The 72,089-nt window shown below is 40.7% G+C and overlaps 3 protein-coding genes across 5 annotated transcripts; 2 read left to right on the forward strand and 1 right to left on the reverse strand.

Moving 5' to 3' along the window:
- Positions 1–35,833: 35,833 nt before the first annotated feature.
- LOC131694841 (zinc finger protein 492-like) lies at positions 35,834–37,982 on the reverse strand. Its single transcript, XM_058983349.1, has 2 exons — positions 37,690–37,982; positions 35,834–36,869 (listed from the first exon to the last, which is right to left on the reverse strand). The coding sequence occupies exons 1-2, from the start codon at positions 37,980–37,982 to the stop codon at positions 35,834–35,836; spliced, it is 1,329 nt and encodes a 442-aa protein (XP_058839332.1).
- Positions 37,983–41,944: 3,962 nt separating this feature from the next.
- LOC131694842 (uncharacterized) lies at positions 41,945–46,517 on the forward strand. The gene is made up of 3 exons (XM_058983350.1): positions 41,945–42,521; positions 42,585–42,651; positions 42,702–46,517. The coding sequence occupies exon 3, from the start codon at positions 42,783–42,785 to the stop codon at positions 46,515–46,517; it is 3,735 nt and encodes a 1,244-aa protein (XP_058839333.1). The 5' UTR covers positions 41,945–42,521; positions 42,585–42,651; positions 42,702–42,782.
- Positions 46,518–47,686: 1,169 nt separating this feature from the next.
- LOC131694852 (uncharacterized) lies at positions 47,687–50,714 on the forward strand. 3 transcript variants are annotated; one of them, XM_058983361.1, is made up of 3 exons: positions 47,687–50,348; positions 50,414–50,474; positions 50,538–50,714. In XM_058983361.1, the coding sequence occupies exon 1, from the start codon at positions 47,693–47,695 to the stop codon at positions 50,111–50,113; it is 2,421 nt and encodes an 806-aa protein (XP_058839344.1). In that variant the 5' UTR covers positions 47,687–47,692; the 3' UTR covers positions 50,114–50,348; positions 50,414–50,474; positions 50,538–50,714. The 3 variants fall into 3 exon arrangements, with proteins under 3 accessions (XP_058839344.1, XP_058839343.1, XP_058839342.1); XM_058983360.1 differs by having other exon boundaries at positions 47,687–50,474; XM_058983359.1 differs by having other exon boundaries at positions 50,414–50,714.
- The last annotated feature ends 21,375 nt before the right edge of the window (positions 50,715–72,089 follow it).

Here is a 72,089-nt window from a genome sequence, read left to right on the forward strand (position 1 = left end):
ATGACACTGTATGGTGGATATCTCGAGTAAGACCGAGAGTCTAGGAAAATCATTTTGCTAGAAGATTTCTGGGCATCTTAGGAATGGAACTAGCTATATGTGTGCGGTGGTCCTGCTCATGTCCCATATGTCAGGTCAAGATATTCAGAATCCATTTGAATGTAAACAATGACACTGTATGGTGGATATCTCGAGTAAGACCGAGAGTCTAGGAAAATCATTTTGCTAGAAGATTGCTGGGCATCTTAGGAATGGAACTAGCTATATGTGTGCGGTGGTCCTGCTCATGTCCCATATGTCAGATCAAGATATTCAGAATCCATTTGAATGTAAACAATGACACTGTATGGTGGATATCTCGAGTAAGACCGAGAGTCTAGGAAAATCATTTTGCTAGAAGATTGCTGGGCATCTTAGGAATGGAACTAGCTATATGTGTGCGGTGGCCCTGCTCATGTCCCATATGTCAGATCAAGATATTCAGAATCCATTCGAATGTAAACAATGACACTGTATGGTGGATATCTCGAGTAAGACCGAGAGTCTAGGAAAATCATTTTGCTAGAAGATTGCTGGGCATCTTAGGAATGGAACTAGCTATATGTGTGCGGTGGTCCTGCTCATGTCCCATATGTCAGGTCAAGATATTCAGAATCCATAAGAATGTAATAACTTAACATTAGGAATTTAGTGCTTAACTTGACACTGGTTTCTGCTATTTGCTAATAGGTGGCTCTGCAATCGCAAAATGTTAGGCACTAAAAATTTTGGTGCTTGGAATTTAGTGCCTAACTTGATACAAACAACCGAACGGATCTGCGCCGATTGTCTGCTGCAAGCAACTTTCTCATATCTTGCACCCTAATTTCAGTACTAGCTTCAGCTCATCTTCTCGCCGTCTAAGTGTTCGGTAGCATCGAGGAATTTCTACCTTCTCGACCAATGTCCAAAGAGTTTTCGTAATGCTTTCTTCATTTGCGAAATCCCAGCGAATTGATCGCCAAATATCCTACAGTAATATTTTCAAGAGCATATTTAGCAGATGAGCTATCAGCCATAGTGGGTCAAACATTGGCATAAGATAAGAACATCCCGTTTCGACAGCCGACGGTGACCGATGAGAAGTTCTCTATCGAATCGAGTGGAGATTTTATAGGTGAAGCAATCCGTGGATATATTCTACCACAGATAGAGGATGGCATCCTCTTCAACGCTAAGGTTCTTTGCCTTTGTTGATACTATCCAGAGCGAAGTATACTGTAGGTTAGTCGAAATCCAATTTCGCATTATGAACCCAGCTGCGTTGGGAATCATTTTCACGTCACGAGTTAGTTTAATTGCATCTTCTGCCTCTACACTTAGGAACCTATCATCGACATAATGTGCTTTGTTATAGCTTTGGTTATAGCATCGATGATTGCGGGATAATTTTGTCAGAATTCGAAGCCGTTGAAATTATTATCATAGGCTACTGGGTTAGCAGCACGCCCCATAAGCCATTTTCCGCATAGCATAAACACTTCGATTTGTATCGGTCATTTCTTTCCTCCAAAAGAAAATGGTAATATTGGTTATTCGCTTTTATCATGACGGTGGCGCATGTCTCCGGTGATAACTGTTCGCAATTCTCGTTACTGAATCAACGGAAGTAGAGATATGAGCTGGTCGGCGTCTTACATAAGAACCAAGTTGAGTGAGATATTTTAAACGGTAGCTGCCGCATTCCAGACGAGCCTTCCCAGGTGATCACTAAGAGCAATACTGCCGCTATAAGCATAACCTTCCCATGTACTATGTGATTCCCTATGCACATGGGACAATTATGCGTAGAGCGGCACAATAGTAATTGTATTTCAAATGTAACCGCTTTTCAAGTTTTATACAAGCTTTGCAAATGTTTTTTTAGTATTAAGGATTTCAACATTCAAATAGGCTGTATGTGGGTATATGATGCTCTACTGTAGAATCTATACACACTTAAGCTATTAGTCAGATCATCACAATACACTTCAAGAACTGAAGAAAACAGTTGACCAACATACAACTAAAATCGATGCCATTCTACAGCGCTATTCTGAGACAACGCCACTGCGTTCCTTTCCTCTGCCTAGCACTGGTGGATTGCGAAAAAAACGAAGACTCGAAATGGATGAAAATGTTAGTGCCATCCCGCGTGCGTCAGTTGGCACTAAAGAATTCCACCAAGAAAAATGGAGCAGAAATGTTTTGGCTTTATCTCTCCGGGTTCTCTCCAGAAGCTACGGATATCCAAATTGCCGAGTTAGTGAAGCAGAATCTTAACTCCGATGAGACTGTGGATGTGACGAAGTTAGTTCCAAAAGATAAAAAGCTTGAAGAATTGACTTTTATATCATTCAAAGTCGGAATCGGACCGCACCTGAAAGATGCTGCCCTCTCAGCGTCAACATGGCAAAGAGGAATTATTTTCCGGCAGTTTGACTTTCGTCCCTCAAATTTCCGTACCCCGGTTCGTATCCAACCTAAAATCGGCCAATAATAGTGAAATTACTCCTGACCATCTCTCTCATTCTGCCCGCATTCTGACTCCGGATCAGGTGGTTAGAAATACATGCATACGCCATCCGTTCACTCTGCTCTATCAGAACGTGAGAGGTCTCCGAACAAAGATTAAATCCTTATATGGGGCACTAACTATCTGTGAGTACGATATTATTGCGTTTACCGAGACTTGGTTGAATGATAAATTTTTGAATGCTGAACTAACTTCTAACTATACGCTTCATCGATGCGATCGTAACCCTCGCACCAGCACACACCAGCGCGGCGGCGGTGTTATGGTAGGTGTAAAAAATCATTTAAACAGCAGCACAATTTCCCTCATCGATGATGATAGCTTGGAACAAATAGTTGTCCAAGTCAAATTAAATACCGGCTGTCTTTATATATGTACCGTTTATATTCCTCCTAACTCTGAAACCGGCTTATACGAAAAGCACGCTTCATGCATACAGCAAATAAGCGATCGAGCGGCTGAGTGTGATACTATTGTCGTGGTTGGAGATTATAACGTTCCTCATCTGAACTGGTTATATGACAATGATATAGGTGCTTTTCTACCCAGCAATGCAACCTCTGAACGAGAAGTGTCTCTTGTTGAATTTGTTGTTTCTTCCGGATTGAAACAAATCAATTATCTCGAAAATGACAACAATAGATTACTTGATCTTCGGTTGATGATGCTGTCACTGTGTTTTATGACACACTTTACGAAATAATGCGACGAATTATTCCAATTAGAACGCGTATTAGGAGAAGGGAGAATCAGCCATGGTTTGATGCGGAATTGAAGAATTTTAAAAACCGGGTGAGGAAAGCGAGGAAAAGATACCTGAAGTCCAGGAGCACACTGCACAAAGCCGAACTCCGTGATTTGGAGGGTCAATACAACAATTTGCATGCACAATGCTATCGCAACTATATTCAACGCATCGAAAGCAATATTCAACGTGATCCTAAATCCTTCTGGTCGTTCGTCAACCGTCGTAGGAGCTCGAAAGGAATACCCCTTAATGTTCGCTATAAAGGAAGTTCGGCTGCTACGTCATTGGATGCCGCAAACATGTTCTCGACTTTCTTCCAAAGCGTGTTAAGTAATAACTCACCACCTTTGTTGGAATCGTACCTGAGCACTTTGCCGCTGCACAACCTGAATTTATCTCGTATTATTTTCTCTCGTGAGGATGTTCTCGTCAAGTTGCAGTCTTTAGATGCGTCCAAGGGAGCGGGACCCGATCATTTACCACCATCGTTCATCCAAAACTGTGCGGACTCTCTCGCATTTCCAGTGTCCGTTATTTTCAATCGATCGTTGACTGACGCTGTTTTTCCTAGTTACTGGAAATCTGCTGCTATCACACCTGTGCACAAGAGTGGTAGCGTTCATGATGTGGAGAACTATCGGGCGATATCGATTCTCAGCTGCCTCCCGAAGGTATTTGAACGATTGATATACGACATTGTTTATCAGTCCGTGCGTCATATCATCGTTGAGGAACAACATGGCTTCGTCAGTAAACGATCTACAACCACAAACCTTATGACGTATGTATCCAGCATCATCGACAAACTTGACAAGCGACAACAAGTTGATTCCATTTATGTTGACTTGTCAAAGGCCTTCGACCGTGTTCCGCATCGCCTTGCTGTCGAGAAGCTTAAACGCATCGGATTTCCGGACTGGTTAACAGATTGGATTGCTTCTTATCTTGCAGGACGAAGCGCTTTTGTTCGATTAGGTGATACACTTTCTACACCTTTTGATATATGTTCTGGTGTGCCACAAGGCAGTCATCTTGGACCATTGCTCTTCATTTTGTTTATAAATGATCTTGGCACGGTTTTGAAATCTCCGAAATCTATGTTTGCCGATGATTTGAAATTCTACCGATTTATAAAATCTTTGGAGGATTGTAAATTACTTCAGCTAGACATTGACGCTTTGTTAAATTGGTGCACCATCAATGGAATGGAGGTGAATATAGAAAAATGCAGCGTTATTACATTCACTCGGATCCTATCGCCGAACATGTTTAACTATAAAATGTCGTCAGCCAACGTGCACCGCAACTTCGTCGTCAAAGATTTGGGAGTTTATTTGGACAACAAGTTAACTTTCTCCGAGCATGTAGCGTCTACTATCGCCAAAGCGTTCTGCATGTTAGGATTTTTAAGGCGAAACACTCAGTCGTTCCAGAATGTGTACAGTTTGAAAACGCTTTATTGTTCGCTTGTACGCAGCATCTTGGAGTATGCCGTTCCTGTTTGGGCTCCTTACCACGGAGTCCACATTAACAGCATTGAGAGGGTGCAGAAATGTTTCATCAGTTCGTTTACCGCCGTATGTGCAACGTTGCGCATTAATCCACCTGCCTACGCTTGCTGACAGGAGAATCAAACATCAACGAATGCTTATTTTTGACATCCTGGACGGGAACATTGAAAGCAGCCAACTCTTGGGTCAACTTAATTTCAATGCACCTAGAAGACAAACACGCCAAGTGGACTTTTTCCGTTTACCGTTGTGCCGTACGCAATTCGGACGAAACAACCCGTTAAATGTATGTTGTCGTGTGTTTAATCAAGTTTCATGTTTTTTCGATTTTAATGTTGCAAGATGTACTTTTAGTATTAGGATTAGTTGATAAGCCAGTCTGTGCGATTAATAGTCGAAGACCTATATATATATATATATATAAATAAATAAATAAGGTGATTACCATTTAAATACCTATAATAGGTTGCATTTGTATAAATCTTAAACATTGTTAAATTTAAAACCAAAATAAATTTATAGTGACATGAGGCACATTGTGACCTCAGGAAAAATTATCGGGTATGGTGGATTGGACCTGTCTTCGTAAACAAGTTGAAGCTTACCTACGGGAGCTATACAGTCTTCATACCATGATAGAAAACCTATTAATGAATGATGATCCCATTGCGATAAATGGATTTCAAGTTAGAATAGAACGGTGGAAGATTTAGGGGGTGTCACTTATCTACTCTTCTGGTCATCAAATCATGTAAGAAGTATACTTCATATGTATAACAATGAATACGATGCGGCACTTGATAACCTGATAGTTCCGGAACTTTTTTTCAAAACTTCATATCCAACAATGAGAGATTCTCTTTGTTTAATTTCTCTTGATTTTTACGGAGTCACTATACCATGTTCCGCTAATTTTACAGCATATCGAAAGACGGTGGATTTGACTAGTATATTATGCAATGAGTAAAGAGGTAAATGTTAAAGCGACCGAGTTGTTAACAGACAAGAAAGTAAACAATGAGAGTCTCATTGTTAGATATGACGTTCAAGAGTTCTGGCACAACGCGCCCATTCCCCTTACTGAGCAAAAGGGCAGGGTGGTCTGCGGGAAAGGTATCAATGATACCAAAAGTACACTGAATGGCAGCTAATTCTGCGACGTAAATTGAAGCTGGATAACTGAGCTTGAAAGAGGCACCAACATTTTCATTGAAGATACCGAAACTGGGGACCCGTCGAGAATTGATCCGTCAATGTAGAACATTTTGCCGCAGTCGACTTGATGGTATTTATTATAGAAAATATTTGGGATCTTTTGTGGGCTAATGTGATCCGGGATTCCACAAATCTCTTCCTTTATGGCTGTGTCGAAAAATACAGTTGAATCAGGATTATCTAAGAGATGAGCACAGTTAAAGTTATACGTAGATGAATTGATGTTCTATGCCATGTAATCGAAGCACAAGGACATGAATCGGGTCTGAGAATTAGGCTGGACAAGTCTTTCGCAATTTGCAATCACCAGTGAGTTCAAGATATCGCATCGAATGAGCAATCGATATGAGAGGTCCCAAAATCGATTTTTTAGCGGGAGGACGCCCGCATGCACTTCTAGACTCATCGTATGGGTCGAGTGCATACAACCCAAACCCAAGGCAATGCGCAAACAGTAATACTGGATTCTCTCTAGTTTGATGAAATGTATGTTCGCAGCGGAGCGAAAGCAAAAGCATTCGTACTCCATAATTGATAGTATCGTTGTTTGGTAAAGCTTGAGCAGGTCTCCTGGGTGGGCACCCTACCATGTTCCGGTCATTGTGCGGAGAAAGTTGATCCTTTGTTGGCACTTCTGTTTCAGATACCTGTGACATCCCAGGTATCTTTAGAGTCGAACCATACCACGAGATATTTGAATGTTGAAGCCTGAGCAATAGTTTGATCCATTAATTGAAGCTATCGCTTCCTTGCAAATATGACTAGCTCAGTTTTCTCCGTGGAGAACTCGATACCCAGCTGGAGAGCCCAAGTAGACAAATTGTCCAAGGTATCTTGTAGTGGTCCTTGCAAGTCTACGACTTTGAGACCTCTCTTGAGCACCCTGGGTTTGGCGGATGAGCCTTATATTGGAACTCTCCTAAATTTAGACTGTACCATATCAGGGCTCCCGAATATGACAATATACCAGACCAAGGAGCTTAGAGCTCTAAGGTGATTCGTCTTTGTCAGTAAGTAGGTGAGGAATGAGGTAAGCACGCAGCAGACTGCGGGGAAGAAAAATGACAGCGAACAACTTTGTTTACCCACTGAAATCCAAGCAAACTTATGGAGAGAACTAGTAAACAATGTTGTTAGCTGTCGATTCTAAAACCAACATGGCTGATCGGCGTTTTTGAGGATCGTATCACCTGAGAATAAAGACTCCTTGTACCAGACGATCTGTGGCAGCTCTCCGCGATAATTCACGCACACCTACGCCCGCGATTTCCAAAGCACGATAGTATCTCGTTAATAAAATGATCCTGATAGCATTCACAAATCTACAAACGCGAACCCACAGGCGCCCGTGTTCGCGCGGTCACCAGTCGATCACGTCCGGAAATCTCTACCCCATGGCCGCACGGCTACAGAACCGAAACTATACACGCGAAGCTGCATACGTACCATCACACGCGACATACATAGGCCCACGCGATCGAATACACTACTATACAAACGTCTGAGTCCCTCGCCACGATAGGCAGGGGCGAACATACAAATGCGATCGTCCACGTACCAATACGACCAAAATCTCGAAAACGCAAAAGTGATATGGAAGAACGCACTCTCTTCTAGCATCTGAGCCGTGCACCGAAAATTAGATATCAAATTCACGGTCCGCGCACGATTATCTAAGAACACACGCGAATATACGAATGGAAACACGGTTATAAAATCGAATTTATACATGCGAAGCTACATACACGTTAGCACATGCGACATACAAACGCCCACGCGATCGAATACGTTAACGGATAAACGCTCGAGCCCCTCGCGCTGATGCACGCGATCGTGACGTCCCTGTGCCCGCACATATCTCTACCGTACAATAAATATCATTTAGTATCACGACCCGCTGCAATTTGTTTCGTCTGCAATTGTAGCACACTATTACGCAACTAGTGAGCACCCACACCAACTCAGACAGGTATGCATCCCTGGACTCGAACGCTAAAACTCACACATTCCACGCACACACAATCACAGTAGGACTCACAATTAGACATATACATACAAAGTCACACGCAATAATTACAAGTGTTCGTCTGGCAACCGGGGGAAGTACATCTCAAACGCAGAACTTATCATTTCAATGATGGCCTTGGATATGCGTTGCCTGTGTTCAAGGCACCATAGCTTCGTCCGTCCGATAAAGGATGTATAAAACCCGCTAGTCACCACCCTCAGCCCTAGCTGCCCATAAAAGGATAAAAAAAAATATAAAAAAACAAGTTTAGCAAAAAGTTGTTTAAAATTGGTGAAAGACCATGCTGGTTCAACTTCTCATAAAGGATGTTGATAGAAACCGAATCCCCTTAATATCCAAGAAAACTGATGCCATCTGCTCTTTCTAGCATATGCCATTTGAATTTCTGTTGAGAGCAACGCAAGACAATCGTTCGTCCCTTTGCCTTTGTGAAAACCAAACTGTGCATCTGACAGTAAGCCATATGCTTCGACCCAATTGTCGAGGTGAAACAAGATCATTTTCTCGAACAACTTTCGGATACAGGACAGCATCGCAATCGGTCGATACGAGTTGTGGTCGGATGCTGGTTTTTCTGGTTTTTGAATGGCGATGATCTTCGCTTGCCTCCAGTCATGAGGGACAATGTTACCCTCAAGAAACATATTAAATAAATTCAACAAGCGTCTCTTGTCAGAGTCTGGCAGATTTCTCAACAAGTTGAATTTGATTCTGTCTGGCACTGGGGTTTTATAGTTACATGATAGGAGAGCTAGTGACAACTCGACCATCGTAAACGGTATTTTGTTCGCGGTATTGTGATGGGACGCGGCGGGGTAGATCTGTGCCGGGACGGAATCCGGACAAACCTTTTTGGCGAAATCGACTATCCAACGGTTTAAATATTCCACGCTCTCGTTAGTACAGTTTCGGTTTCGCATAAGTCGGGCCATGCCCCAAAGAGTGCTTATCGTTGTTACTCTTGTTAACCCGTCGACGAGCCGGCGCCAGTGACTGCGTTTTATAGCTTTCACCAAACTTTTCATTCGCGTACTGTCGATAGCTAGCAGCTAACGCGTCGTTCCGGAAGGCTATATACGCGGCAGCCTTCTCCGCATATACGTCTGAGTACTCTTTGTCCCACAACGGTTTGGGAAAATGTTTATGGGTGTTCACGCCGAGTATTCGTTTCATCTGAGCCTGAATCGCGGTATCGAGGATCGAGTTAGACTAAAACTTATACTCTTTCTCTGGGGGAAGTACCTGTGTCGAATCAATAGTTTTGGATATCGCAGCTTCCAATCAATATGTTGTGTGAGGTCATATGAAACATTAATTAATTCCGATGGTCTTGAACCAGTGGTGATTGTAATTATAATCGGCAGGTGGTCACTACCGTGGCGATCAGATATCACCTTCCACTTGCAATCTAACCGTAGTGATGTCGAGCATAGAGATATGTCCAGTGCACTTGCTTAAAGTGGTGGTCTAGGAATCCGTGTCATTTCCCCTGTATGGTTTTCTTCAAAGCTTATATCTTTGAAGATTGCAAATAGATTTTCAATTTGTCAATTTTATTTGAAAGATCAAAACTGACGTGACCCTAACCGCCCTCTGCCCCATGTTCGTCTCTTAGACCAGCACTCGGCTCTGAAAGTAACTTCTGCTCTGCTAGTTAGACTGCTATCAAGGCGGTTAGCTCGGATAAATTACAACCCAAGCTAGTGATTACATGCCGAATTCAAATAGAACCTAGCATTGACAATACTATCAATCGCGTTTGGGTACCCAGACATTCCGGTATTACTGATGTTGAATAGGCCAGAGCATGCGTAGAAATTGACACATTTTTCAAAGTTGTTTAGGAAAATGTCCAACGGAAAGTAAACAGAGAAAGAAAGACCCGAATAGCGAGTAATAAGATATGGCAAAAACTCATCTGTTCATTGGACACACTAGGAAAAGAGATACCCTCGAGCAGGAATCAAACCTGCGATCCCCAGTCGAGGAGTTGTCACGTCATCACAAATTCTCGACAGTTTCATGATGACCATTACAACCCCAATACCTATAACGGGATTCATCGACCCCCAATGCCCCCTAAAATCGATCGCAATGATTGACTTCATTTGTGCTTTGCCAATTTTAACAAGTGGGATAAAGTAAAAGATCTGGTCTTGGGTTATAACCGAGCATTGCAACCAACGACCTGCATTTATTAGCGCCATCTACAAACATGTCAAACAAAAGCTTTTTTGGAAAAAATATTCCTAGCGATTTCGAAAAAGATGGGTGGGTAATGTCTAGGACATAACCGGAGTGTCGTGACTACACGTTTGACTTGTAATTCAAACCGAATGATATTCAATGAAATGTTTGAGAATGTTACAAATGATTCTTTATATTAATTATGGTGGTTCTGAAAAGTACTTTTGTTGGTGGCGTCGGCGTTGATAGGTGATTGGAAGCTCGTTGGATGCTGCTGACCTCTGTTCTCTATGTTCAAGCTGCTCTGTTCGTTCATGATAGCGATTCTGATATGATTGGTGTAGATATAGGTTTTCATCCGGCAATAATTTTATGATGTGTAGTATATTGTAGATTTCAAATTAAACCACTGGATCAATCAAACAAAGTGTTGGTCAGTGATATGAAAAGTACGAAATATATCATCGGGTTTCTACATTAACGTTTCTGGCAAACACGAGATCAAAGCATGTACATACTGCCAGGTGTAGTAGTTTGTGAAGGATCAGAGATAAGATGGTAAAAGTATCTGTTTAAGCGCAACGAAAACTTGCATCGAATGCTATCATTCAATATCGCACTATAACTGGCAGACGCTGCTCTAATGAACGGCTTCAAATTGATAGGATAATAATAGAAATAGAGCGAAAATAGGTGCATTGCCCTATTTCGCTCTAAAAATGATTGAAATCCTAAGCGATTCCAAGGATTGCCTCCCTTGATGCCTGCTACTTGAGAAGAACCTTTTCCCTGATCTTGTGAAATGCTTTCGAGTCTCGACAAAACTGCAGCAAAAAAAAACAGTGGCAACCATAATTACAACATACGCAGATGCCGAAACAACACAAAAGTTTATTCTTCTGATCCATCCTGCAAAAGTACGCAGGATGGTCTGCTGAGCAAACATATTCAGAACGATCGGCTCCGCATTGACGGCTGTGTTAGGGAAGCGCATGCTCCCGTGAGAAAAATTTCAGTTCTTTCGTGGGAATCGAAAATACATTTTTCAATTAAATGTTCAATTTTACAATAATATACAATGAAATTGGTAATAAATCTTTAAGTCGTGTGTTATTGCATCGAATTGTTATGTACATATAGGATTTTTCAATGCTGAACAATCATTGAAATTATGTCAATTTATGTTTTGCAAGATTTGAAATAACTCCGAAGAGTAGTCACGATACCCCGGTTATGTCATATACATTACCAACCCATCTATTTTACTGTTGCTATCGACTACGGAAAATATTCTTTATTTACACAGAAAACTTGCATTACCTAGCAGTAGGTAATTCTAAATCTGTGCATCCTACTTCCTCCAACGAAAAACGAAAGAGAGGGAGTCCAAATTTACCCAAAAATAATGAGATATTCCCCAAAGCCGACTAAACTTCATCCCATTAATTTTGAGTAAAAAAATCATTCCCTCTCGCTTGTTTTCCGGCAGTGAAATAAGGACAGCAAATTAAAATTACCTACTGGTAGGTAATGGATTTTAAGTGTGTATTCTTTATTTTATGCTAGAGCCCAGAAAAGGGCTTATACAAATGGAATAATTAATCGACTCGCCTCCGCTACACTTTCAGAAGAAGTAAATTTGTTAACTAGCACAGCACAAGCAAAGTGCGCAGCAGCTTTCCATTATTAACACACACGCAGTAAACAAAAAAATCCGCAGCTGCTTCCCTGCTAATCCACCAACAAAGAACAATTTGATTACGCTGCCGAAAATCGTTGACGGGTTCTTCTTGCTGCCTGTATGTGAAATTTGCAGCAACACATTGCTGGTATGGTGGACGATAAACGAATGACAGCACATAAGGGAAAGTCGCCACTTATATTTATAACATTTCCGCCGTCTTCTAAATTAGTTTTATCCAATCAGAGAGCGCTGCGGAAAGAGTGTAATAAATGCGCATTTATCTTTATTTACGTAAGTTATACAGCTTACAAATCTTATAGAAGATTCTTTATCATTTTTCTGAATGATTAGTGCAAACATATTGTAATTCCGTTCAGTACAACGGAAGTTATTACCTTTCAAAAACACTACCTTCTGTTTCTTGGGAAATTTTGAAAAGGGGCCCCTGTATAGAAACGTTAGTCGTAGTCACGACAAAACCTCTTACACTTTTCGAAACAACACTGTGGCAAGCTGATCAGGGCTTTAATGGGTCACTGCAAACTCAATCATCACGTGGCTACTATTCAGCACGCTGAGTCATTTTCATGTGATCTTTGGGAGTCCGACTATGGAGCCTCGTATCATTAGATATGCATTTGCCAGCTATTGCGATTTAGAGTTTTCGGTTGCGCTTGCATAGCGAAACTGTGCTTGGACGACGAAAACTTAGTAACATACTAAAGTTTTTGATCCAGAGCAGTAAAGAGATTTTTTCGCAGGCGATTTAAATTTAATTTATCTGCTGTTTGTTCTTGTGACGTTATTTTTTCCGCTTCTCCAATTCTACTTCCTCCCTTCTCCTTTTCCTTTCTTTTCGATTAGAATGATATGATGTGAAGACACGGCAAGGCACAAATCCCCGGCTACATACGGAGAACGTGCGATTTGAGCCAATATATTCTGATTAGTACATAATGCGACGTAGAAATCTACTTTATAAAAAGACAATCTCGTCTGTCGCGGTAGCACGTGGAATGATATCACATTCGATTCTCTGGCGGGTAAAAGAAATCGACTGTACTGTTCGAGATAGTAATTTCAACTGTTTTATTCTTGCTTCGTTTAACAATGTGTGTTTGTGTTTGATAATGATAAGCGAAATCTGTGACAATTTTATAGCAAGTTCTAAATTTAAGGTAATGTGTTCAAATGCAGGGTAGGATATTTGTTTTTACATTTAATTCATATATAAATTTTAACTACGTAGAAGATTATAGTTTTAAGGTTACAATTTAGTTAAGGGCAAATTAGTTTTAGGTTTAATAAACAAGGATTGGCAATGACCAGCGTTCGTAACATATTCTGACTCCTGATTGTCCATTATGATTGGAGGCCTGTAAGCGTCATCGTCATTCCAAAACTAGGAAAAGCAGTCTCCGCTCATAACTCGTATCGGCCGATTGAAATGTTATCCTGTGTCCGGAAGCTGTTAGGGAAAATTATCCTGTCCATTAGGTCGAATCAAATGCTGTCAAATTTAAAATTTGGCTTTCGCAAAGGCCTTTGCGTTGCGTATAGCAGAAATTCGTGTGCTAACAAAGAGCAAATGTCATCAGTTTTCTTAGGTATTAAGAGGGTATTTGGTTTAGTATCTGCAGACGTTTTTTCAAAGAAGCTGCCTCAGAATGGTCTTGAACCACTTTTAAACAATTTGTTGCTAAATTTGTTGTGTGATAAGCACATACACTGTTAAATCATTGCATTTGGAGCACTGTATTCTACAAGTATTTTTGACAGTTACAGATTACACGACTGCTTGTCACTTTGAAACAGATTTACATCACACCATTGTGAACGGCCCAACAACAACAGAGGGCCAATTAAAACCGAAATATTGACCTTGTTGAATGTTGTAGTTATCCGATCGATTCATTCGAGCTAAGTTTTTTAGGCTCGACGGTATTACAATTATCGTCAAACATCAACCAACAAGTATTAGTATATGCCATAAAGTAGTATATTATTTGCAGTTCTGATTCTTCTTACATTGCAAAAATCATCAAGCTACAATAGAACCTAAAGTTCATTCAATTGAATGTTTGAGGTTTAATATATTTGTCGAATTTTCCGAATTCTTTCAATGTGATCCTCGGAAGTAAGATTTTTGTCGCAAATCGGACTCAAGTAAAGTAGGAAAAATCTAGACTTCTTTGAAGAGTCCAAATCAGTCCCACAAAGATAGGAAATCTTAAAGCAAGTCGGACAAATATGCGATTATGGGTTAAATTATGAAATTTAAAAATTACTAGATCTTTGCCGAATTCTTGCACCGACTTTCTGAATGCTGCACTGAATTTTAACACAATTGTTTTTCTTGATTTTCTAAAAAAGATCAAACTTTCATTTGATCATCATAAATCTCAAAACTTATTTTCAAATTCATAATCATCTGAATTGTTTCAGCAAATAACATTCGAATTTATCGACATTATTAGTGCAATCAGTATTCTAACTATATTTTATATTTGATTTTAGAGCAATAGGCAACTACAAGTTTGTAGTTTGGAACAGATGATAACGATGTGCGGAATCTTGTCCCTTGTATGTCTGGATCAAAGTCTAATGACAAGAACCGACTGTGCCACATCAGATCCGATGTTCTAGTCTATTCGACCGAACCTGTCACACACAAACGCCACCAATTCAGAAAGTCAAAAACATTGGACCATCAAATCGTATCTAACGGACCTTATTGCACGATTGCGACAAGCAATAATGGGGAGATCGAATGCATTAGGTGAGGACATCTGGATGGTATCTGATATACTTTGAATTGAACTTCTACGGTGAGTCTTATCCAGCTGCGAATTGGTTTCTATCTTGGATGCCATGTATTTGGTTTAACTAAATGCTATTTGGGGGCCATTTCCTCCTGCAAACCGATTATCAACCATTGCTCAAGGTTTTCGACTACAGTATCCCTGTCTACATTGTAAACCGCTGGTAGCACTGGACGTTCTTGCTGTACGATTTCGACAATCAACATTCTGTCTCGGTTGATAATATTACAGAGTGAAGTAGACAAGGATTATATGATAGTCAGAGCACAGAAATATTGATATTCTCCGGTGAGCTTGAAAGAGAAGCGAAATTCGCGCCGCGCTGAAAGGAATGTTGGTTGGCTCGGCTTTCATTGTTTTGTATTCATTCAGTTATTTTCGCAGTATTCATTCAGTTATTTTCGCTTTAAATGCAACTTCAGTTGCAAACTGATTGTTGCTTCTTTGCTGGCTTCGAGTGGGATTATCGTGCAAAAAGGCACTAGACATAGATTATACAGTTCATTTATACTTTAAAACATAAAAGATGCCACCTGTCTTCGATATCTATAATAAATGAATGCTATTGTTGGTGAATGATTTAATATGTTCTCTGAACTGAAGGCATTCGATGCTGCGTGAAACTTCAGTTAGCTTGGAAGTGAATGAATGAGAGAGGTGTTGAAACTTAATACTCGTTTTGGTAAATACTCGCAGAAATAGGCAAATGAATTTGAGATTTCGTACCCCTCGTTATAGCTGCAGTGCCTATGTTAAATATGAAAACAAAGTGGCAAATTTCTTCATCGACCCTGATATAACGACGTTCTTCACCAGACGAGATGAACTGTTATGTTTGGAGAACTAATAGTGCCTCTTATGTTTCACAAGTGTCGATACGTTGGAATGGAAGTCCCAGGTCCAAATGACTTCGTACTGCTTTACACCACTCACAAATCTCCTACCAAATCACAATCAACAGACATTGGGCCATGTTGCCGAACAAATTCTTCTTATTCTAGTTCCTGGCAACAAGCAGAACGAGTAGTCTAATCTTCGGCATGGAACATACATGAACAAGCTGGCCCACACTGAGAGGCGCCAAAGAAAACAAGTTCTGAATTCCTTGTAGAATCATCGAACGGAAAAATTCCATAAATATCATAAGGACCGCCGCGAGGTTCTCAAAAACAATCCTAAAATAAATCCTATAATTAATTTAAAAAAATCAAAAGCTAGTTTCCCCAAGCTGCTCCAGAAATAAAGATTAAAAACAAAATCGTAACCCCAACCGTACCGCATCCAATTGACTCGTATACGACAAGGAAGCCGCAAACAGTAAATCGATTTGATCGGAATAATCAGTTACAAATATTTAATACCTAAGTGTAGCTTATTACTTCCTAATAATTACTCGTATTTCATTTGAAAACCTGTGCTTATCGGTTTCATCGGAAACAGTCACATGGGTGCTGCATTTCTTTGCAGGTTTACTGACGGTCGGTTTTATGATCTTCATTGGTAATGAGCTAACCATCTTGACACACTACCGATCTGAAGTGGACGTTGCGCTCAACTTTCTTCTGCCGATCTTACTGGTATCGATGGTAGAACCATGAAACGTATTTGGTTCTATAGAATTTTTAATTTTTTGTTTCAGAAAATAACGTTCTAGTCGCTGGTGTCGGATAAGGATTGCTACTGCACACTGATTGGCTATACACTGAAGCGGTTAGTCACGTTATTTGATGCAAGAGAATACGTCATATTTGTGCCCACCCATGAAAAAATAATTCGGGTGAAGAGAACCCGTATGCTGTTGTTAGTGGTGACTGGTGAAGGAGTGTGGCGAATGACCTGCAAAAGCTACTGAAGAAATAAATATAGGGTCATACATACATCATGGAATACTTTTCCGTAAAGGCATCTAACTACCCTCGCAAGTACCTCTAATTGGTACTACAATGATTCCAGCTTTATTCACAACGGCTGCTGCAGCGAATATGATCAAGCCGACACTGCCGCCCCCGCCAGATTTGTTTGTTTCTGTCTGTTCTCCAGAACCAAATCTGGGCGCAGCTTCGTTCATCGGAATATGACATTACCACCTAGTTGGACAAGTTGGCTAAGTGCGGCTTGGATGCAATAGTGCCTTCAGTGTTTCCAAGTGAGCCTACGATTCGTGAAGCTTGCATCTATGTGATAAGTATGAATCTAGTTACATTCGTCGTATACAGCGTCCACACATGCCACTTTGAGCATAAATAGCGCAAGGAAAGTTCGCATAACATTACAATTGGCTTAATCAAGTTCAATTTCCATTTGTGCTCCGGACCGAACCATCGCAGTATATTCAAGGTGGCTAAAACTACATCGAGTCAGACGAAATCCATTGTCGGTTCGGAAGATCACGTGGAATCTTATGTGCTTCATACATCAAATATTCACGGAAAGAAACCGTTCTCGGTACTAAGCCTCTTCAGTTTTTTTATTCATATTAATAGCTCCAGTGTAGAAGGCTGGATGAAGAATTGAACTAGTATGATAGTGAGGCACCGTTAACGTTAACCGTTAATTAGTGATTTGGGGCACAGAATTGAACTTGCTATATCGTTTGGTTAAATCGGATCACTTTATGAATCTTTATCTGGATAACTACAATAGCTATCTATCGACGGTGTATTTATTGAAAGAATCGTAGTCATTCATTCATGAAGCTCAATAGCGGTTTGGGACGATTGGGATCTCAGTTTGTCAACTATTCTGCCCAGCATACTACACGCCTGCTGGATGCCGTACGGAACATTGTAATGTTTCACTAAAGCTCAATTCTAATTTGCTCTCGCATGGTACTGACATTTACGAGATCGTGATTCGCTAGATCTCCGCCTATATCAGTATTCGCAGTACATAAATCCGTTGAATCTAAATCCAATTGCGCCATAAGTTTCACGTTGTGCCGGATTCTGAATGTTGATAAGCACGAAGGACTACAGGGTAGTAAAATCTAAGAAGGTTGACTGGAGGAACACTATATTACGAGCAGCGGTCGAATCGTTTGCCGAGCTGGAATTGGCCGAAGAAAAAAGCTTCAGGACCACCAACTATTTTGCGGTCGGAGAGCTGGCCTGTTTGGTGAATGAAGTGGCGCGACGACTCCAAGAAATACAGTAAAGTTCAGAGTGGCGACAATTCACTAGAATCGGTGGAGTATGACGAGCAAAGATTCGGCCAACAGAAACGAATGATGATGCTGACGGTACAGAAAATCCGAAATACTGCTACCGCGAAGCGTAGCTGACGAAGACGATTGAACAACTATTCGCAGTTAGAATCAAGGTGCCAACATATCTACTAACTATGCACGTATTTACTAAATGGATATTCCACTAGAGGGAAGAAAAACAATCCCATTTATGTTTTTTAAATAAATAAAACTGATTGCATTTTCTGTTGTTTTTAATAAAAAAGAATAAAAAAGAAATCTGAAGGATAAAAAATAAGAAGAAGAGTACCAAAATAGAGAGCATGACGATGTCCGATTCACTATAGCTCTACATCGGACCTACGTAGTTCTTATACCGCCTGACGAATTTGACAACTTCGAAGCCCGACAGTCCGATTTCGATGGTGCAAAATAGCACGATATAGTTCTTATATAAAGCGCGGTATAGCGCTTACGTCGGACCTCATCGGCCTGATCATCAGCCCGATCATCAGGCCGACTCGGCCCGATAAATTTTACTGGGACGCAGCTTCTCGACTGCTCGAATCTCGAAAAGCTGCCACTCAAATAAAAATTCACGTCGAAATTACCTGAAAAATTATGTGAATATTTTCCACCCTACTTTTCACGTAGGTTGTACATGACTGTCACGTAAAATATAATTACTACATCATCCAGTAGAGATTATGTGTTTCACATATAGTATGCAGCGGAATTTCACGTTATATCCACCTGTTGAGAAGATAATTGTTACCGTAAAGTCTGGTAGATGTTGCATGTTGTAAACACAATTTGTATGTGATATTTATTAGAATTCACTTGAATTTCCACAACATTTTTATTGGACGTTCACGTAACAATCAGCTGACAAAAAATTAAATATTATTGGAATGTGTGGTAGCGTCACCATTATGGCGATTTAATTTTTATAGGATGTCTATACTGCCGTGATACGCATAACAGTCCCACCTGCATAGGAAATCCATAGCAAGTGGGACTGTTATGCGAATCACGGCAGTATAGGTTTTGAAGGAATATGTGATATCTGAGAAATACAATAAAACAATTCTTAATTTCCTCTGATTTAAAATTCGTTTATAAAATTATCCATAACCCTTAATCAAATTAAATCTAATTTACTAACGATGTATTAAAGGCGTTTTTAATTCTAAATAACATTCTTCTGCCATTAAGTTCATCACTAATATCTCGAAAAATAATATTAATTGAAAACGGTGGTCGGGTGAAAAAATCAATTTCAATTATCTCAACAATCGCTGTACTGCCGATACATTCGTAAGCTTGATAGTGTTCGTGAAAACAGCCAACTTTCCACTTTTGCAAAATCAAATAATATTTTCTTTCAAACAGCATTATTTCTATTATTTCATATAACAATATAGTATTTGAAAACATTTCCGCAACAAATTGACCTGTTTTATAATTTGTATTTTTATGGGTAATAAAACTGGATAATAGTACTTTAAAATTTGTAGCAACAATCGGAGGTTGTATTAATTTCGAATAATAATTCCTGAATCTGAGATCTGATAAATGGAAGTGGCTAGGCTCGGCAAATGTGAAACATGTGTTATTTAAAAGGTCGCTTGTAAATTGAAGATATGACTTGGCACATAAAGTGTAGCATACATTTTTTCTAGAAGCCATCACATGTGCATATTGTTTAAATCCTTTATGTTTGGCCTCGTTACGAAAACACATCATATTGTGAATTGGCCCGGAGGAGATAATTATGCTTGGGTAATGCACTAAAAAGTGATGTTTCGGTGTAAGGTCTTTTTTAAAAAGATTTATATACAATGTGTTGTGAGAGGTAATTAAGCATTTTAGTTCTTCAATACTTTCATAAGTAAACGATCGCCTCAAACATAGGTCAACTAACTCTATTAACTGAATAGCATAACTCCACACTGCGTCATTCAACGGTACGTACTGACCTATCAAAAGTGTAAAATTGTGGCAGAAAATACGCATTTCGTTAGATGTCATTTTAAGTACATCGGATTTTCGTCTATCTTTACTAATAAACGATTCGGTGAAATCCGGCATTCGGGTAAGTTCGTTATCCAGAGATATTTCTCCAACTTCTTTCTTGCGAGTATTCAAATCATTAAGTGTGAAATATTTTTTGATATAAATGCAATAATTCAACACCTCAACAAATCCGTATTTACATACCCCTGAGCTAAATAGGTCATGCATTCCATCGACACTTCTGTTTTCAGTCACGTGGAATGATGGTAAATCGTTGAATATTGACCATCCTGCGATACCTGTGTCACTAAGTCTATTTATTTCCAAATCCTCTTCGTAATCTGATCTACGGCGAATGCAGTCTGCATGTTCAAATACATCGGTTTTAAGAAGATCCTTTGGTCTTCTACAGAAGCGACAGTAAAATGCTGCATTAAACCCAGCGGAAAATGAAAGCATGGTATGTATACCCAAATTATCTCCTTGCAAAAGACATAGAACAAATTTCACTAGTACAGTTCCTCCATTTAAAGTTAGTTTAATACCCTCTCTCTCTATTCTCGTGAACTCTTCTATAAGCGCTGCAACCTAGGGCGTGACACTTCCAATAAATTATAAAATATTATACAATTATAATGTTTTTGTAGAATTATAGGGCAGATTATAATTTTATAAACTTTATAAGCAAATATGCATTGCAGAATTTTCGAACTTTCTTTCGAAATTATTCTCAGTGTGCGGTGAATTTATGAGTTGTCATTTTTTATTATTTACATTGGCAAATCTGACTACGTGATAACTGAGGCTGGTTTTGGATCTGACGAGGAATAGAAAAGTTGCCGTGCGTCGGGTAAGATCCCAAATTCCCGCGACGACGGTTCGTGTATTGGTGGTGGTCCGCCGGTTATTGGCACAGCCCCATTGTGCATATCATGGAAAATGTGGAACTGGTCGAGAATGGATTACCGAATTAACTTAAGCGAACTGATTGAAGTACAGAGCTCCGGTTGTTGTAACCATCAATATCATTCTACCGACAGTAGAGCGGAGCACGATCTTATCAAGAAATTTGTAAACTAGCTGGAACTTTTGCGGCCGTTGTTTCGGATCACAGCCGTGGGAGGAGCTACTGAATTACCGCAGGTAATGATAGATGCTTGCTAGCAGCAATCTAATTTCAAACTGTTGTACAAGCTGGATCTGACAGTCGAAGAGAAAATGTTCAAGATTGCCAAGGAAATGGTACATTGCTAGAACGATTGAGCTTTTCCGTAGGGTAAAGATAGCCGTCCGATTGCATACTGATAAGGTAACATTAGCAGGTTTGATGGAATTTCTTCGTTTACGCAATTTTCTGCTCTAGGGCTTATGTATATCACCAAAATTGCCATGTCATTAACCAGGAATGCTAGCGCTAAGAACGCGACGAAGGAGTTTAAGTTAGTCATCAACGATATCTACCTGTCGACCGGGGCTAAATTTATTCTACCGATATGCGGAGAGATCACCACGAGACATAGACAGCCTACCAGACCTCCGTCCGGAAATCCAAAAAATCGGGGCATCACCGAAAAACTGAAAACTTCCGCATCCAACGTGGCACTGGAGATGAGCCGTTTCAAGTCCACCCGAAATCTAACGATATCTTTGACAAGCCCAAAATTACTCAAGCACTCCGTGTGTAACGCCCGCTCGTGAGCTTGCTTCGTCGATTATCATAATCAACGAACGTGACGAGTTTTCGCAACGGTTGCAGAAAAAGGACCAACCGCGACCTTCAACGCTAGGAAAGTTGTGGAATCAACTAGCAGAAATGCTTGTCAAGAGGCAGCCGTATGACTCGAAACGGATGATCGAGACAAGTTACTAGCCGAGTTGAAAGTTTAATCACACCGCCAATATTTGTAGAAACGTAATAATGCAAGGTTGCAGAACACGAAGAAGACAATATGGATGATAAGTATCTATTTGAGGCAACGGAGAGCACTGAGCGGGAACTGCAGGATCGGGAGTATACAATAAACTTGCTACAGATTTCTAAGGAACATGGGAACGCAAGATAGTTGGAGCGAGTTTAACGATATCATATGCCGCAAGATATCAAAAAAGGTGAAAAAGAGGAAATTGTAATGGATGAGCGGGAGATGTCCAACTCGGAACAGAAAAAGTGGGAAGCGGAGCAGAACACTTGGCATCGGCTTTGTATAAATTCGGTTTAAAAAATGCGAAACAACACGAAGAGTAAGAATTACTATTGTGTGATCAGATTGATTTTGTACAAGCCTTACGTCTTGATGGCACCAAGCCCGAAGAGGGAAAATCATACACGCAAAAAAATTAAGTATATTTAAACCAAAAATATATGGTATTGAATCCAATAATTTATTTATTACTTCAACCAATTGGTCTGAAAACATTTTTTTCTTAGAACAATGAACTTTTGCTTTCAATAAAAACAGTTTTAATTTCAATAATTTCGTTCTAATTTTAATAAAATAAATATTGGAAAAGGGATCAAAAAATCCTTCTATTGAAATAATAAATAAATTTTATTGAATTCAATAAATAAATTTATTGTCTCCCGACCAATAATTTTATTTATTAAATTTAATCCATAAATTTATTGAACATACTAATCTTTTTTCTGTGTGAAAGATTGAGGGACTTTTCTAGGCTAAACACTACTTTGTTGGTTACGTAATGCTGCAAACGTCATCAGTTACAGCAAATTACGACAACGGTAAGGACTATTGATTGTTATCTCATTTTCTTGATGTTTTTTTATTGAACCCTTAAATGCATACTGTTGTCATTTGGCAACATACCGAATTCTGTGATATTAAGCCTCAACAAGAGGTAAATATCGCATCCATACCGAAAAATGAATACCAATAAAAAATGAGTTTCATGCGTTTAAAGGTTAATGTTATGTGCATCGAAAATTCCATAGCACATGGAACAGTTATGCGTATAGCGATAGTACAGAACATGGGACTGACTTGCTATTATGTGCCATCTATCTTCTAACTACTAGGCTTTTTATGCTATGCTAAATATTAACGGGCTGTCGTTGTTTTCAGGGGCTTTGCGTACCACCTTTCGTGTCGGGGTTGCGTGCTGCTGAGGGGGATATAGTTTGCGATATTTTCAGAGCGTGATCTGCAACTCCACCAACATTAACCATTACGCGTCGTCTCCCCGAAGGACTCATTCCTATATGAAAGAAGAAAATGCCAAATCAGTACAGGTTGATTGATATTGAACTAGTTTGCAACATTACCTGGTTCTCGTTCAACTTAATGGTAATGGATTTCCCCGGTAGCGTGCCAGAGAATCGAAGGAAAGCGCTTTTTTCAAAAACGAGTCATACACACGCACAAATACAGAAATCCCTTCCGCCGAGTACCTTGCTGTTGTGTTTACGGTTGACCGGGTATGTTCCGTTACTGCTGTTGATCGATTTGTGGCCAATTCAATCTGAAAGTGATATGAAATTTTTGAGCACGAGATTTTTTCTCTTAAATAGTAGGATTATTACAATACAATGATCTTTTTGAAATAAAAAATAATAGTCAAAAATAACTCACCTTGTTGCGGCTGCTGCAGTGGTTCCTCCTGATTGTGATGTTTTTGCTGCTTGGGACTGTATTGTATACTGCTGTTGTACCTGAAGGTGCCGTTGCTGTATCTACTACGGAATCTGGGTGATGATAATTCTAGTTTGTGGTTGTTCCTGCGACGAATGGTCATCTGCACTTGATCCTGATTGGCTTGCATCGTTTGCACCTGTGAATTTGCACTAGTTGCGGCTGTTGAATTGGAGTCAAACCCTTTGGCAGAAGCATCGCTTCATCGTTATTGCTACCGACCAGTCGGATGATGGAAAATCCTAATTTGTGGTGCTGCTGTGAAATGTTGGTGAAAAACGCTGGAATTGTGGCTGTTTGTTTCCGTTGGGATGGCTTAATCACTATCGGTGTTAAGACAGAGCTGTTTTGAGGTAAAGAGGTAAACGTAAAACAAGACTGGGAATGGACCAAACTGCATTTTCGTGTCTGGCTACTATTTCACTTAACCAGGAGAACCACCGCAGGTGAGTCCCAGTACGTCCAGTCAGAAAATGAGACAATAATTTTCGCTGGTTCTCGTTAGTACCCAGGTTCTAGTTAGGATCGGTTAAGTGTCTGGGGCCGGATACTAACTCAAATCAGCAAGAATTATGCAAAATATTTGGATACTTACCACTTCTTGTTGATGCAACACCATTTTTTTCATTGTTTATAATCACTCGCGGTAACTAAGGCTACTATGGTAACGGGTGTTCGAATTTTATTTTCGAACTTTCAACGATTCGAATACAGTTATAACTTTTATAGACAATTATAAATAAATATAGAGAGATATAAAAAATATAAAACCACGTGAAATATTTTTATAAAAGAGTGTCACGCCCTTGGCTGCAACTAGTTTATTTATTCCGATGCTCTTCATGTCTACTTTCTTTAGCATACCAGCAACAAAAATATTATTTAATTTTGAAGTGTGTTCTTCCGGAATTGTTGGAAAATTAAAATAAATTCCACAAACAGAATGTCTATTGCTATGCGAACTTTGAGAATCGGTCACTTCAAATTCGTCCGCGTAGAGCCACACTGGAATAACAATATCGTTGGGATATTTTTCTTTTATTCGACGCCACTTAGAGCCATTGACAAAATTAGCAATCAATGATAATTTTTCCAACCTGTTCTGATTTTCTATTGTGTGTTGAAAAACGTGCTCTCGCTCAAAAAAAGCTTGAATCTGGTTTGAAATTGGCATGAGAATAAAAAAGTTTTTTGCGACATCTTCATTAACCTCTAGTTCTTGAACTGGACAAATCGATCTTGTACCCTTTTCAATTGTAATTATTGATGGCGTAGGAATACCAGTGTTTAACTTAATATATTTGAATAACTTATGGTCTGAATTTATTTCATTGAAAAGTGTTTTCATTTTGTTCATTGTACTTTTAAACATAAAATTATTGCTTGTGGCAGTAAAAACTGGATTCTAACCACACTGCGCACTTACTATTCTTCTATTGAATTCTTCTCATAGACTGGTTAGCTCGACTGGTCTGTCCATGAAAATACCATCTCTATCACTTGAAATACATGTGATTTGACAGCTCGCAGTTTTCAGTAGCAGTTTGATCACTCGCACTTCGAAAGTGCGGAGTCCAGGTTGGTGGGAAGTGCGCAATATGTGGAGATTGATCGTATGTGGACGATATTACGTACTCTGATGAGTAATACCGAAAAAAAGGTTCGCCTTCTACTGTGTATTGGATATACATTTGAATAAAGGTAGGATTTATCTATATTCGCAACAGTAAGAGTAGAATTCACGCATATTTTCATTTCAGGTTAGCCACCATAAAAATCCTTTTGAGTTTGTTGCGTATGATATGAGATTGATGGGCAACTAGTCGGACTATTACACAATAAGGAGCGGTGGTATTTTCTCTTATTTGGTGCCAAACATTCCTGCTGATTACGTCAAGCACAACGCAATGAGCTCCAGTCATGCTCTGTCAATAATTCTAATCAGCATCTATAGAGGTCTCTATCCTTGGCATTCCCACAAGAGATCAGTATGTAATAGATCGCCAGAAAGTTCATCGGTTATTAGAAAATCGAAACGAACTATGCTACTTCTTCAATATGCACAATGTCGCGCATGCAAAGGAACAATCTAGTGAATGACGCAAGCAAGGAAGTAGTTTTTGACGGGGTGGCGAATTATGATGCGGTTTAAATTTATTGGAACTAAGCGGGAGTTCTAAAATAAGTTCTGATTGAAAGAGTTAAACTTGTTTTACAGTTTCGAAATTATGCTTAATCTATCAGCAAACAAACTTGCTATATCTTTTCCTATGATACATTACGTTCCGTATCACATCGCCGGGAACTTAATCGCAGTCGAAGCATCTGAAGCATGATTTAAAATTCGGTATTGTTTCTGGCTCAACTCATCAGGAAACAGATTGAGTGTGAAACAGTTGTATTCGAGTCGCGGTTCTGATTAAAATAGCAACCAAAAACATTTTTTTCCTTGATATGATTATTGATAATATCACATTATTGGAGATAATTTATTGTGTATCAGGTTTTATTCGAACCAATTTCTCGTGCCCAGATTCTTTGACACAAATAATAAAAGATAAAAAGGCATCTTAAAGTACTTTTTACACCTATACGATCCGATTCAGTGATGGTTCAGTTCCGTGCACGGACACCAGTATTCTTTCATACAATCAAATGCGAGCATTCACACTTGCCCGGGACGGTGCCGTGCCGGAAAAGTGTGAACGCTCGCATTTGATTGTATGAAAGAATATTGGCGTCCGTGCACGGTACTGAACCGTCACTGAATCGGATCGGATAGGTGTAAATTCGGCTTAAACCTTTGTTCTCTTATATAATACTGCTGTGATACGCATTGCTATCCCACACGCATCGAAAATCCATAGTATATAAGACTATGGGTTTTTAATTTGTAATTTGTAATTTATTTATCAGCAGAACGAAAACTTGTCAGTTACATAAACTTTGTATCAAGTCAAGGAAAAAAGGTTTTAATACTTATATTGTAATAAAAGTTTTGTCAGAAAAGTGTTAAAATAGGCAACATTTTAATATGAAAAATATTGAGTATTTACTTTGAAAGAACAATCCTTTTTTTTATTTTATGTAACTGGACTTATGTTGAATTCAATAATTTAATGTTCCTGAGAATAATCATGGCTTGAAATCGCGCGACAGTTATAAGAAATGCCGAACTTGAGAATTACGAATTAATTGAAATAGTCTGAGCGTATTCTAGAGAGAGATATTCATTGTATTTGTTAAGCTTTCCGCTGCATTATCATTTTACAAATGATTGGTATCATACGTAGGTTACGAATGTTGCATCTAATGTATAAAGCCAATAAAGCTGCACAGCTCCAAGTTATATTTTAATTTAATTTCTAAACTGCAAAGGATGTTCAGAATCTTTATAAAATAGTTGGCTCAATAATCGATGACGTACATATTAGAAGCTTATCGGAAGAAGTAAGAGTCATTAGAGAGCATTTCCCGTGCATGGGATTGTAGTACAAGAAAGACGGAACGAAACAGATTTCAGTCTTTTGAACATGAACAAAAAATGTTTGAACATACCTTCGCTGGCACTTTCGAGATGCTTCAATAGCTCAACCGCCGAAGGGTCAATAGCTTTGTTTTTAAAATATGGTTTCAAATCTCCACCAATTGTTTTCACTGCACCTAGCCCCTTGGGTAGATCTCGAAAGAGCTGCGTGAAATCCAAGTCGATCTAAGAAAAATAAATAAAAATAGATGCACTGGTAAGAAAATTTTAGAAATAAATATTGAATTGAAAATAATTGAACGATCTCATGGTACATACCAGCTGATACCCGAAAGTATTGGTATAGTGAGGGAAATCTTTCAGTAAAAGCGGCACAGCTTTTAAGTTGCCCAGTGACCGCTTTCTATCCGGAAAACTTCTGGACCACTTGTCCAACACAGTTGACCACGGCTGTTCGTTTATCATTAGCCAGTCAGTAGCATCTGTGCACGGCGATATCTCTTGGTATGGCCGGGTTTTAACTTTTTGAGGTGTTCGGCTTCCCTAACTTCACCCTTCCTCTTGCTCTGCTTGAGGTTGCCAATTTTATTGGCGATTTTACCCCCAGGGTTTTTCCGATCACCACCACGTGGTATATAGTAGTTTTCCTGAAATGTTTCTTTTTAACTTTTAAAAATATTTAGTTTTAATTTGTTTTACCTTTCTCTCCGACTTAAAAAGTGTCACTACTGCCAGGCTGTAGGTCTCCAAATCGTCTGCTGTCACTTTTTTACCCAAGGAAAGGTGGTGCGTGGCAATTACTTCTGCCAGCTTCAACTGGTTTGCCTCCGACAACTCGGCAATATCGGCCCTCCTTATGATGTCCTTACCCGTTTCAGTTTTCTCCAACAGTTACAATAAAAAAATCGGCGAAAAGCTTTGCCGAAATGCTGAAGATGGTTCACCCTGACTGTGTTGCTCTACATCGTCTACCGTTTGCGGCGTTTCATCGGCTGTTTCCTGCACGCTATCATCGGACAAACTATTCGATAACTCGGCTACAAGCTGCTCGTATCCTTGACTGGCTGTATAGCGTATTTCCTTTGAAAAGATCAAATGCTCATTAATTTATGAATAGTTTTGAAATAATTAAATTACTTACGCTGTGATGATTCAACTGGTCCGCCATCTTGATATTTGAATTTTTCATACCTGAAATTCACGTAGATATTTTGACGTTTGATACAATCACATCAATCGTATATGTTGGTCTAATGAATTCCAGGGGGTGTTCACATACTATTCATTAGTTATCCTCAAGGGAGAGATATGCGGAGGGAAAAAAGGCAAACTAGCAACGGTAAATATCGCGATAAAAAACTAGCATCACTTATTGCCAACCAAGTTTAGCGTGACTTTATTTTCAATGCTATTATTTTAAAAATAAGAAATGAAGTGCGTTGGAAAATTTTGTGCTAATCGGCCTTGTAATTACGCTCTAATAGCGGAAATTAGTTTTTTTTCGGTTCCCGAAGGATGCTGCATTACGCGGTAAATGGGTTAAATTTTGCGAGCTTCCGGAAGACGTCCCGTTGCTGGATTCTATGCGGCTGTGCAGCGCAAGTTTTTTCAAACAAAAATCGGTAAATATTTTAACCATATTTTTTATCTTTTAGTATCATTTCAATCAACATGACATATCTATAATAAACGGAAAGAGAATACTGCAAAAAAACTCCGTTCCTGTGTATTCCCACGTTACGCAGTTATCGGAGTTGAAGGAAAACAAAAAAGCACATTCAAACATTTTCTCCCAGCAAACATTAGATGATGGATCTATTTCCCACAGAAAACCATTCTTGACCCTATCGAACAACGTAAAGAATCTACAGAAGATAGGTAAGGCGCATAAAATATAACATGCGGTAACTTTCGGACAAAAATCATCTCTTCAGCTCAACCAAAAACAACACTGCATGCAACGCAACCACCCGGAAGAAACCAAATAGAGGATATTACCGATGATTCCACCGGGAATCCGACCTTTGGATATGATGACGAGGAAATCGAAGAAGCTGGAAAACTGCAATCTCCGGTGTCATCTGTGTGTGATATTGACCCAAATGCTTCCTGTAAAGATAGCACTAGTCTGTATCTTCAATGTGTGGAGCAACAGTGGTATGTTTTCTTCTTTATTAATAAATATCAACTTCTAATTTAAAACGATACTCCAGTGTAATTGAACAGCTCCGACTTTCTTTGCAAGAAAAAGACAACAATAATAAAATGTTGAAGCGCAAATACGATGATCTTGACCACCAGTACCAACAACATCCCGCAGAAAAAATCACAAGAAAAATGTTTAATGAGGACCAATGTAAGCTGCTAGCGGGAGATGTTCGTGTGCCAAAATGGTCAGATGATTCCATCGCCAAAGGTTTAAGAGCCAGATTACACATGAGCAGAAGCGCGTACGAAATGGAACGGAAGAAATTGAGGTTACCAAGTGCGCGTACACTTAATGAGAAAATACAACATCTGCATTTCGAACCAGGTATTCTAAATGAAGTATTTGAACTTATGAGCACTAAAATCCCGTTTATGGAAAAGGATGATTTGGATTGTGCCCTTGTGTTCGATGAGATGGCAATTGCGCAAGGAAAGGATTATTGTCTAAATAACAAACATTACTTTGGAGACATAACTTTGCCGAATCATTCTGGAGCAGCCACACATGTACTGATGTTAATGCTAGTGGGAATACGGAGGAGATGGAAGCAAATAGTTGCGTATCACTACACGGGTTCTTCTATCGCTAACGGGTGTCTACGGGATATTATCGTCGATACAATAAAGTGCTCTGAAACACTTGGCCTTCGAGTACACGCAGCCATTAGTGATTGTGGTAGTAACAATAAGCGATTGTGGAATGATTTGCATATCCAACATAGTGAACATCAAGTATTGTTCAATAGACCGATTATTCACCCTTGCGATAAAAGCCGAACGCTTGAAGTAATTCCCGACTGTGTACATGTTTTCAAGAATTGTGTTCAAGGCTCGCTTAAAAACCAAATCATAGTCCTTCCTCTAGATACAATAAAGCAATATAGTTTATGCTCGACCACAGCCAACATGATGCACATTCGTGATCTAGTGCTGTATGAGGCATCTAGTGGTCTTAAAATGGCAACAGGACTCACGACTTCAGATGTTGATTTTAGTAGATTGCAAAATAACTTCGATAAAATGAAGGTACCATATACAGCATAGATATGTGATTGCATCCAAATATTTTTTTTATTATTTTAGGTTGGAAATAGTACAAAATATTTCAACCATCAAGTCGCTGCCGCATTGAAAGTTTATAGCATCCAAATGAATCGACCGGAGGTTCTTACTACCGCTTTTTTCATCGAGAACGTTGCAGAGTGGTTTAAGATCGTTACATCGCGTAACCTACAGACAGCACTTAGTCGGAAAAGTCCAGCGGACTATGATAGAACAGTTCAATTTCTCAACACATTTCGTTGTTTCATCTTTCGCTGTAAAGTCGGCGAAAAAGCTTACTGGAAACCTTGGCAAGCGGCAATGATCATGGCGACAGACTCACTACTTCGTTTGCAACGTTATTTTCTAGATAGAGGATATGACTTCGTACTCTTGGCAAGATTTACACAAGATTGCGTTGAAAATGTATTTTCTCAGTTGCGCGCCAAATGTAATACGCCTAGGGCTTTACAAGTGAAGGATAATCTTAAACTAATAACGATCGGTCAAATTATGGACGAAGTAGCGAATTCTTCCTATTCATATGATCCAAAAGAGTGGCTCGTAAGTTTTTCGGACAAACTCAATACTGCTAGGGCAACCGTACCAGAAAGCACAATACCTACCGTTCACATCGGAAACTATTGGATATCATACTATGTTGCGTTTCGGCTTCGCCTCATCAGAAACCGACACTAACACATTGTCGGAATAGATTAGCGCCGGCTTGACGCAAATCCCTTAAAACTAAAACACACTGTGTTTCAATCAAACGACTGATCAAACGTGATGTCCCGTTCGAGTTCTGATGAGGCGAAGCCGAAACGCAACATAGTATGAAATAAGGATTTGTGCCCTCCTGTACAAAGACTGGTTTTTACCAACAAATTTTCACCCTTGTGAGAAATTTTGGTTTTTACCAAATTTTCCTCCTTAGGGTGAAATATAGCATAGAACTATTGGAATGCAACAAACAATATCGGTACATTTCAAGCCAGCGAAGAAAACAGCATATATTACGTCGCAGGAGTTGTCCTTCGTAGTCTCCTAAACAGAGGAACCATATGTGATCAGTGCATTAAAAGTTGCACTGATGGCAATCGAAATACAGGTGATCTAGCACTTTTAACATCATTCCGGGATTATAATGGCAACGCTTTGATTTACATTAATTTAGAGACATATGTTTTTTCTGCTCTTGAAAAAATATTCGCTCAAAATATTGTTTTTTTGCAAACGATTAAATACGATGTCAACACATTTCTTTACAATTTGATGATTAAAGTTGAAGCTAAGCATTTTGCGTCTTGTCATAATATTAAAGATAAGATAGTTAACCGCTTCATAATTTTTAGATTGCGGTCTAGTTCCACTAAACCAGCACGTGAAAAGCGCTACGATAGTAAATCAATGTTTTGAACAAGTATAATTAAAGCGTAAATAATAGCAGTTATTGAACACAATGGAATAATAAAATCTGCTTTTTCTAAGATACACTGAGTTTTCGTTTGGCGACCTTTTTATAAATAAAAATAAAGAGAAAACATTACTGCCCAAAAATATTGCACCCGTGCAGTTAAATAATGATCGGCTGGCTCAAAATTTTGACAGTTAGCTGGCTCAAGATGGCGTCTTCGCATATCTCTCCCTAGAGGATAACTACTATTCATCGTTGTCAGATGACACATCAAGGTAGACATTAAGTCAATCTACCGGATTTTTCACGTAATTCCAACGTGACGATTTTTTTGAGTGTGAGCAAATGCTAGTTTTTATTCATACGGCTTATTCCCTGTCAAAAAAAAATGCGGACGAACATGGTCAGGCGATTTAAAAAGTTTGACGTTTGACTCAACTCGCCTGTGCTAATTGCCCCTCAGAACAAATGCAATTTGCGAATGCGATTTAAAGGCAATTTCAATACTTAGACAAATTTTCTGGCGGCTGAAATGGACTTGGTTGTTTTTCGCGTTTTTCAAACATGGCGGTTCATGTTTGGTTTAAGCTTAAAATTGTTTTTTGAACAATTGGTGTGTTTTCACTTGTACTTTGTTTGTCTAGTGCACTTCATTTAGCCAACGAATGTGGGAAATTGTGGAATCGTGTGTATGTATAGTAGAACAAGATCTCTGACCTAAAGTCTTAATGAACGTCAGATTGTGATAAGTTTTGAAGTGCAATACCAATTTCACCATTGATTCTTCCTATAATTTGGTGGTGATTACCTAGTATACTGGTAAGTATATGTGAGTAGATAATGAATCCGAAAATAAGCATTATTTTTAATTTTCATATTAGGCAATTAAGGGCGATTAAATGGCGCGTTTCGTGGGCGATTTAAGGGCGGGTTGGGCGGCAAAAAAATGACGGCGGCAAATCGCCCAAATGTTGCATTTGAAATAGCCCCCTAATTGCCAGCAATTTGCTGGCAAATTGAAGGGCAATTAGCGCATCCGAGTTGGCAAATAGCCCCCCGTTAGCCAGCAACTTGCCCTTTTTGACTGGGATTGTTTTGACGTACACGGTAAAAAAAACTTTACTCATTTTATGTATTTAAATTTCCCATTTTCGGAAGTTATTCAAGCTGTCAAAAAATGGGTATTTTTTTGTTTCTAACAATGAGTACTTTTTATCCATTTCACAACTACTCGATGAGGTAATGTCAATGGGTATATAAACTTCTTAAGAATTATTTCAAGCAAGTTTACCTGCTAACTAAGTAGCGGAACCTGCAAATTATCGGCCTGCATCGGAGTCGAGGTGGAAACGGAACATTTCGGCAACGCTCCGAAAACAACGGCTGTTTAGACTACTGAGGATGTGGCAAATGTGCACTAGTTCGGCATTTTTAGAACAGCCAAAAGATCCAGCCATCAAAAATATATCCAGGCGGTTTTATTTTGTTAAGGAGTTTTGGAATAGGATCTCTATCTAGATTCCTATACTTTTTTAAGGAGACAATAATGTGAAATGAGTGTTATTTTATGTTTTTTTTTTTAAATTCATAAACAATTTTATTGACAGTATTTTTAATTTTGGCGTGATTTTCATAAATGGGTATTTTTACGCATTTTGTTGTAACAATTCTGCGAAAAATAATGGGTAAACTATACCCAGGTTGACGTACAACGCCCTTACTCATTTATGGGTATAAACTCTTTACCCATTTAATGGGTTATTCCACTTTTATTGAAAATGCGTAGTTTTCTACGCATTAATGGGTACTTTATTTTATCATCTATAGATGAACCCAAAAACAGTGTTGCAGAATATACCGATTTATCGATATCTAAACCGATTTTTAATTTACAATAAAGTTACTAAAATCCGATTTCTTTTTTCTTACCAAAAAATAACGATTTTCATATAATAAGATCAATTAATATTACTTTAGACCTCTTTAGAAAATGTCTTCACCACATCAAATCATCCGGAAATTGATTCAGCAATCTGCCAGGTTACTATCAAAATTTCAAAAAAAAACTCAACAACCGATTCTGAAATCGATTGAGCTCGGTAGGTTTGATTACATAACATTAGAATGATCTATAATTTAAAACCAATAATTTGCAGGTAACTTTTGGTTAGCATACATCTTCACACCGATAAATACCTAATTTTTATTTAGAACTATACCGATATTAGATTTGTTTCACTACCAGTAGAAAGTTGAAGTACTCCGGAGCAAACAGAGAGAAAATCGTTCCTATGTTCTCTTTTTTCTTTTTCCGTTAGCAAACTGGAGTAAAAAGCAAGTATTTTTTGCTTCTGTTTGCTCCGGAGCAACTTCTGTGTACTAGAACAAACCTATTATACAAAACCATCTGACAACGCTGCTCTAAAGTGAAAAGTGCTCTTCAACCCAGTTAAGCTCAGCCGGAAATGAACCGGGATTCTGGCTGGTTCCAGTTCGTATTCCGGCTCCAGTGACACAACCGATTCTAGTTAGAATCGGTTGTGTCACTGGAGGCCGTGTGCGAACTGGAACCAGCCAGAATTCCAGTTCAATTCCGGCTGAGCTTTACTGGGAAACATCGATGAGATCTTTTTTGTTTTTTCCTGTTTTCTCTATATAGGTATACCTATCTGATATGTATTTCATCCTGCCAAGGAATCCAAAAACATCAGCTGTCTCCCGTTTTCCGAAAGTTCGCCGACCAGTTTTGCTTCCAAACTGAAGAAAAAACTACAGTTTAACTTCACCAGGCACAATCATCAGAATGAGATGCGGGAAAATATTAACCCAGAATGGTTTCATTTTACCGTCCAGTATGAGAAACATTTTACAAATGATAATCGTGTATGCCCAAAAGGTATTTGTGCGGATCTGCGAATTCTGTTTTTGTGGCATAATTCGACCAAGGGCTATGATGTAGCAGCGGTGGAGAGTAAGTCCAATCATACGGCTTCATCCGACCCCGGCAGCAGATGAGCGCTGGCGAATGTTCTCAGCCACCTGGAGGAGGAGGTTCAAGGCGGTTGTTACCAGACTTCGCCGATCTGATGCCTGGACTTTTTTGATAATCTCAGAGATTGGGTGTGCAGATGGGCGGTTGGAGTTCTGGGAGGGAACGACTTGCAACTTTAAGGTAAATTGTATGGAGTCATTTGTTTTTTTACAACTATTGACGGACGTTTCATTGCAGGGTATATATGAAGACAAAAACACCCACAACAATGGGGTAACTAACATAAAGCTCGCCGGTGACAAAGTGATAGTCGCACGGTTGAGTGGACGAATCGATTCTCTGAGACTGGAAACGTAGACGCAAGGTTGTCAGATCGATTGGGGATTTACGTCTGCATATGGGCGAAGTAAGTTCTATGTTTCAAGCAATTTTTTAAGCTCATCTAGGGCGCAGAACAGACAGATTTTACTTGTTATTTTAAAATACTGTATATTCTAAGTCATTTAATGTTCAATCTGCGATAAGTATGTCATCAAGTGCCTTAATTCTTATTCTTTTTTATCTCACGTACGCACCGGTTCGGCAGGAAGCATTAGTTTATTTCAGCAATCCGTCCACAACGTTGCCAGCTCAACATAACGCATCCGAGGAGGAGCTTTTATGTATCCTGGAGATTCACCAGCAGCGTCACCGGTGACATGTTTGGAAGTGGCGGGCGGTACAGTCATGACTGGCAGCCAGGGCCACACTGTTAAAGTGTTCCGACTCGATAGCCACCTATTGCAGTTCACCCTAAATGGCCATTGCGGTTCTATCACATGTATTTTCATAGACCAGTGGCAGGCCGAGATGGGCGCATCTGGTCGCCAGGATGGTGTGCTATGTGTGTGGGACTTGAACTAGAACAGCTCCTACAAGACAATGGTTACGAGAGTGTTCAGCAGGCCGTTGGTAAGGGAGTGGATAATTTTTATAGTGTCGATTGTTGATAACAGGGTCATTTATTGGCGGCGCAATTAAATATAGAAAATTACTAAATACATTTTGATAATAAACAAGACTTCTATTTACATTGCCTTCAATCAGATAATTTATGTTAGAACTTGCTTTTCCTCTTCTATTTTCCCATTACCGCCTCCAGCGAACGCGTGGATGCTTTCGGTCGCGGTAGAATCCTTAATTTTTCCTTTTCGCATGCTACCATTCCTTGACCTGTCGTGCAGCTTCTTGTTTCCCATCAAATGACTACGTTCAACGAATCTTTTTACACACAAATCACAGTCATGGGGTCGTTCGCCAACATACCTGCGATTATGCTGGGTCAAATGTGCTCTTCGAAGAAACTCCTGCTCGCAGAGATCACATTTGTACGGGCGTTCGTTTGTATGGATTTGCATGTGCCGAGTCACGTGAGAATATTTTATAAACCCGCCACCACAGACTTCACATCTGAATTCTCGATCTTTGCTGTGGATAAGTTTGGGCTGCGTACGTTCTTTAGATTTAAGAAACTTTCTACCACAGATGTCGCAACTAAATATCTGATCCGCAAGATTCATATCGATGTGAACACGCTGGTGACGTTTCAAACTGTTTCTTTCTACGTAGCCTTTGCCACAGATATCGCACTTATACGGACGCTCGCCAGTATCCATGCGCATGTGGCGAGTGAGTTCAGCACTAGTTATGAATTCTATGCCACAAATATCGCACTTGTGCGATCTCTCACTCGCATTGATAAGTTTGTGTCGCGTGAGACTACTGTTTTCGGTAAACTTCCTACTGCAGATATCGCAAATGTAAGCCTGATCTTTATGGTTAAGCCGGTGCTGATCCAATTGCTCAGAAGTGAAAAATTCTCTGCCACATATCCGACAACGGTGCCGTGGTTCGCCGGTGTGTATCCGTTTGTGCTGGCTTAGATTTATACCCTTGGTGTATGCTTTACCGCAAATATCACAGGAGTACGATCGCGTGCCGGCATGTACGCGCTTGTAAACTGCCAGCTGTCTCTTCTTGGAGAATGATTGGTCACACATTCCGCATTCATAGGTTTTGTTGGTGGTTGTTTGCAGTACGGTGGCATGTGTGAAATTGTCACCTGGACTTGCTGATTGTGTTGTCTGTCTAGAATGAAAATAGGGAAAAGTGCATTCGATATTAATATTTTTTTTATTAAAAAGTATTCTTATATTTTAAAATCTCAGAAAAACGGGTTATGATCTCAAAAAATTTAACTTATTTTCGAAGCATATGAATTCAATGAAGCGGAATAAGCATATCATAACAACTTACCGTTCACCTATCTCCACCTTACCGTCCTATCACATGTATTTTCATTGACCAGTGGCAGGCCGAGATGGGCGCATCTAGTTGCCAGGATGGTGTGCTATGTGTGTGGGACACATTTAGGTTCACTAGTCGTATGGGACGACAATACTGGAGATCAGAGTGTATGTAAAGAGAGTGAAGACAGCTGTCATGATTATCTGTCAGTAATATTCCAAACGAACAAACAACCTCTGAAAATACATGGATTTGACTCGTTTGGAATGACACTGACAAATAATCATTGTTCCAATTTTGACAGTGTCGTCACTCTCCTTATATGCACTCAGCTGGAGATGTAGCTCGGGAAGTCAGGCTTGACTGTTGACAATTCACAACTAAGTCCGAAGATTATGCTACCTGGTTCGGTAATTTGTAACTACGGAAATCAAATGTGAATCGTTCGTTTCCCACTTGTGGTGGCGGAAAAGTGGTTCGGTCCGGGGAATCGTAATGGGCCAGCTAACGAAAACAAACACCGAAGCACAGTGAGTTGGTGTTAAAGCTCTATCTTTGATCCTAGTGCTGCAGGATTTTGCCAACATTTATACTATTTTTATTCAAAAAAAGTATCACGTGAACATTATGTATATGAACTTCTAAATTTGGTAATTGTTACGAATCACACTCGGCCTGGCCTTGGGTACAAGATAATAACTGCTTGATCTTCCACGAGCATGGTCCTGCCGGAGTGTTTGCCTCGCCCGATACCGGGGCAGCCTGTCCTGGCGAGGCTGCCTCTTGTGAATAGGAACCGCTGAACATTCCGATGAGGGTATGTCTAACGGTATTACCGACGGAGCCGATCGCTACACTACCAGCAGTAGCTGCGATTTGAGCAATTAATCCAAGTGCCTGGTTGGGAGCTACCATTGGTGCAGCGACAGCCGAGTGTGACGCAGGCTGGACCATCGGCTAACTCGATTCCGGCGAGGTGGAGCGGCTGCAATTGGTGCGGACCTATGAAGCGATGTATATAATTTCAAAGACATCTGCAATGCAATTACCAGTGATCATCAAAATATTTCGTGGCTAACGTTGTATTTCAGCAAAAAAGCAAAACAAGTTGAATTGATCGCAACAAATAAAATCGCTTTCTTCAACGAATCGTGGACAAGAAAAATCCAAATGCCAAATTTAACGGAACATTGCCTAATGACGTCAAATAAAAATGAAAGCGTAGCGAGCTTGTTAATACAAGATATTCGCATTTAAAAGTGAACCAAATCAAGTTTCTCATACTATGGTCGAATAATAAAAATTCCAAGTCTATGTAAACAAGCTCTGCGAACTGTCAAAAAAGTGAGGTTAAACATTTTCATCCAATGTTCTACAGCGAGAGGTTCATTTTAATTTGTTTACATTGCTAATGAATTTTGTACTGCGATTCACCACTTCATTTACCGCGTTGCCAAGAACTTAAGTGAAAATATTCAAAGCAGTGCTACCCAAACCATTCTTGCTGAGGTGAAAAAAATATTCAATATTCTTGCATATTTCAAATTTTAAAAAAATCATTAAAAAATCAATCTCATTTTTACGGTAATGTTCTTATAAATGTGTAATCTTTTGATTAAAAATAAGAAAAACAGATGTTAGGTCAGACGAGAAAGGTCTATTGTATCTGGATGGTATGCTGTAGAAAACTGATGATTGAGGTTTAACAATTTATTCATGTGAGAGAATACTTCATTTTTGTACTCTGTTCCCTGATCTATTCTAATTAATTTGGGTGCGCCATATACAAGGATACAATTTTCGATAAGTGCTTTTGCTAGCGTATTTGCTTGTTTAAGCTAAGTATGCACCTCTTGCGAAATGAGGTCGCGAAATATTTTTCCTTCTTCCGTGCGGAATTTTGACATTTGCTCGCGAAAACTAGTCTGTGCGTTTGCCGTTAGAAGTCGCTTTTGACAGCTGAAAATCGTTATCAGCTGTTGTTTGTTTATTTATTTTTCATGTTGATATTTTAAAATTGAAAAACGGTGTACATAAAACAAGCTTGTGAGTTGCTAAACGGTTTCTCCAGGTGTCTTCCTGGCAAACACGCCCGAGTATATCCCGGAGAATGGTTACAGTTATGATGTCTGAGGTTTTGCAGGAAGTTTGATGCACGGTTACATCATATTTCACATTAGTGAGCGCCCACACAAGAGCACAACAATATTGGCTGAGAATCTGTCTTAACCGAATGCATGTGTGTGCTAACGTTTCGCTCTTCATCAGAAGTAGGTTTACACAAGTGAATCCTTGCTTTTCTTTTGAGAAGTTCCTAGCCGAGTGTAGTACGAATTGCCTTTCCGGTATAATATTTGCGGTCATGTATATTTACCATACTGGTGATATTGGAAAACACATTCGTGTGAGAGGTTGTACGAACTTACCGTGTATGGCAAAATTTTTGTGAAGAAGGAACCTAACGATGCATTCATATTAAAATTTTTATTGACGTAGTTCCGGGACAAATGTTCTCAGTAAAATTTAGCTGAAATTTTGGCTAGCTCTAGCTAGTATCCGGCTCCAGTGACAGCCGATTGTAATGAGAATCAGTTGTATAACGGGAGTCGGACGCTAACTAGATTTAGCCAAAATTCCGGTTAATTTTTGGACTGAACTTACTGGGTTGAGCTGACAAACCTCCTCCGCCTCTTGTGTCTTACTCAAAAGGTTTGTTCCAGTACACGGAAGTGTTTCGGAGCAACAAATACTTGCTCTTTTTTATTCCGGTCTGCTACACGAAGAAGAAAAATGAGAAGAGAATACAGGTTCGATTTTTTCCCTGTTTGCTCCGGAGTACTTTCAGTTTCTCCGTGTTCTGGAACAAACGTTTTCTAATATTCGTCTATTATTTTATTGTTCGCTTGTTTGTTTTTATTTTGTTTTCAGCAAGAAAAAGTAAGGAACCGAAAAGTAACTCACATCTGCCCTATACTTAACCTATTGATTCCACGCAGCTGCAAAGATGCGAGCTCTATGGAAATCGATTTCACCATTAAACTCAGCCAAACATGTTCGGATACATCGATTTCAACATCAATACAATTGCGATACCGACATTTCCCCTGAACGGCAGCGGAACCTATGGATGCACCATCATGTACAAACTGGAAAGAAACACAAGTGCAACCCTAACCGAACACATGAACATACGAGAGAGCGGCTGTATAAGAAAATGGAACAAAAATAGTTACGAAGCCGAACACATGCACTGCCATGCGACAAATAGTCTGGTTGCTAGAATGGGACTAGATATTATAACAGCTAGAGGGCACTTGCCGGTGCTAGCACGATTCTAAACGCGCTAAAGGCAGTTAAATTCGAGGTACCAAAACTAAACATAAACTTGCAAACTTTCTTACATCTAAAAATTTGCTTATACGAGTATTGTCTATCTCGCACTGATGCAAATTAGATGGGCGCGTAATTCAACGTACGGCCTTGTGGCGCATGGCTGAAAAGTCGCAATGTAGATTTAAGAAAAAATTCGCAATATTCAGTTACGATGAAGAGCGAGCCAATATGTATAAGTATGATTTTTTGAATTTGTATATGCATTTTTCTTTACTTCCTTTTTTATTACTGGTACCATTTTGTAAGCATATACGCCAACGCATACCAAGGATATACATGTAAAGGACAGATTCAAGGAAGAATTCGCTACCCTACCTGCGGTATAAACCAGTTCGTGAACTATTGCTTTTCACAATACAATGGAGACAAAATGTTTAAGCTGGTGTTGCATTAGAATTAAAAAATAAAATTTAATTATATTCCAATTAGTTGTAAACAGTTTCAAATGAGAAAATAGGCTCTTTACCCTATTATAATAACCAAATGAATAAAACAAATCAAATTTATAATACCCGCGATATTACATTTTGTAGCAAAATTGGACATTATTGTTCGCAGCTTTGCTTAGCCACATGGCTAGTGCTATGATCCTATTGACATATAAAATTGTTCCTATTAGCGACCCTCCGAAGCATCAGCCCAAGGCAGGAAATGAAAAAAATAAAAATATTACACGAATTCAGTACATTTCATGCTCTGTATGTGCAGCTTTTGGAATATGAAAATTTTTGGTATTTCAAGCTAATGATAAAATAATATTTCATTGGTTTCTCAGAATAATAATTATATCACTATTCAATATTTTACTAACATAAAAACTTTTGTGTTGCGAGTCTACTTTTAAAATGCGTTTTCTGCCGTTACATTCAGAAGCTTTATTTGTCATTTTCAGGCATACTAAACATAATTCTACCGAAAACAGGCCGATCGGAGGTCATACATTGCATAATTCACGTTATGTTTCAGTGTTCACCGAGGGTTACTGTGCCCTTATTCATCTTAGCTCCTATATTCATCCCACCCATTTGAATACAGTTAGAACAGTGTCTGCTCCCTCTATTCAACGCATTAGGTCAAATGATAGGATGAATAAGGGTTCGTTGTACTCGACTTTCGCTCAAACGCGAGTATTTTACATTTTCCAAACCAGATTTTTTATGTCACTGCTTCTTAAGAACGAAGCAAGCATGTTGATACCTATTTAAGCGCAATCCAATCACTGTAAGCCGAGTTACAATCGAAAAAGTGTGACATCCTGACTAATGAGATGAATAACGGCTCCTCTACCTTATAGGCTATCGCAATAGAACAAAAATAAAGGATTTTTCTAAGGAAGAAAATCAGATTTCAATATGATATACATAATTAAACCATCACAGACAAACAGGCATAACACTATTGTCTTCGAGTGTTATGTTTGATAGTCTGTGATTGTCCTAAAGGTTGGGATATGCTAGTAACGTAATGCAAGTATGTTAACGGATATTCGTTTGCTGCTTACACGAATATTATTAATTTATTTGTTGGAACATTGATGTCTGTTCTCTGTGGTGGTAGTAAATCAAGCAATTCTATGTACCATGAGACAGTCCTTAACGTGCTGAAAAACTTTGTCGCAGACATCACTCTTCTAAATTATCATTATCTCGAAAAATGCTCGAAATACAGGTGTTACGGTATGTCCCGCTGACCCCTTCCAACTCCACGGTCGACCACCTGTCGGTGAAGGACAATTTTGATGTAGTGAGGACCATTTGAAATGGAAGGATAGGAAAAGGGAAGAAGGACCGTTTGAAATGGAAGGATAGAAAAAAAGGAAAAAAGGATCGTTTGAAATGGTAGGATAGAAAAAGATAGACGTCATGCACAGATGAGAGGAAGATATAAGAAAAAATATAGATGAAATTTGTTAGTTAGTAGTTGAAAATATAGACCATTGAATTCGTGAACATCACAAGCAAAAATTTAAATCCCGTAAGTAGAACCTACGTCGGAGAGGAATTCTTTTAATCCTTACCCTGAATTATATTCCTTAACAGGTGATAGTAGCACAAGAATACTGTCGGTCAGAACGGACGGTGTCGGATTGTTCAAGTTAAGGTTAGGACAAACGTGGCGTGAATTTGTTCGCCCTGAAAATTAACATTTTGATCCAAATTGTAGCTTTAAACGGAATAGTATTCCACCTGCACAATTGTTGGGAAGAAGAAGGATTACGTATTGAACCGATGTAAGTAGCGTATAAGTTTCCTAGGGCATTTCATTAATAAAGCTCCACAGCTTTTAGCTGATTCATGCTGAAAAGCCGTTTATTCAATCCACCCAACAATCTAAAAGATCGTCCAAGATAACCACGAAGCAATGCCGAATTGTACAGGAAGTGCCCCCACCGTGGAAACACACTGTAACCAGTGTAATGAACCTGACACGGATCGGATGGTAAGCTGTTGTCACTGCGATTCGTGGTGGCATTTTACCTGTGTGGGTGTGAACGACAGCATTGATGCGACAGACCGACCGTTTACATGCCCAAACTGTCAGAGACCGTCGGCACAGATTCCGGTGATTGATGCACCCGGAAGCAAGGCTAACAGCAAAGCAGGAACGAGCACTTCAACCTGTAGTGCTGGAGCAATAAGGGCTCGCCTACAGCTCGAGAGACTTGAGGCCCAGAAGGCTTTGGCGATGAAGCGTATAGAGTTGGAGCGCCGGGAGCACGAGCGGAAGATGGAGCAAGAGAAGCAGAAAAAGGAAGCAGAGTTTGAGCGGAGGCAATTGCAGCTAGAGCAGGCGGTAATGAACGAGTCATTCCGTTTGAGAGAGGTGATTGACCTAGGTGGGGAAGGCGATGAAGACAACCGGAGTGTCGCCTCAGTGCAGAGTTCCTTCAGCAAGGTACAGCAGTGGAAGGCCGCCCATTCGACGTTGGTTGTCCCGACGGAGAAGGCTCCAGCTATTGGTACGAGTAACGCGACGACCGCAACTGGAATACAAGCTAGGCAGGACGGCATGCAGCAACCAACTAGCATTAACGAGGGTATTCTAGAAGCAGCGTTGGCAGGTATTTCGTTAGGGCAGTCAGGGTTTGAGCCAACGTTAGGGGGTATTATCGGTCGAGCCGAAAGCACAACAGCGCCAATAGTTGGTAGAGGTCAGGCTAACATTTTCTCGGTTACCTCCGCGCTCGCCAGGCCTAGCAAAGGCATCGCAAATGTAATCCCCAAGCAGCATGCTTTCCAAAACTATCCCTTTCCTCTCACCCAGCCTCCTCCAGCAGGCAATTCGTTTATCATTCCGCGAGTTGGTAATCCGAATTTTGCAATCGCCGCGCAATCGACCGCAGTGAATAGAGATAGTGCAGGCCCGATTAGAGGTCCAGTGACAGTGGAAGAATTACTGGGAGGAGAGTATTCCCAGTCGTACGCCGGCCAACCGTTACCGTCTGTGATCCCCACTGAGCAAAGGTTTTCGAGAAGGCAGACGGTGCCACCAGGAATCCAATTGGGACCGCAGGAGCAACCACGGTTTGCGGAGTTCCAGGCTGGTGCGCAGCAACCTCCGTTGCATGACGAGCAGGCGTATTGGGGACCGACACCGCGACAATTGGCGGCAAGACACGTGATGAACAAGGAGTTGCCAATCTTTTCTGGTAATCCGGAGGACTGGCCGCTATTCATTAGCTCGTACGTTAACTCTACTCAGACGTGCGGGTTTTCGAACGAGGAAAATTTGGCGAGGTTGCAACGGTGTTTGAAGGGGCACGCACTTGAATCGGTGCGAAGTCGACTGTTGCTACCGGCGAGCGTCCCAAATGTTTTAGCTACGCTGGAGACACTTTATGGTAGACCGGAATTGTTGATCCATGCGTTGTTGCAGAGGATCCGAGGGGTACCTGCGCCAAAACAGGAAAGACTAGATACGCTAATCGGTTTCGGTATGGCGGTGCAGAATTTTTGTGATCATCTGGAAGCCGGGAGGCATGAAGCGCATCTCAACAATCCGATGCTACTGTTCGAGTTGGTAGAGAAGCTTCCAGCACATATGAAACTTGACTGGTCGCTATACAAGCAGCGCTGCGGGGAAGTGAACCTGCGTTCTTTCTCGCAGTATATGCAGACGCTCGTGCGAGCGGCATCCGACGTGACCGTGAACTACGATCCTAGGCCGCAACCTGTACAGCAGCAGCGAATAGTGAAGGAGAAGAACGGAAAGGACAAAAACTTCTGCGGAACTCACTCAATGGAGGATTCTTCTTTGATGGCGACGAACAAAGAAGCATCTGGCGTTACGATGCGCCCATCAAGCCCAGCGTGTTTCATTTGCAAAAACCCGGGGCATCGGGTAAAAGACTGCTCAGAGTTCGACAAGAAAACGGTCGATGAACGCTGGGAGACAATACAGAAACTCGGCTTGTGTCGGCTCTGTCTTGGAGCACACGGAAGGCGCCCCTGCAAGAATCGCAAGCAATGCGATATCGACGGGTGTCAACGGCGTCACCACCCTTTGCTGCACTCCAAACGGGACACAAATGAAGCCCAGCAGGCCAGGGAAAACGGAAAGACGCCAGGAAATGGCTGTAAGAAGTTTGGGAACGACGGAAATTCGGCGAAGAATGGGTCCAGGCAAGAATCGAATGAAGCTAAGCCAAGTAGTTCCAAAGCTGTCACCAACCATCATTCCGCTGGGAAGACTACGCTTTTTCGTATTATTCCAGTGACTTTGTATGGGAACAATCGATCTGTGTCCGTGTATGCTTTCTTGGACGACGGCTCGGAGAGAACGCTGATTGACGAAGAGTTGGTAAAGGACCTTGGGGTTGTAGGAGATCCGCAACCATTGTGCTTGCAGTGGACGGCGAACGTGAAGAGGTCAGAAGCTAATTCTCAACGGGTCGCATTGGAAATAGCAGGACGGTCAGGGGCATCCAAACATTCTTTGTCGGACGTGCGCACCGTAAGCAAGCTGGACTTACCACGACAATCCTTGCGGTATGCGGAACTCGCAGAAACCTTTCCGTACCTAAAGGGCCTACCGATCGATGATTACGATCAAGCGGTACCGCGCATCCTCATCGGAAACGACAACGCTCACGTTACATCGACACTCAAGCTACGAGATGGCCGACCGGGAGAGCCGATAGCAGCAAAATCACGTTTGGGATGGACGGTTTACGGATCCAACCAGGACAAGTCAGGGGATATCGTTCATAGTTTCCACATATGCGAGTGCCAGGAGGCCGAGCAGACCCTACATGAGCTCGTGGAGAAGTTTTTCTCAGTCGAGAGTCTGGGAATAATGGAAGTCGCCCATCCTGAGTCCGCGGAAACTCAACGAGCAAATCGGATCCTGATGGAAACTACTAAGCGGGTCGGACAGCGATTCGAAACTGGGCTTCTCTGGAAGTACGATAGCTTCGAGTTCCCGGACAGCTACCAGATGGCGGTTCGACGACTGCAGTATTTGGAAAGGCGTATGCAGAGGGATTTACTCATCGGCGAAAGTGTGAGGAGACAGCTTTCTGAGTATCAAGCGAAAGGGTACATACACAAAGCGACCCGGAAGGAGCTCGATGATTCAGATCCACGGCGTACGTGGTACTTACCTTTAGGAGTGGTCATCAATCCCAAGAAGCCGTCCAAGGTTCGTATCTTCTGCGATGCAGCGGCCAAAGTGGATGGAGTCGCACTCAACACGATGCTGTTGAAAGGGCCGGATCTGCTAAATACGTTGCTCAATGTTCTATACGGATTCCGGGAGAAACGGGTCGCTCTGTGCGCAGATCTGAAGGAGATGTTTCACCAGATTCGGATTCGACGAGAAGATCGACATGCGCAACGACTGCTTTGGCGAGATGATCCTACACAAGCCCCCGATGTGTATTTGATGGACGTCGCAACGTTTGGTGCAACGTGTTCACCGTGTTCGGCACAATTCGTGAAGAATTTGAACGCTAAGGAGCATTCAAGACAGTATCCAGTTGCAGCCGACGCAATTATCCGGAAGCACTACGTGGATGACTACTTGGACAGCGCTGACGACGTTGACGTTGCTTTGGCGATGAAGCGTATAGAGTTGGAGCGCCGGGAGAGCCGATAGCAGCAAAATCACGTTTGGGATGGACGGTTTACGGATCCAACCAGGACAAGTCAGGGGATATCGTTCATAGTTTCCACATATGCGAGTGCCAGGAGGCCGAGCAGACCCTACATGAGCTCGTGGAGAAGTTTTTCTCAGTCGAGAGTCTGGGAATAATGGAAGTCGCCCATCCTGAGTCCGCGGAAACTCAACGAGCAAATCGGATCCTGATGGAAACTACTAAGCGGGTCGGACAGCGATTCTAAACTGGGCTTCTCTGGAAGTACGATAGCTTCGAGTTCCCGGACAGCTACCAGATGGCGGTTCGACGACTGCAGTGTTTGGAAAGGCGTATGCAGAGGGATTTACTCATCGGCGAAAGTGTGAGGAGACAGCTTTCTGAGTATCAAGCGAAAGGGTACATACACAAAGCGACCCGGAAGGAGCTCGATGATTCAGATCCACGGCGTACGTGGTACTTACCTTTAGGAGTGGTCATCAATCCCAAGAAGCCGTCCAAGGTTCGTATCTTCTGCGATGCAGCGGCCAAAGTGGATGGAGTCGCACTCAACACGATGCTGTTGAAAGGGCCGGATCTGCTAAATACGTTGCTCAATGTTCTATACGGATTCCGGGAGAAACGGGTCGCTCTGTGCGCAGATCTGAAGGAGATGTTTCACCAGATTCGGATTCGACGAGAAGATCGACATGCGCAACGACTGCTTTGGCGAGATGATCCTACACAAGCCCCCGATGTGTATTTGATGGACGTCGCAACGTTTGGTGCAACGTGTTCACCGTGTTCGGCACAATTCGTGAAGAATTTGAACGCTAAGGAGCATTCAAGACAGTATCCAGTTGCAGCCGACGCAATTATCCGGAAGCACTACGTGGATGACTACTTGGACAGCGCTGACGACGTTGACGAAGCGGTGAAGCTGGCACATGAAGTCAAACTGGTCCACTCTCTCGGCGGATTCCATCTGCGGAACTGGCTTTCAAATTCCACCGAGGTTCTCGCACGGGTCGGGGAGAGAGACCCAGTCACAGAAAAGTGTCTCCAGCTGGACAAGAACAGTTCAACCGAACGCGTGCTCGGGATGTACTGGAAGCCGGTCGACGATGTCTTCACGTTTACAACGACGCTAGCGGTGGGTGCGGAGCATCCAACTAAGCGCCAGACACTGCGAGTAGTGATGAGCCCATTCGATCCGGCAGGATTGTTGTGTTTTTTCCTCATACACGGCAAGGTACTAATCCAGGAGCTGTGGAGGGCGAAGACGACATGGGATCAACTAATTCCGGAGGAGTTACTTGGGAAGTGGATGCGGTGGACGAGTTTGTTCAAACATCTGGACCAGATTAGCATTCCGCGTTGCTACTTTCCGCAACGTTCGGTGAAAGATATCTTGTCGCTGCAACTGCATATCTACGTGGATGCTAGCGAAGAAGCTTATGCGTGTGTCGCTTACTTTCGGGCGGTATTTCCGGATGGGATTTCTGTTGCGTTAGTCGGTGGGAAATCCAAGGTGGCTCCACTGAAGGCACACTCCATCCCACGGTTGGAGTTGATGGCAGCGGTAATCGGAGTTCGCTTGATGAAGACCATCCTCACTGGGCACTCGCTCGTAGTCGAGAAGACAGTGTTATGGTGTGACTCTAAGACGGTGCTGGCTTGGATAAATTCAGATCATCGAAGATATCGCCAGTTCGTAGCTTGCCGAGTAGGTGAGATTTTGTCCAAGTCGGAGGCGAAGCAATGGCGTTGGATATCATCGAGAAAGAACGTCGCCGACGATGCGACAAAGTGGGGAAAAGGGCCGTGTTTGTCCTCAGGCGGCCGTTGGTTCCGTGGTGACAACGATTTATATTTGCCAGAAGATCAATGGACCGTAGATGCAGATTCAGTCGGCGCGACGACCGACGAAGAGCTGAGGTCGTGTTTGGTGCACAAGGAGGTTATCGTACCGCCACAACTTGTGAGGTGGGAGCGATTCTCGAAACTGACGCATTTGTATCGATCGGTAGCACATGTTCATCGCTACGTACAAAATCTACGGCGAACGGTAAAACGAGAGACTCGACTGGACGGACCACTCACTCAAGAGGAATTAGCAACAGCCGAAACCACAATCTTTCGTTGGGTGCAGTGTGAGCAGTATCCGGACGAGGTAGCGACTTTGTCAGTAATGCGGGACAAGCAGCCAGGACAACAGGCGCGGCTAGAGAAAACCAGCAAAATATACAAACTGTCTCCGTACTTGGACGAAGCAGGTGTTATTCGTTCTGATGGAAGGATATCTGCTGCGACCGTCGCCGCGTTTGACACTAAGTTTCCAGTAATATTGCCGAAAGCCCATCCAGTGACTAGACTGCTGGTTGAATGGTACCACCAACGATTTCTTCACGCCAATGGCGAGACTGTCGTGAACGAAGTGAGACAGCGTTTCCACATATCGCAACTGCGCCCGTTCGTGCGTAAGGTGGCTAAAGAGTGCGCCTTGTGTAAAGTCAAGAAGCCAAGTCTGGCGACACCCCGAATGGCTCCACTCCCGGCGGCCAGGTTGCAGGCGTACGTACGTCCATTTTCCTACGTAGGCGTCGACTATTTCGGGCCGATCGGCGTGCGGGTGAACCGAAGTATTGCAAAACGATGGGTAGCTCTGTTCACGTGTATGACCACACGAGCAATCCATCTCGAAGTCGCTCACACACTTTCAACGGAATCTTGCAAGATGGCGATCAGGCGTTTCATCGGACGCAGAGGAGCACCTGTGGAGATCCGCAGCGACAGGGGCACAAATTTCGTGGGATCGAGCAACGAACTTAAGCAGGAGATGGGCAAAATCGAGCGCCAGCTTGCCGAAACGTTCACCAATGCGAACACGAAATGGGTGTTTAACCCACCTGGATCACCTCACATGGGTGGCGCCTGGGAGCGTCTAGTGCGGTCGGTGAAAACCGCTCTTGCTGCAATGGAGTCTTCTCGAACGCCGAACGAAGAAACGCTGGCAACGTTGCTAGTGGAAGCTGAGAGTGTGGTCAATTCGAGACCGCTAACATATATTCCTCTGGAGACGGCGCAACAGGAGGCTCTAACACCGAACCACTTTCTTCTAATGAGCTCGAGCGGCGTAACGCAGACTCCGAAGACGCTTACGGATCCAAGACAAGCCTGCAGGAGCGACTGGAATCTATGCCGTACAATGGTAGATCAGTTTTGGCGCCGGTGGGTGCGGGAATATCTTCCTACCATCGCACGTCGTACCAAGTGGTTTGAGGAGACAAAACCGATCGAGGTAGGAGATTCGGTGATCATCGTGGAGGAGAAGATACGCAACGGATGGATTCGAGGACGTGTAGCCAAGGTCGTGGTGGGCCGAGATGGGCGAGTTCGCGATGCCGTGGTGCAGACTCCCGACGGAATGGTGCATCGACCTGTAGCAAAGCTGGCGCGGATCGACATAGAAAAGGTGGGGCTTCAGCCGGGAACAGCAGAAGGTAAAGCTGAACCGGAGATAGCTAACCAGCCTTACGGGTCGGGGAGTGTTACGGTATGTCCCGCTGACCCCTTCCAACTCCACGGTCGACCACCTGTCGGTGAAGGACAATTTTGATGTAGTGAGGACCATTTGAAATGGAAGGATAGGAAAAGGGAAGAAGGACCGTTTGAAATGGAAGGATAGAAAAAAAGGAAAAAAGGATCGTTTGAAATGGTAGGATAGAAAAAGATAGACGTCATGCACAGATGAGAGGAAGATATAAGAAAAAATATAGATGAAATTTGTTAGTTAGTAGTTGAAAATATAGACCATTGAATTCGTGAACATCACAAGCAAAAATTTAAATCCCGTAAGTAGAACCTACGTCGGAGAGGAATTCTTTTAATCCTTACCCTGAATTATATTCCTTAACAGGTGATAGTAGCACAAGAATACTGTCGGTCAGAACGGACGGTGTCGGATTGTTCAAGTTAAGGTTAGGACAAACGTGGCGTGAATTTGTTCGCCCTGAAAATTAACATTTTGATCCAAATTGTAGCTTTAAACGGAATAGTATTCCACCTGCACAATTGTTGGGAAGAAGAAGGATTACGTATTGAACCGATGTAAGTAGCGTATAAGTTTCCTAGGGCATTTCATTAATAAAGCTCCACAGCTTTTAGCTGATTCATGCTGAAAAGCCGTTTATTCAATCCACCCAACAACAGGACATTAAAGAAATCGTTTGCGCATAGAGCTGTCTGAAAAATTCTAAGGAACTAGATCAATATCCAGTCCTTTGCTAATTGAATGCCGTTATTACATACGAAAAACTTGAGAGCAAAGCAAAGATATTGATGCCAATTTTTAGACATTCCATTGGTTGAAGGCAGAGTGAATAACGAACCAGTGCGGCTCCTTCCTAATAAGACCAACAGAGGCTCATTACCCTACCATTGGCGGAGGGTTTTGAAATTTTTTAAACAAAACACCTTCTTCGATACATATTCATGATCAGTATATGCTGCTATTGAAATACATAAATTTAGGGACCGTTAATAAATTATGTAACACTTTTAGAGGGGATGACAAAATGTAACAATTTGACATGTGGGGGTTTGGGACTATGTTGAAACATGACATGTTTGTACTGAAACTATTGCATTAAATTGTTTGTTTACCGGCGCCTTGTTCCCCACTGTCCTACACTCATGACTGAAAATGATCGCTTGTCCGACGGTAATCACGGTAATGTTCGAAATTGCTTGATATTTCTCGTCCTGGTAGTGGCATATGACGTAGTACTTTTTGGTGTTATCGAGTGATTCTTGCTCCCGCGCCAGCCAAATCACGATGGGATTGGTTACGGCGTACTCAATCACTTCCCGCTCGTATGTGACCGAGAACATCATCTGGCAAGACGACGACAGTTGCTTGTGTATCCGGATGAATCATAACGTGCAAAAATCAGTACAAAAACGGCAATCTTCTTAATGTCGAAAGCCCGGAACTTTATATTGCAGCCCATCAGCTTGCCGGGTGTTCTGATGATCAGCTTCGCACTTTTGACGATCTCTCCACCGCGAACGGCGTAACGAAGTTTGATTTCCGGACAAAACTTTGCCATTTTGGCAGCTACTTCCCCCTTCTGAATTGCCAGTTCATGTGGGGGGGAAAGGCACATCACCTGCGGAGTTTTTTAACGGATCGACTCAACTGAGAACTGCCAGCACGAAAGCATTGGTTTTTTCTGTTACCGACTGACTGGGCGATCATGTTCTGTGGCGGATCGGCCAACAGAGTATGTAGAGCCGTCTCCTGAATCTTGGAAGGGGCGTTGAAACACAGACTCCCTGAAGCAGTTCCGGCTTCAGGCGTAAAGCTTCTAAAGTTTTAACTGAGTATAGCGGCAAAGAAGGATCCTATCGCTGCACCTCCAGATCAAGTTTTGATTCTACCAGAACTTTGCGAATAATTTTCAATTGCAAACTTGCATCCGCCATGCTAAAAGATTAACCATGAATAATTTTACAGATGATACTAAATATTTCGACTTACTTGAATTCCTCTGCATCTTCCGTGGAGGAAGCTGTTTCTCCAATTTCGCATGCAGCTTGTTTTTCTTCAGGAGCCGCTAGTCAGAATTTTTGTAGCTACCGCGAGCTCAAAACTGCAGTGCAGCCGTTTCTACGGGAGTAACCGTCGCTGGTGAATTAAATTTTTTTGAAGCCTGGTAAATAAAAAAATAAAAACTGGACTAGAAGGATTTTCCGTATTTTTTTCTCTTTTCATTTTCTATCCCATTCCCATTAGAAATTTTGATTATTTTTAAAAACAGAAACCAGTTGGCAAAATGCACTTTAAATAACCTCTCAGATCGCTAACCTATTTGTATTGGAAAAAACACTTACGAGTGCAGAAATGCCATCGTTTTGACCGGGTATTAAATTCAATAGCTGCAATGTATGGGAAAACGGCCTAATTCAGCACGGGTACTGTCGCTTCGGTGGTTTATTCCTCGCAATTCGCGGAATTTTTGCCCACAGCGACCTTGCTGAAAAAACGATGCCTTCTTTTGTCTGCTCACCTCGCTGCCATGAAACCGATGATGAGCGCTTTTTCTAAACGAGTCACACGGTTGGCCCGATTGAACATGTCGTGCGTGTAGGCTTCCGTTGTTTGTTCTGAAAATCAACAAGGACATCTAGATATGCAAAGGAATGTTTGGAGGAGGGAAGCTAGTGGTAAAAACTTACCGAGAGAAAGTCCTTTCCAAGCATTTTGCCGTTGTGTTTACTGCTGACCCATTATCACCGCGTTCTTCTGCTGGATGGTTGATGGTGTTCGGTGATGTGTCCACTGGATCTGTAGCCGCTATGGTTGCTGCTCGATCTGAAAAAATCATGATATAAAATATACGTGAATGAGTGAACGCGAACTTTTTAAGAATAAGGTATTTCATTACAATGTACTGAACACTGTACTGATCCTTTCGAAATTAAAAAAGATAGTAAAAATATCTCACCTTGCTGCACCAACTGAATTAAAGGACCTCCTGCACGCGGTACGGTACAGTATCGTATGCTACTGTGTTTGACCGATGCTGTAGCTCTATCGTTTTCTGCGGATGGGTGATCATAGTTCTGATTTGTTTGCTGCTGCAACTGCCAAAGTTGGCCAATGGTCTTCTACATCTGCCCTGATTGGCTTGGATCGTTTGCACTAGTTGCGGATGTAGACTAGGTCATACGTTGTTGTTATTGAGGCAAACTGCTGAGGTAGATCGATGTTTCCTGCTTCTACCACTAACGGAAAAGACTGCTCTAGCGGCTTTGAAAAATAGTAAGTCGGAACGATTTTTATCATTTCTCCAGCTGTACAATCCTCTGCCGTTGCGACTGAATCCGGGTTTGTTTAGGCGCACTGTAAATAATCATTACATACTGAAAGATAATTTGAATTAGAAATTAAAGAATTCCAATCATATTTTATAACTCACCATTCGAATTTCAAATATTGCATAACAAAAGCAAATTCTATATTAAGATATTTTGACAGCTTGCGATGAAAAAATACACAAATCTTGTTTTTTTGTATTTTTTATCGCAGTCTGTCAAAATTTCGCGAGCCTCCGCAGCGGAATAATACCACTGATCATTATTTCGCAAGGAAAAACCTTGCCGTGGTGACAGCGCATAGAAAGCAGCGCTATCTCGCGGAAGTAATACGAAACTTATCGTTTGTCGAACCGTGTCTCGGCTAACTGCAAATTTCGTTATCGTTTTCGCGAGAGCTGCGTAGCGCTTACGAAATGGAAACGAAAATTTTTTTCGCGAGCATTTCGCGACGTTTTTTATGCATAGGTTTTGTATAGGAAATTTCATTTCGCAAGAGGTGCATACTTAGCTTTATCAGGAATCGCTTGGATTATAACATATTTTGACCACTGTTTGATTTTGAAAATGGACCGATTGTGTCTACTGAGATACTATCTAGTGCTTTAGTAGGTGTAGGAGTATGTATGAGGTTTTCTTTAGTTTTGTAAGTATGTTTATTCTGTTTACATTTTAGTCAATTTTTTTACGTGTTCTGTTATGTGTATTTTAATTTTTGGCCAATAGTATTGGGAACGAAGTTTTTTATATAATCGATATGATCCTAGATATGATCCAACATGACCGCCTATCGGTGTGTCATGGTTGGCTTTGATAATTGCTTTTTGTTTTTCTGGATTTTCTATTATTTGCTGGTGAGTATATAGAATTATTGATACATTCTTCAATATTTGTTGGCCTTTATCTTTAAATTCTTGAATATTCATATCCTTAAGAATCTCACTATTTAGCGCTAGAGCTAAAGTGGTAATTTTTTTATTGTTTGCCAGTAATTCCACATTTTGTAAAATGTGACCTAGGTTTTTTGATAGCTTGCTAGGGACTGTTAACGCTGGAGTCAATTCCCTCTTGTAGCTTTTATCCATGATTTGTAAATGGATTTTGTTGTTTTCTTGTGTTAATATTGATTTTGGGAGGTTATATGCCTCTTCATTGTTTAGCGACTCGTAGATTTTGAGTTGATCGGGCTCAGCGTTATTCGATATCGCGTCTATATTTGCATTTGTTTGTTTGCGAGAGTTACCAACATCGTATCGCATCGGCACCGGCGTCCACCAATTAGCAACGTAAGGATCAGTATACCTCAATACCGGATGACAGTCATAAAACGTTCAGATGAGGTGAGATTGCGACCCGACAGGATAAGGTACAATTATCGAGCACGCCCCGACGACGACGGTAACCATTGCACACCACCTTTCCAGCACGATGTTTACATAGGTCCCGAGACGTGATCGGAAATCCCAAGACAGGACATCCCCGCAGCACACACATCAATGACGACGGTACCTGCACCTTATCGGAGCATAGAATGTAAGAAGTGTTAGGTTATAAGTAAAAGTGATAGCTATTAAGGATTCATTCTTTTCCTGTAATTCGTAGAAACCAGAATAAAGATCATTAACTGGCGCCCGAATAGGGACCTGATAGTGCAAGTAGGGAAGTTCGATAGAGATCACTAGATTTGATCACCGCGTTAGAGACAAGTGACATTTTTAGTTTGAAAAGTGAAGGAAAGTGAAACGTTAGAGTATTCGCTAGTGCTTCATCCGAAAAACATCCGAAACCAAACGCAACCGCAGAAAGCAGCCGTGTGAAGGACCCCCAAGTAAGAAACAACCGAGGAGGACTTGTTTCATAAAAGGACATCGTCATCACACTGGGACCGTTTGGAAGACACGTCTGGTTCCACCCCAGCTAATCTCACTGCACCCGGCAGAGCTGGTCACCCGTGGGAAGTTATAGGATTCACGAGCAAGCGTTCCCGATCTTCAACGTCCTTCCGATAGAGGCCAAGGAGTCAGGAGACACCAATCCCGCAGTCGCACGGCGTACCCACGCGATGCTCATTAAACTGTAAGTATTGATTATCTAAATAAGTTAAATCACAAAGTGAAATGAAGAATTAGTGAAAATAAATTGCGAAAATTATTCAACAAAATCTAAGTTTTTTGCGTTTTACTTTACAAAGTGTCATCATTGCCGATTTCAAATTTATAATCAAAAGGTTTGAGCGAGAGATTAAGTTATTTGAGCGTGTAATAGTGTTTTTTTTGTGTGTCATAGAGATTTTTTTTTTTTGGAAGCAAAATTGAGGAGTTAATCACAGAATTTAAAAACCTATCGATAAATAATATGGAGCAGACAATTAAGGATCTGACCGAGAGACTAGCAGCTCTTGAAGCCGCTCCTGCACCAACGGTAGAAATTGATTACTCCGACCCACCTCTTTATTCTGTAGATAGTAACGGTGCACCGGTTGATCCTAAATCAATCGAAGATATCCCTGATTTAGTGAAGGGCTTGCCACCATTTATGGGTGATCCCACCAACCTACATGCATGGTTGAATGATGCTGGAAGTTTAGTGGAATGGTACACACCTAAAAGAAGTGCCATAATTGTAGATTATAATAAGTTTCATGGGATTTGCAGAACTATTCGTCGCAAAATTCAAGGCGAAGCTAATGATGCCTTGGTCGCGTCAAATGTTAATCTAAACTGGTGTTTGATAAAACGAACGTTAATTACATACTACGGCGAGAAAAGAGATTTGGCCACGCTTGACTACCAATTATCTAGCAGCCACCAACAAGGCAGAGACCTTGAAGATTTTTTTGACGAGATTAATCACATTCAATCTTTGATTTCTAACTGTGTAGCAACAGACCCACAGTTCGCACACCCCGAAGCCGCCAAATCGCTTCTAGCGCTTTACAATCGGAAGGCAATTGATTCGTTTGTACGCGGACTAGACGGAGAAGTGGGAAAGTTTTTGAAAAATGCAAATGTCGACTCGTTAGCCACGGCATATTCATATTGCCTCACTTTTAAGAACATGGAGTTGAGAAGAAATTTAATACATCCAACTTCAAAGTATAATGCACCTGCACCACCCAAGCCAGTCAATCCGCGAAACCTTCGTCCTATTCCAGATCGAATAAACCATGTTCAAAGACAGCACCCGCAACAATTTTATCCGAGACAGCCTTATTATCCACCGCAAAATAATTTTCCCCAACAGCAATATCGGTTACCACCACAGCCATCTTATTCTTCACAGCAACCCAGAAATCATCATCCCATCCCGCCACCTTCTCAGAGACATCCCTTTCATCAACCACCACCACAACCACCATCACAAAGAAATCCATTCAAAGATCCAGATTCTTTCGACACAGATGTTTCCATGCGTACAGCAAATGTAAATTATTCAAACAGACCTCAAAATTCAATTCAACAAAAGCAACAATCGAAAAGACTGCGATTATTTCATGCCTACGCGGAAACGTACGAGAAACCTATTGTAGAGGATCCAGAAAGCGAAAGTTCAAATTTCGTCCCTTTCGATGACGAAGAATATTACCCAGAACATACGCAAACTTTTGAACGATATATGAGAGCTGTAGAAGCTCAAGAACATCATAATTATCAGCAAGCTGAAGCAAACGCAGAAGAAGCTGAGCTTAATTTTTTAGGATAGATTCTACATTGCCATATTTTCTCTTTTATGGTAATGCCGAAAAACCTTTAAAAATGTTTATCGATACGGGCTCGAATAAAAATTTTATTCACCCGAAATATGCCAAGATATCACACGACGTGAAAAAACCGTTCTCGATTTCTTCCGTCGGTGGAGATAAGCAAATTCTCAAAGGCTAAACTCTTCAAGCCTTACTCCGATACTGATGTCAAACTGTTCCACATGAGTCAGTTAAAACATTCGACGCTATCATTGGACACGATACATTGAAAGAGTTGAATGCAACAATAGACACTGCTGATGAGAAGTTGATCCTGGATAAAAAACGGTTTTAATCCACCTAACAGTGTGATGAGACATTTCTTATAACTCTTATCACTCTCTTCGGATATTATATCGTTTGAGAACATTTAGAACATGATGCTTCGCGATGTTTTTGATAACACATACTATATGAGATAGTGGCAGGACTCAGAAAATCGCTCAAATCAGCATAGGACAACATCAGTGCTAGAAATCTCAAACCAAATCAATGGGAAAGCGAAAAAATGGCCCATAAAATAGACATACCAACGAATTATTGTTAATGCTCTGATAATAAAATATCTAAATTGTGGTGGGAAAACTGAATTTTCCTAAAGGGGTTATATATTGTACTGAACCAAAAAAATCGATTTTTTTTTTAATCGATTTGAAGTTTATACTTTACTCAAATTTCCAACGCGACTGAGAACTAAGAAAATCCTGATATTTTTTTTAAAGGTGACTTCCCAGTAGTATCCTTGATTTGAATTATTATCGCTAATCCTAATGCCAAAGAACAAATAAAAACCTCTCGAAAACGAACCGTTTGGGAAAATCATCATCATTACTGGAATTTTCATTTTCACGAATCTTTTCGATAACCTTCCGTCACTTGCCTTAATGCACTGGGTGCACAGTGCTCTGAAAATCTATCGAAATCGTCTTAGGGCACCAGCGGGTCTAATTCAGAGCCATCTGCGCGGCGAGTTAAATCGGTAAAGAATTCTAAAAATTAATTTCTATTACATAATTTTCAGTTCAGCAATTCGAGAGATCGTGCTCACCGCAAGCCATGAAAAATAGACTACGTTGTGAAGCGATGGTCACTATTTATTAAAAAATCACGGTTAAATAAAAAATTAAACTATTAAAAAATTTCAAATAGTTTATAATTTTCACAAACTTATTAGGAAAAATTGTTTAATAAGCTTTCGTAATATTGTGTAGGAAAATTTCAGTATTTTCTCTATCTGCAACATATAAACCCTTAAGTATACCAATTAATTGGTATACGAATTGGAATAGGTTCGCCAAATTTTGGAAGAAGTCTATGAAAGCTACCTAAAAATTGTTGTAGTTCGATGCAATAAAAAAATCCCCAAAAATGAAATGTACCTATTAATGTGAAACACAGTGAATAATAATACAATAAAGACCTATATTTATCAATCTCATCATGTATTTTAGGCTGACAAAATGGGGACATTGACTAAATCGGGCAATTTTTTTTCTTTATAATAAACTGAAGCTGTTAAAATATTCTTCCCGTCCCTTGATGTAGTCTGATAACTATTTCTGATTATGATGAACTTTTCATTTTTGCATATTTCCATCTTCATGATAAGGAAAACATGCTCAAGAAAGGATTTACTCGAATTCAGTCTTGTTCGTCTGCTAGAGCCCATCAAACATATGTCATATTTGGCTGATAAAATCGGGGTTTCAATGTATTATAATAGATATTCAGCATTCGAAGAAGTTTCTTGTGAACGAGTGTAGAACGACTTTGTTTCTACTTACTTAAAGTCAGCGGCGTAGCCAGAAAGGTTTGGTGAAAATCGATCATACTGTCCAAACGGCATAATTCCGAAATCGTAATTTTTGAAGTTTTAAAATTATGCAGAATTAATTGTTCAGAAAATAGTAACAGAGTTCGTGTCTTTAGCGAATTTGTTGAGACTTTATTGTAGTCATGAATATTAACCTGAGAAAATTCACCATAAATACTTCTTGGACGATATACCGTAAAAATTATTTTATCAAATGATGCGCTGTTTAACGTTTGTAAAACACATCGAAGATACTAAACCTCCGAAATTGGCGGTTTCAAAATGATGCTATCTTGACCTTAAATTACTGTTTTTAAACATTTGACCTATACATATAATTGGTCATGCAACAAAAATCAAATGCTCATTAAATTCGATCAGAACCTGCTAGAGTCGAATGGAAATCGTCATTTTTCATAAATTTCTCTCTACATTCGGAAAGTGTTATCCTCGTTATTAATCATATTACATTTTCGTCTCAACTCGACGCATTCCCAAAATATAAACCTGTTTTAATCCACCTAGTGGTGCAATTGTGATTTTCTCATTTGTCCAGACTACGATACCATGGCTGGTTATGTTCAATACAATGGTGGAAATGAATATTACATGTTCAGTACGATTTGCACATACATACAATGGATCGACAGCCACGATCTTGAGATACTATGTGATACTGAAACATCGCTTGAAACCAGCTGCGGATCATAGAGAAAGATCCGGGAGGTCCGGGTCCTGCCGAAAATTTTCAACTTGTTAAGAAATTTTAAACTAGTTTTAATTTTAAAGTAGCAACCTCTCACTGCATACTCCATCCGGGCCGGTATGATTGACGATTTTTAGTGTGATTGCATAACCTTTCTATATGAGAAAGGCAAAAATGTACCAAAGTCCAAAAAAGTCAATTTTTGTCAAACATCTCAATGTTTCATGCATTTTAAAGCCATTTGGCATCAAAAATACAAATTTGATTTTGAAAATTTTTCATTTCAGTTTATATGGGAATTTGCTGTGTGATTGCACTCTTCAACTCGTAACTCCGGAACCGGAAGCCCAATCAATTAAAAATTCATCTCTGAGAAACAGAGGTCACATTTTTTTCCACATACACACACATACATACACACACAGACATTTTCCGATTTCGACGAACTCAGTCGATTGGCATCTGACACTCGGCCCTCCGGGTCGGGATTAGATTGACGAAGTTTAGAAAGAATGAGAAAGGCAAAAACATTTTTAGCAAATGTTGAAAGTAATGCATTTTTTGGTGAGCAGTTCTATGTTTCATAGACATTAAATCAATTTTAACTTCGCTTCCTATTAAATAAAGACCCTTATTACAGTACATCTCTACAAAAACGAGCTCAATTTGAAAAGAAATCTGAGGATTATGATTGATTACAGAACTCTGGAGATTTCTATTGGAATGTTTTCAGGCAGGAATTTGATATTGATGCTATTAGACAACTGTGAAATCAAGACCAATAGATCAGCTACATATCAGGACCCCATTCAGACAATTTATCAAAAGTCCTCATGACGTTTACAAAAACAGGTTATCAATCTACGGATCAGATAATTGTTATAGTAATATTGAATTAAATCAGCATCAATAAATTTTCAACTTCAATCCATTTTTTTGTTGGGCGTGGTGGGGGGCGGGGTTGTATGGTGTTAAACCCCAAAACTTTCTCTTGGCTACGCCGTTGCTTGGAGTTATTTATTTCGCTTTTCATTTTCCGATATGTTTCAGATCGATCCGATGGTTATAAGTTAGAAAAATTGCAGTCAGAAGGTTCGAACAAATGAACATTTTTGCACTGATAAGTTATCAAGTTCCTTCCAGACAACTTGGAAGTGTTCGGTGATTATTTCTAGCGGTTTTAGATAGAAAAATGAAATAAAAAATTCGTTTTATCGAAATAATATTTGGCTTATTTCAATGGATTAGTACTATATTGAACAATAAATAGGCGACAAAGAATAATCCACAAACAACAAGCCATAACTTTTTAAATATTCAAAATAGATATTTGAAGTCTTCAGTAAAGTTATTTGCAAAAGTAAGAGCTACAAATTTGCTGAAGGCATCATTTCGATATAATCACTTCCAAGAAAATTTGTGAAAATATCTCACTCATAGAGGGATTAATCAGCAAAAGCACAATAGAAAAAGAAAGAGCATATTGCCGCCATTAAATTCTCCGAAGATACTATTGACCTAAAATAAGCCGTTTTGGCGTTAATAATAGACTACATGTTTTTGGTCATATTTCTGGCAATGGGAAATGATAAAAATCTTTCGTCCGCATTTAATGTTAAATATCTCTTTTGATAATAGTCCTCAACAATCTATAGCTTGTTCGAAAGGTATTCGTTAAAGATGTCTAAAAACATATAAATTGTTAATCTATATTGTCAATTTCGGCAGATAATTCAAAAAAACTGCGACAAGCGCCATTTTTACGCATTAAAACATTCATATCTTGGAAACTAAACATCAGAATCAAAAACAAATTAATAGCGTTCTTATCACATAACAGTTTTTGCAACCGGCCGAGACGGTTGTGCCTCCAGGTGGAAGGTTTTGTTCTCGAGAGAGTGACGGAGTGCGAGACGCTGTATGCGTTTTTGTGGGAGAGAGAGAGAGAGAGACCAGTTTGTTAAGTGCGAGTCGACAGTTGATACGTCGGAGGCGTGGTCAACGGCATCCTCGACAAGTGGTGTTTTGACAGCAAACCGCGGGTAGACGAATTTGCCTACCGCGGTGGCAGAAATCGACAGTGATCGTGCCTGTACACACAGAAAAAATATATTGTATTGGTGTCGTCGGGCAATTCTAATCGACGAGAGGGGAAGCGTCACAGGTAGACCCATTTGCTCTATTTGTCTACCGCAGAAGTGGTACGACGAATAAGGAAAACAAGTGGCACCGAAAAGTGCCGCATCGACAGTGGGATTTTCGCAGCAAGCCACAGGTAGCCACATTTGTCTACCGCGGCGGTGGAAACGGAGAGAGCGCGCTTGTGGTGGTGATACCGACGAGCAGCTTAACCGGAGAAAGTTTTAAAGTGTTGCAGGTAGGCCTACTTCGCTACTGAAGAAGCAACGCGACGAAAAAGGACAGCAAGTGTCACATTGTCAAACAACGGGCACCGAGTTTACAACGTAACACATGAGGTGTACTCTACAGGTATAACAGGTATATTTTTCATTCCTTTTTGTGATAGTTTTTCTTGCTAGGTAAAATGGATGAAGAGATGGGAGAACGAATAACAGACCCTCCCCCTAAGCCTTCTGCTGAAAATGTAAACCCGATTAGAATTAAAATTTACCCAGAGTCGTCAACGGGACCATGGATTGTATTTATTAGGCGTAAAGTAAAGGCGCTCACTATTATTCAAATTTCGAAAGATTTGACTTCGCGATTCTCGGATGTAAAAGAGATCGTCAAAGTCAATAAAGATAAAATACGCATTGTCGTTGGTAGTCTCAAACAAGCCAATGCAATTGCTTCTTGCGAGCTTTTTACGCGTGAGTATAGAGCGTATATTCCTTCAAAGGAAATTGAAATTGATGGGGTCATCACAGAATCGAGTTTGACTGTTGATGACATAATTAAGCATAGGGTTGGTCGTTTCAAAGACACCATACTTAAAGACGTAAAGATACTTGAATGCAAACAATTGCATTCAGTATCACACGAAGGAGATAAAAAAGTTTATCGACTGTCTGACTCGTTTCGAGTGACTTTCGCTGGGTCTGCGCTGCCCAACTATGTCATTATCGATAAGATTCGTCTCCCTGTTCGCCTTTTTATCCCTCGTGTAATAAATTGCCTTAATTGTAAACAGCTTGGCCACACAGCCACTTACTGTTCCAATAAGGCACGGTGTGGCAAATGTGGGGGTTCTCATCAAGAGGATACATGCAATGAAAATTCAGAAAAATGTTTAATGTGCAGAGAAAACTCGCATGAGCTCCCTGCATGCCCCATTTATAAATTGCGCGAGGATAAAATTAAACGATCCTTGAAGGAGAGGTCTAGAACACTTACACATCCCTATTTTCGGAACAGTCTGACTCCGACGGAGCGTGCGAAGGTACATCATTTGTTTTACCCGGAAATTCCAGAAAAAGAAAGCAGTCTTCTTTTCCCAAGCTGCCAAGAAAGGGCCTTAAAATTTCTCCACCAATAGATAAACTGCGCCCAAAACCGAAAAATTCCGATTCAAAACCGAAATCAATTCCGCCCGGTTTCGGGAACGTACAATCCAAACAGAACACCATTACTGGAAATAATAAAATTTCGCCTTCCTCTGAGCCTCAGCCGGGGGTAGGATTATTGAAATTTTCTGAAATTATTGATTGGGTTTTTAAAGCATTCAATATTTCTGAACCACTAAAGAGTATACTTTCAGCTTTCCTCCCAACAATTAGAACATTTTTAAAGCAGCTGATTGCTCAATGGCCCATCCTTGCAGCAATTATATCCTTCAATGGTTAATTCAACTCCTAAGGTGAAAGACTCCATCACTGTTTTACAGTGGAATTGCAGAAGTATCATACCAAAAATTGATTCCTTAAGAATTTTACTGCATAATTTAAAATGCGATGCTTTTGCTCTATGTGAAACATGGCTTACCTCAAACATTAATTTCAACTTAAATGATTTCAACATTATTCGCCTAGACCGAGACACCCCGTATGGAGGAATGCTTCTAGGAATTAAAAAGTGCTATTCTTTCTATAGAATTACCATCCCCATGATTGCTGGCATTGAGGCTGCAGCAGTCCAAACGAATATTAAAGGCAAAGACATGTCTATCGCTTCTATATATATACCTCCCAAAGTTCAAATTGGACAAGGTCAAATTTTTGAGATAGTGGAATCCATGGCTGCTCCGCGTCTGATACTGGGAGACTTCAACTCGCACGGAGTATTGTGGGGTTCCCTCTACAATGATAATCGATCCTCTTTGATATACAATGTTTGTGACGAATTTAATATGACAGTTTTAAATACTGGCGAAACAACCCGCATTCCCAGACCTCCTGCACGTCCAAGTGCATTAGATCTATCTCTGTGCTCGACATCACTTCGGTTAGATTGCACGTGGAAGGTTGTACCTGATCCTCACGGTAGCGATCATTTGCCAATCGTTGTTTCAATTAACAGTGAATTAGGCCTTATGAATTCAATCAATGTTCCTTATGACTTAACACGAAATATTGATTGGAAAACATACGAAACATTAATTTCCACTTCTCTTGCTTCGACAGAAGAGCTACCCCCTACCGAAGAATATGAATTCCTAGCGGGTTTAATTATTGAAGCAGCAGAACAAGCCCAAACGAAATGCAATCCTGGAATGACAATAAATAGACGGCCCCCTAATCCTTGGTGGGACAAAGAGTGCTCTGATGCATATGAAGCTAAACAAGTTGCCTACATCCATAACAGTTTTTGCAACCGGCCGAGACGGTTGTGCCTCCAGGTGGAAGGTTTTGTTCTCGAGAGAGTGACGGAGTGCGAGACGCTGTATGCGTTTTTGTGGGAGAGAGAGAGAGAGAGACCAGTTTGTTAAGTGTGAGTCGACAGTTGATACGTCGGAGGCGTGGTCAACGGCATCCTCGGTGTTTTGACAGCAAACCGCGGGTAGACGAATTTGCCTACCGCGGTGGCAGAAATCGACAGTGATCGTGCCTGTACACACAGAAAAAATATATTGTATTGGTGTCGTCGGGCAATTCTAATCGACGAGAGGGGAAGCGTCACAGGTAGACCCATTTGCTCTATTCGTCTACCGCAGAAGTGGTACGACGAATAAGGAAAACAAGTGGCACCGAAAAGTGCCGCATCGACAGTGGGATTTTCGCAGCAAGCCACAGGTAGCCACATTTGTTTACCGCGGCGGTGGAAACGGAGAGAGCGCGCTTGTGGTGGTGATACCGACGAGCAGCTTAACCGGAGAGAGTTTTGAAGTGTTGCAGGTAGGCCTATTTCTCTACTGAAGAAGCAACGCGACGAAGAAGGACAGCAAGTGTCACATTGTCAAACAACGGGCACCGAGTTTACAACGTAACACATGAGGTGTGTTCTACAGGTATAACAGGTATATTTTTCATTCCTTTTTGTGATAGTTTTTCTTGCTAGGTAAAATGGATGAAGAGATGGGAGAACGAGTAACAGACTCTCCCCCTAAGCCTTCTGCTGAAAATGTAAATCCGACTAGAATTAAAATTTACCCAGAGTCGTCAACGGGACCATGGATTGTATTTATTAGGCGTAAAGTAAAGGCGCTAAATATTATTCAAATTTCTAAAGATTTGACTTCGCGATTCTCGGATGTAAAAGAGATCGTCAAAGTCAATAAAGATAAAATACGCATTGTCGTTGGTAGTCTCAAACAAGCCAATGCAATTGCTTCTTGCGAGCTTTTTACGCGTGAGTATAGAGCGTATATTCCTTCAAAGGAAATTGAAATTGATGGGGTCATCACAGAATCGAGTTTGACTGTTGATGACATAATTAAGCATGGGGTTGGTCGTTTCAAAGACGCCATACTTAAAGACGTAAAAATACTTGAATGCAAGCAATTGCATTCAGTATCACACGAAGGAGATAAAAAAGTTTATCGACTGTCTGACTCATTTCGAGTGACTTTCGCTGGGTCTGCGCTGCCCAACTATGTCATTATCGATAAGATTCGTCTCCCTGTTCGCCTTTTTATTCCTCGTGTAATGAATTGCCTTAATTGCAAACAGCTTGGCCACACAGCCACTTACTGTTCCAATAAGGCACGGTGTGGCAAATGTGGGGATTCTCATCAAGAGGATACATGCAATGAAAATTCAGAAAAATGTTTAATGTGCGGAGAAAACTCACATGAGCTCCCTGCATGCCCCATTTATAAATTGCGTGAGGATAAAATTAAACGATCCTTGAAGGAGAGGTCTAAGCGCTCCTATGCAGAAATGTTGAAAAATGCTACCCCTAAAACCATTTTCTTAGAAAAAACTTACACATCTCTATTTTCGGAACAGTCTGACTCTGACGGAGCGTGCGAAGGTACATCATTTGTTTTACCCGGAAATTCCAGAAAAAGAAAACAGTCTTCTTTTCCCAAGCTGCCAAGAAAGGGCCTTAAAATTTCTCCACCAGTAGATAAACTGCGCCCAAAACCGAAAAATTCCAATTCAAAACCGAAATCAATTCCACCCGGTTTTGGGAACGTACAATCCAAACAGAACACCATTACTGGAAATAATAAAATTTCGCCTTCCTCTGAGCCTCAGCCGGGGGTAGGATTATTGAAATTTTCTGAAATTATTGATTGGATTTTTAAAGCATTCAATATTTCTGAACCACTAAAGAGTATACTTTCAGCTTTCCTCCCAACAATTAGAACATTTTTAGAGCAGCTGATTGCTCAATGGCCCATCCTTGCAGCGATTGTATCTTTCAATGGGTAATTCACCTCCTCCAATGAAAGATTCCATCACTGTTTTACAGTGGAATTGCAGAAGTATCATACCTAAAATTGATTCCTTAAAAATTTTACTGCATAATTTAAAATGCGATGCTTTTGCTCTATGTGAAACATGGCTTACCTCAAACATTAATTTCAACTTAAATGATTTCAACATTATTCGCCTAGACCGAGACACCCCGTATGGAGGAGTGCTTTTAGGAATTAAAAAGTGCTATTCTTTCTATAGAATTAACATCCCCTTGTTTGCGGGCATTGCGGCTGTAGCTGTCCAAACGAACATTAAAGGCAAAGACATGTCTATCGCTTCTATATATATACCTCCCAAAGTTCAAATTGGACAACATCAAATTTTTGAGGTAGTGGAATCCATGGCTGCTCCGCGTCTGATACTGGGAGACTTCAACTCGCACGGAGTATTGTGGGGTTCCCTCTACAATGATAATCGATCCTCTTTGATATACAATGTTTGTGACGAATTTAATATGACAGTTTTAAATACTGGCGAAACAACCCGCATCCCCAGACCTCCTGCACGTCCAAGTGCATTAGGTCTATCTCTGTGCTCGACATCACTTCGGTTAGATTGCACGTGGAAGGTTGTACCTGATCCTCACGGTAGCGATCATTTGCCAATCGTTGTTTCAATTAACAGTGAATTAGGCCTTACGAATTCAATCAATGTTCCTTATGACTTAACACGAAATATTGATTGGAAAACATACGAAACATTAATTTCCACTTCTCTTGCTTCGACAGAAGAGCTACCCCCTACCGAAGAATATGAATTATTAGCGGGTTTAATTATTGAAGCAGCAGAACAAGCCCAAACGAAATGCAATCCTGGAATGACAATAAATAGACGACCCCCTAATCCTTGGTGGGACAAAGAGTGCGCTGATGCATATGAAGCTAAACAAGTTGCCTACAAAGAAATTATGAAACAGAAAGGGGGTATACGTGAGAACTTTGAAAATTATTTCATTTTGCAAAACAAATTTGACAGTATACGTCGTGCCAAAAAGTCTAGTTATTGGAGACGCTTCGTTGATGGCTTGTCAAGAGAAACATCAATGAGTACTCTTTGGAACACAGCCAGAAGAATGAGGAATCGAAACGTGACTAATGAAAGCGAAGATTTTTCGAATCGTTGCATATTTAATTTTGCCAAGAAAATTTGTCCAGATTCTGCTCCTGCGCAGAAAATCACTCGCGATGCTCCCACAGGTAACGATTTCATAGATTCGCCATTGACAATGATGGAATTCTCAATTGCACTCCTCTCATGCAACAATAATGCTCCGGGACTAGACAGAATTAAATTCAACTTGGTGAAGAATCTGCCTGACCTAGCAAAAAGACGCTTGTTGAATTTATTCAATAAGCTTCTTGAGCAGAACATTGTGCCGCACGACTGGAGACAAGTGAGAGTTATCGCTATTCCAAAACCGGGAAAGCCAGCCTCCGATCATAACTCGTATCGACCGATTGCAATGCTATCCTGTATTAGGAAATTGTTGGAAAAAATTATCCTACGACGTCTCGACAATTGGGTTGAGGCGAACGGCTTGCTATCAGATACCCAGTTTGGTTTTCGGAGGGGAAAGGGAACGAATGATTGTCTGGCGCTACTTTCGTCAGAAATCCAACTCACTTACGCAAAAAAAGAACAAATGGCGTCTGTGTTCTTAGACATAAAAGGAGCATTCGACTCAGTCTCCATTGATGTTCTCTCGGAGAAGCTACATCAATGTGGTCTTTCACCGATATTAAATAATTATTTATACAATTTATTGTCAGAAAAGCACATGCATTTTTCATATGGCGATTTGGCGACACTCAGAATAAGTTACATGGGCCTCCCACAAGGCTCTTGTCTAAGCCCCCTTCTCTATAATTTTTACGTGAATGACATTGATAATTGTATTGTCAGCCCATGCACTTTAAGACAACTTGCAGATGATGGGGTGGTTTCTGCCACAGGACCAAAAGCTATAAATTTACAACAACCATTGCAGGATAGCTTGGATAATTTATCAATTTGGGCTTTAAAGCTGGGCATCGATTTCTCTACGGAGAAAAGAGTTGGTCGTTTTCTCAAGGAAGCGTGATCCAGCTCAGCTTCAGCTTCAGTTGGTTGGTAGAACGATAGCCCAAGTCCTGACTTTTAAATACCTTGGAATTTGGTTCGATTCTAAAGGCACATGGGGAGGCCACATTAGGTATCTAATAACGAAATGCCAACAAAGGATAAATTTTCTGGGAACAATAACTGGATCATGGTGGGGTTCTCATCCAAGTGACATGATAAGATTGTATCAAACAACAATACTTTCAGTAATGGAATATGGGTGCATCTGTTTCCGTTCAGCTGCGAACACTCACATTATTAAACTGGAACGGATACAGTATCGTTGTTTACGAATTGCCTTAGGTTGCATGCAGTCGACCCATACAATGAGTCTTGAAGTACTAGCGGGAGTTCTTCCTTTAAAAGACCGATTCTGGGATCTCTCTTCTCGTTTACTTATTCGATGTGAGGTTATGAACCCACTGGTAATTGAAAATTTTGAAAGACTTGTCGAGCTTCAACCCCAAACCAGATTCATGACAGTGTATTTCAATCACATGTCACAAGAAATAACGCCTGCTAGGTATGTTCACACATACGTCAATATACTAGATATTCCTGAATCCACTTTATTCTTCGACACGTCCATGCAAGCAGAGATTCGTGGAATTCCGGATCATCTACGCTCGCGGGAGATCCCTAAAATATTCACAAGTAAATATCAACACATAGACTGCCTTAAAATGTTTTACACTGATGGGTCACGAATCAGTGAGGCCACTGGTTTCGGTATTTTCAACAATAATTTTTCAATTTCTCTCAAACTTGCAGAACCCGCCTCTGTTTATATAGCGGAACTAGCAGCAGTTCACTATAGTTTTCAAATAATTAATACTTTACCCCCGAACCATTACTTTATCCTCACTGATAGTCTCAGCACAATTGCAGCTCTACGCTCAAAGAGGATTGATAATCACGATCCATTCTTTTTGGGGAAGATACGAGAATCTCTGAGTAACCTAACAAGAAAATGTTATAAATTTACCCTAGTGTGGCTCCCCGCCCATTGCTCTATTGCGGGCAATGAGAAAGCTGATAATTTAGCCAAGATTGGTGCACTAGATGGTGAAATATATGAAAGACCCATCGCTTACAATGAATTTTATAGCGCTTCTCGACAGAGGACACTTGCTAGTTGGCAAACATCTTGGGACAATGGAGATATGGGACGATGGCTACACTCAATTATCCCTAAAGTATCAACGAAGGCATGGTTCAAAGGATTGGATGTAAGTCGGGACTTCATCCGTGTGATGTCTAGGCTCATGTCCAATCATTATACTTTAGATGCGCATCTCCGTCGTATTGGGCTCGCTGAGGGTAATCATTGTGCTTGTGGAGAAGGTTACCACGACATTGAGCATGTTGTTTGATCCTGCACTGAATATCGTGAAGCCAGATCACAATTAGTAGATTCTTTACAAGTCCGAGGAAGACCAATCCATGTTCCTGTTAGAGACATCCTGGCGTATCGCGATCCTCTATACATGGAACTTATCTATCATTTTCTAAAAACAGCGTCTGTCAAAATTTAATTAAATTCATCTCCTCATACTCTCATCCAAGGTTAATCATTCACCAATTAAAGTGTCCTAGAATATTTAGTTTTTAAATTTAGACAATAACAGAAAAAAAAGTAAATAAATACACCCGAAAATACTAGATCATTATGAAATACAACAATGTAAGGAAAAAAGCAAACAATAAAGTGATTTCAGTGTTAGTTTTAGACAAAGTACTAGTATAGTTAAAATTAGTCTTAAGGATTTTTGTAACGTGCTATGTAAAAAAAAGAAACTGGCGTAAAAAGCTTTTGCAAATGCCGTGTCAAATAAACGTATGGAAAAAAAAAGTTGCCTACAAAGAAATTATGAAACAGAAAGGGGGTATACGTGAGAACTTTGAAAATTATTTCATTTTGCAAAACAAATTTGTCAGTATACGTCGTGCCAAAAAGTCTAGTTATTGGAGACGCTTCGTTGATGGCTTGTCAAGAGAAACATCAATGAGTACTCTTTGGAACACAGCCAGAAGAATGAGGAATCGAAACGTGACTAATGAAAGCGAAGATTTTTCGAATCGTTGGATATTTAATTTTGCCAAGAAAATTTGTCCAGATTCCTGCGCAGAAAATCATTCGCGATGCTCCCATAAGTAACGATTTCATAGATTCGCCATTGACAATGATGGAATTTTTAATTGCACTCCTCTCATGCAACAATAATGCTCCGGGACTAGACAGAATTAAATTCAACTTGGTGAAGAATCTGCCTGATCTAGCAAAAAGACGCTTGCTGAATTTATTCAACAAGTTTCTTGAGCAGAATATTGTCCCGCGTGACTGGAGACAGGTGAGAGTTATCGCCATTCCAAAACCGGGAAAACCAGCCTCCGATCATAACTCGTATCGACCGATTGCAATGCTATCCTGCATCAGGAAATTGTTGGAAAAAATTATCCTACGACGTCTCGACAATTGGGTTGAGACGAACGGTTTGCTCTCAGATACCCAGTTTGGTTTTCGGAGAGGAAAGGGAACGAATGATTGCCTGGCGCTACTTTCGTCAGAAATCCAACTCGCTTACGCAAAAAAGAACAAATGGCGTCTGTGTTCTTAGACATAAAAGGAGCATTCGACTCAGTCTCCATTGATGTTCTCTCGGAGAAGCTACATCAATGTGGTCTTTCACCGATATTAAATAATTATTTATACAATTTATTGTCAGAAAAGCACATGCATTTTTCATATGGCGATTTGGCTACACTCAGAATAAGTTACATGGGCCTCCCACAAGGGTCTTGTCTAAGCCCCCTTCTCTATAATTTTTACGTGAATGACATTGATAATTGTATTGTCAGCCCATGCTCTCTAAGACAACTTGCAGATGATGGGGTGGTTTCTGCCACAGGACCAAAAGCTATAAATTTACAACAACCATTGCAGGATAGCTTGGATAATTTATCAATTTGGGCTTTAAAACTGGGCATCGATTTCTCTACGGAGAAAACAGAGTTGGTCGTTTTCTCAAGGAAGCGTGATCCGGCTCAGCTTCAGCTTCAGTTGGTTGGTAGAACGATAGCCCAAGTCCTGACTTTTAAATACCTTGGAATTTGGTTCGATTCTAAAGGCACATGGGGAGGCCACATTAGGTATCTAATAACGAAATGCCAACAAAGGATAAATTTTCTGCGAACAATAACTGGATCATGGTGGGGTTCTCATCCAAGTGACATGATAAGATTGTATCAAACAACAATACTTTCAGTAATGGAATATGGGTGCATCTGTTTCCGTTCAGCTGCGAACACTCACATTATTAAACTGGAACGGATACAGTATCGCTGTTTACGAATTGCCTTAGGTTGCATGCAGTCGACCCATACAATGAGTCTTGAAGTACTAGCGGGAGTTCTTCCTTTAAAAGACCGATTCTGGGATCTCTCCTCTCGTTTACTTATTCGATGTGAGGTTATGAATCCACTGGTAATTGAAAATTTTGAAAGACTTGTTGAGCTTCAACCCCAAACCAGATT

The sequence above is a fragment of the Topomyia yanbarensis genome, unplaced genomic scaffold (assembly GCF_030247195.1).
Source record: "Topomyia yanbarensis strain Yona2022 unplaced genomic scaffold, ASM3024719v1 HiC_scaffold_17, whole genome shotgun sequence".
NCBI lineage: Eukaryota > Metazoa > Arthropoda > Insecta > Diptera > Culicidae > Topomyia > Topomyia yanbarensis.

Excerpts from the sequence above, each read along its gene's own strand:
- LOC131694842 (XM_058983350.1), top strand. The coding sequence starts at position 42,783 with ATGCCGAATTGTACAGGAAGTGCCCCCACCGTGGAAACACACTGTAAC.
- LOC131694841 (XM_058983349.1), bottom strand. The coding sequence starts at position 37,982 with ATGGTCCAGCCTGCGTCACACTCGGCTGTCGCTGCACCAATGGTAGCT. Across the intron at positions 36,870-37,689 it reads GGCCAGGCCGAGTGTGATTC|ACAGACAACACAATCAGCAA; the intron begins GTAACAATTACC and ends TTTTCATTCTAG.
- LOC131694852 (XM_058983360.1), top strand. The coding sequence starts at position 47,693 with ATGAGCCCATTCGATCCGGCAGGATTGTTGTGTTTTTTCCTCATACAC.